Source organism: Coptis chinensis, chromosome 3 (assembly GCF_015680905.1).
Source record: "Coptis chinensis isolate HL-2020 chromosome 3, ASM1568090v1, whole genome shotgun sequence".
NCBI lineage: Eukaryota > Viridiplantae > Streptophyta > Magnoliopsida > Ranunculales > Ranunculaceae > Coptis > Coptis chinensis.
In genome coordinates, this window is record NC_141458.1 from 10,836,914 (window position 1) to 10,908,130 (window position 71,217).

Genomic DNA, 71,217 nt, shown 5'->3' on the forward strand with positions numbered 1-71,217 from the left:
TGAGTTTTTGGATATCAAACCGTACACTATGAAAGAAGCATAGCTTTTCATCACAGATTCACATGTTGGGAATTCTTCTCTTTATTGATTTTTAAAGTAGGGATCAACTATTTGTTAATGATTTTAGTGGTAACAAGATGTTGGCATATCTACACAATTTATAGTTCATAATATCATGTAACAATTGTATCAAAACTACTAGCAAAAGCTTATTAGGGAAAATGTTTGTATTACATTGGCTTTTACATTATGTAGATATGCCAACAATTTCAATTGATAAGCCTGAAACATCAAAATAACTTCTGGAATGGAAACCGTTACTTCAGAAATTCTTTTTACTTATTGATTAGATAGATTGTTTTTGGTTTCGGATAACATCAAAATAACAACCCTTGCAATTCATTATTCCTGCTAAAGTCCTCTAATAAGCAAAGCTGCAAGGGTTGTCTATTTGAGCTATTGATTCAAATTGATAAAGTTGTGTGATTCTATCATTTTTTTTTTGGTAAAAACTTAAGTAGGAAAGTATCAAACTGGTAGAGAATTATAGTTAAGTGTCTTCTTTAACTCTTTGCAATCATATTTATTTTGTTTTTTGCTCAGCAAGTTATTGCTTATCAATATTTTGTAGTTTGCCATGTTCTTAAAAAAAAATTTGTTTTCCATTTTCTCCTCAGCATGGATAAGACACAAACTACTTCTACCAGTGATCGTGCTGCATTTGCTAAGGTATTTTTTTCCCTTTGGTTCCGTTTTATTCTTACATGAATTGTAAAACTCCACAATCTATATAATATTTATTTTACGCTACGTTAATATTGTGAATTTGTGATGTATTTAACCTTTCACCGATTACAAAATAAAGGTTATGAACAAACAGGTTACATGAAAACCATCAAGTCCAATCAGCTCATGAGGTTGTCGAGATACCTCCACGGTCAACTATGCTTAGTGTTATTTCTTCTAAAGCGCAAGTTGGCTCAATGCACAAGAAAGAGAGAGAGAGCGATAAGTGCTAATTCGTCAACCTCATAAATACCTTTACATCAAGTCCAATCAGCTCATGAGTTTAAAGGATGATTCATAAACAAAATTTGAGCGACAAAAGATAACAATTTTGCCACGATGTATGATCAAGTGCAAAAAGTTTTCTCTAGATCATTCATCTTCTCGCTCATAACCTAGCCGGTTTGTTTGTGAGAACAATATCAAGTTGTGTGGCTTCGCTCAACATGATATTCTTTCAGATATAATTTTTTTGTGTCTAAGTACCCTTGGTTTAACTCTAATTTGATTATTCACTTGAATCACATGCTCTGTTCTTGGCTAAGCAAATTTCTTTTTATCTTTTAGTTTTGTTCTTCATTTCTAATTTGTTGTTTTCTTTATTGAATATATGGGATTAGAATTAAACTTCCCAGACTGTTTGTTGAAGTGCCTAATAGAAGCATTTATATTCTAATCTTTAATATTGTTTGTTAAAATGCATCAATGAAGTAACTTTTTTGTTCTTAACACAGGTCCAATGACGAACTTGCAGTCGATCAAGTCCAGCAATCAAAACTCGACTTTGACCATTAATTGGAAAGGTTGCTTATGGTAAAACGTGCTTTAACCAGTAAAGTTAAATTGGGCATCACTTTTCTGTCTTAACCAGTAAAGTCTCAAGTAAGTTTTACATTACAGATTACATTACATTACGTGTCCTTAGTTGACCATGCTTGACGAAATGAAGTTTTGCTATGCTTCTTACTATTTTTTCTTAATGTTATTAGTCCATTTTTTTGCATGTTTAGTCAGTAATGGTCGTCGTCTTGAAACTGTTGAAAAAGTTTGGTTATCAATGTAGGGTGGATTTTGTGTGTCTGGATGTTTAGCTAATGAAGTTTTTTAAATGAAGAAGAGTATCGGATGATTTTCGATTTGGGGGGGGGGGGTGTAAAAGATGGGGGTAGGTCGGTGAGGCTACTCAGAATTTGATGGAGGAGTATGAGGAGGAGGAATACAGAGTTTGGCATTGGCTGCTTTGAAGAATTGTTTTTTGGTTGGTGGTTCTGGTGTTAAGGTTGTTAAGAATTTTAGTAATGGGATTAATGGAAGGGTGTTTATGTGAAGTTTGATAATGAGAGTTCTAGATTTGGTTCACATTTTGGCCATTTGATTTCGACACCGAAAAAAGTTATTCTAATTATGAGGTTAGTTCTCATTCGATTGGGCTTCATTAGCTTGATATTGAAACGGGGAGGATGGTTTTGAATGGAATTTTGAGAAAAAGTGGCATGATATTAGCAATAGTAAGGGATCTCAGTTGGACCATTCAGTATCGACATTCTTGGGTTTGGATAATAATAGGCTTTGTAGGTGGGATAGCAATAGTAAGCGGTCTTGAATTGGACTCAAGGACATCAGTTTTCTAGAGGGACAAACTTTCAGTGGCAATTTGTTGCTTTATATCCCTAAAGTCTGCTTCATTTATTTAAAGATTCTAAGCTATTACTCTTGCCAAATGATTTGCAAGTTGAATAAAGCTTGGATGATGTTTAGTATATGGAAAGGTAATAATCATCTAAGTAATTTCCCCTTTCAAGCAGTACAATTTGAATTTATTTCTTTTAAGCGAGCGATTCTAAGTTACTTTCGATTTAATTGCAAAAATCAATGTTCTTCATCTTTGATTATGTTCTTAAATTTGGGTTTCTATTCTTTAAATTTTGTAGTCATTATGGAACAACAAATAGTAGTTGAAATTCATTGGGAGTGGATATGATATCAATTTCGCAATTGAATTGCGGAAGATGCTCAGGTATGTATACTATTCGTGCTATAGTAACATATTATTTCTTCAATTGAGATTACATTATGATATATGAATTAAGAAAACTTTTTGAGTTGATTTAGGACTGACTAGATAAGAGCATCTATAGAGAAGCGTCGAGATTTATTCAAATTTTGCTACCCATATGAAGGATTTCTAATCCTAAAAAAATGCATCTCTAGAGGAAACACAACCTGGTTGCAAAAGGCGACAATAGGTGCACACCTACCCGACAATTGATTTGTGATTCATGTGGCGTTTATTTGTATTTCTGTTATTGTATACCTTTTTTTTTTTCATTCGTGGGAGTTGTGCCCACGTGAACACAACCACTAATGAACACTAACTTGGTTGGATAAATAGTATTAATTAGCCACACGAGGTTGTACGTGGCTACGTGAGGTTGTAATTAGCCACTAAGGTTTAATTTCTATTATTTGTAAGTGGCTTCCTTTGAACTTCATTTGTTTCTTCATCCATCTAGGTTATATACCCACATCAACCATTTTGAATTTTTGTGTCATGCGGCCCGTAATTTGAGAACACATCCACATATTTTATTTCATAGTTTGAAAGACATGCATGGCAATGTATTTGCACTTTGCTTAAGAGTTGTTAGAAAAAATTAGGATAAAGGCCAAACTCAATATTTAGAGGTTAAAAGCACCCCTTGGGTTTGCTTTTTCGAGCATCTTTTTTTATCTTATTTTTTGTTAGTTGTTATGTTCCTTTTTTTTTATCTCTTTTTTTTTTTTTCTGCTTAGTTTAGGACTCAACAATTTATGAGTTTGTTTCATACCATATTTTAATTGCTACTTTGTATTCGAAATATGTGACTCATAAAATTGTTATTGCGCTTAGGTTAGTGGGGTACCGTGCGCATGTTTATGGATTGAGTATTTTTTTTTATTGCATATGTCTTGCCTATTTTAATGGCAACCAAAAAACATATAGTATAAAGTATGGTAGGAATTCATTCACTGGCTATAATGCTTGCTTTTTGGGAGAAATATTGCATAGAGATTATAACGGATGTGGAAGGTAGCTAGAAAAACTTTGAAGGAATGAAGGATTACGCTTATAAGTTGTAGGCATATTTTGCTTCGTGCTTTTTTCAAGGAAGGCAAAGATGTTTTGTCAAATGTTGAACTATTATTAACACTCTGTACTAACTAGATGGTGATAAATAGGATGAATATGTAGTGCCCCAATAGTGTTTGGTAGATACATTGTGTGTATGGTGTACTATTTTCATTGGAAGATTTAATTTAAAATTCAGTTTGATTACATAACTTGAAGACTTGGCAAGGAGATTCTCAAGAGAACATGTATTAAATATTTATTTAAGGATCGCATGATGCGAGCCTTTATAGCAAGCCCTGAAATGGGCATCATTTATGTGGTCTTTCTTTTCTTTGCTTTTCCGGCAAATTTTTGGTTATTTGTTATTGGCCACACTTTGAGACTTGGGATCTCAGCAGGAAATGCAAAAAAGTTGCTTAAAGTCGATGAGGACAGGGCTTTTAACGCCTAAGATTTGGAATGTTTTAAAATCGCCCTACTTCTCCTGGAATTTGTGGTGTTTCTCTTATGACCCCATTAGTTCCTTGCTTCTTTGGGCTACCATGCCTACTCTCAACTGATTTATTCCCTAATTGAAGGCCTCTTTCAGTTTCATATTTACTTGCCTACATTAACACCAACTTTGAAAATGAGATATGTGTTGTGAATTAATCAATATACAAGTTGGTTTATGAAAAATAAAATGGCATCTATAATGCGCATTACTGCATTGTGTGATTGTGTCTAGAGTGCTGACTGTGTGCAATCTCAACACAATAAGTCCTGTTGTGCATCATCACGATCTAGAGGTCTGAGACATTGTGCATGCACCAAAAATTTCTTGAAGCCATTTGGTAAGTAATGGCAAGTCTTCTTATCTGATCCATAACCAATGTTGGGCATCAAGGTGACCCCCTTGAACTTTCTTCTGACCCAAGAATCAATACCCTTGGGCCTTCTCCAGTTTTGCTTGACACATATCTTACGGTCACTCTGTGTAGAAATAAAAATGACATGGATCTCTTCTTTCCAGTTCAAGTAGCCTTTCGTCTTGGTATCATATCCTATCAAGGTTATATATGACATATATTAAGATTGACAAGCCATTGTGAGAATTCATTAGAAGCATAAAGACACACTTTCTCCTGCATTGACCACTGTGCAAGTGAGAAACGGTTCTACTTTTCATTTATCTCCATGAGTATTTTTTTATCAAGTAGAGCAACACTTGGGTGCCTCTTAGTCCCACTTGGCCTATATTTTTACCCTACGCCTTATAGTGATGAGTTGCTATAACTTAATGTAGCAATTGGATTGCCTTTTAGTCTTTGTAAGTTACGTTTAATAGTGATACGAAATGTTGGAATGCTACTTTTGGTTTATTTTGGATTGTTTTACTATTTGATAAAAATGATGAAAGCATCAAACTTGATTTTAGCATAGGTAGAATGTGATTATCTTTGGGTAGTGCTTTCGTCAAACATATTATATCACTATAGAATTAGATATGGTTTAGCTGTTTAGATATGCTAAGTATGGTCTTCGTCATTTGGGGAAGTTATGCATCTCATTGAGCACAAAAGCTATAACGTAGTTGAGCATATTCATCTTAGGATAGTGCTATTCATATTTAAGCTAAACAATTGTACTGTCTACAAAATTTTATTCTCCTGAACTTTATTTCTTGCTATAGGTTGCAAGTATCTACATTGATGGCTGATTTTAGTATTGATTATGTGTTTAGTCTTTTTTCTTAAGGGTGGATTGCAATAAATTTCTTGGTTTCAGTTTCTCCCTTATGAATCAATTAAACACTTGTTTACGAAAAGAGGTAATAAACTGAGTTAGTCTTCCGTAGCTTGAACTGTATCGTAAATATCTAAACATCTGGGCACATCTATAAAACACACATCAAGTATTACATACAAAAAAGGTTGACAAAATTTTGTTCAACTTTTCGATGTTGATTATGACATTTGTCACTCATTTTAGAGTGTTATTTTATTTTTTTATTTTTATTTTTTTTTTGGAATGGAATAAGTTGATTATATTTGATTGCTGGAATTTTTTGGTTGAATAGGATTTGGAGTCACTGCAATTATCTTCTTCATCGCCATAGAGATCACACGGCTTATGCAATCGGTGGCATGGGTAATCTCCATTTTGTCAATGTTTGTGTTTCTCTTTATATACACTTAAGTTGCAGTGTTAAGTGTATAAAATGTTGACTAATCTTTAGATTCTTTTTTAAAAAAATAAAAATAACAATCGATGAAAGATCGAATATGAGGATTCTCTACTCATATAATCTTTTTTTTCTTAACCATGTGTGTATGGAAACATTGTGTCACCTAATCTGATTATCTAATATGTAGATGATGATCATCTATTGGCTTTGATATATTATATGAATATAATGTTATAATGTTAGTTATTAAGTGTGTCCATGCACATGCATCTAATTGTTACCAATACTTTGTTTTTTACAATATAATGTAACACTATAATGGGATGCTTCCGCATGAAATAAGAATTTTGTAATCTGATGAATATATTTGTAACTCAAATTATAAGTGTTGATTCCTATTGTTTGTTATCGTGGTTGCAGAATTTTTTGGAACAGTTCAAACTGATGGAAATCATATTTGCAATCCTACCAAGCCATTACAAATGTAAGCATTCTACTTTTATCGTGTATAATAAATGAAATATCGTTATATGGTTTTTATGAACCTTCTTACAAATGGTCTCACCTTCTATATCTGGAAGTGAGTATTGGCAAAACCATATTTTGAAGTGGTTCAATATTTTGGATGCTACTGACTTAATTACCCAAGGAAATTAAAGATAAAACACAACTGAGTCATTTTTTAGGTTTAATGGTTTTACTTCTTAAGAGTGAAATTAACTTATGACCGTTGTATCTCAAATTCACAATGTTTTGGTTAACCCACTTGGCCAAAGGTGTTGTAGTTGTAAGAAGGGGATCCTTATATATGGTGCTTTTACAATATGCTACACAATTTGATAAAATGGTGATAATCATGACCAGTCTTATCAAATAAAAAAATGTAAAAAGAGTCTCTTCGATATAAGCTTTATTTTTAGGCAAGTTTTGTTCTTATGAATTTATTGTTTCTCATAGTTTTGATCTCTGTGTCGGTTGAATTGATTTAATTGTTTAATTAAAAAGATCAATTTTAATGTTAGTTTAGTTCTTGCTTACCCTTCGTTAATCATGCACAACATGTAAGTGATGAGATGAAGAATGTCCACTAGCAGGGGATTGAATGGGAGATGGATGTTATGCTTCCAAAAGAGAGCACATAATGGAATATTGGATTCTCACACTTCATCTCCATGAGGATTTTTAAACTTTGTACTATGTACTTCAAGGCGTTGCCTCTTAATTCACTTTGTGGATAATCTCAAGCAAATATCCATTTATAAAGTTCCTGGGATAAAGAATACTATATACATACCGGATATTCAAGAAATATCATTGGAATAAACTATTTAAGTTGTGAAAGGACTGGCGTAGTTAAGGAATACATGTGGGGTTTAAATCGAACTCTTAATTGAAGCTTATTGATAAGCTAGATATGGTTATGGGTTAGTAAATTGCTTACTGACGTGAACATATTTATTATCGAAATGTTTATAGAAATGTTGCGTGATATGTCAAGCTCTGTGGAGAATTAACACATGCATAACATTGTAAAGGCTATCGTATATAGATCACTATAGCATCTCAACAAAATGGCCATCTAAACAATGTTTGATTAAGGTACATAAAAATGGCATTAGTATTCTTTCCTTTACTTTTTCTTTTTGGGTTCAGGCCACATTCTTCATATTTGTCTTTAACGGACTTCAAATATAAGTCCATTAGTGAAGTTCCTGAATTCTTTGGGAAAATGGATCTTTGAACAATCTTGATTTATTACCCTCTTCTCAATGTTCTCATGGCGTGCCAAGTTCTTTATGGACCTATTGTGTGTCAATGCATACCATTCACTAATTAAATTCTTTGGTGATGCGGGAAGATTCAATTCACTTTAGGGGGAACATTGAGAAGTGTGGAGCAAGGTTGCATATTGATTTTTAGAGCAATGAATTCAACAACCATAGCATAAGAGTGATATATAGGGCTGCCATTAGATATTTGTTTTATACTATGTTGGCGTTTAGTATGTTTGTTTTTCTTTCTGAACTATAATAACTATTATCACAGCATAGCTCATTGCACAAAACTACGTGCACCTTTCAGTTGAAGCAATGCAGTTTTACGTTCGACAAGTGCCCATGCCATAAGGCAAGTTCTTTGGTTGTCTGCAAAGTTCAAACATAAAAGAAGAGTTGGTCTTTACATATACCTGAGGCCTTCAAGTGAGTAATTCATTTTTAATAGGCTAAATGTGACTTTCTTTAAATATTAATTTGCATGTCCGTAGGTCAATGAGATTGGAGAACTATACGTCTTTTATACCAATTTAAGTGATTATATATACATTTTTTCCCCCGATAATTAGTGATTATATATGACTTTTTCATATTTTTATTTTATGATTCCATAGGTATGGTATTTTTTTTGGTAGATCTATTGACCGGAGGAAATATTTTCCTTTTGTAGTAAATTGCTTATGTTTTAAGTGATTTGATCATCTTAACTTTTCAATCTTTTGTTGAACTTGAGGTTTTTGCTAACGACAATTGTGCACAATCAACATGTCAATAAATCATGAGCGAAAAGATATTTTTTATACAATGGGAGGGTCAAAGAGATGAGTATTGTACCGGGAACTCAAAACAATGGAGCTAGGACTTAATATCTATATGGGTAGCAAAGCATCAATAAAGTCTCTGCCCTTTCAAACACTTTTAAGAAAATTCAAAATCTCAAAGGGCTTAGAGGGCACCATCATAGCATTGCAGAAACTTGCTTGCAGCCATAAAAATATCTGAGGGATCAAACTCTCAACTACAACCATGTGTCTTTGAGAAGTAAATGGTGCACCGATGTAATGGCTAACTTATCTCATTCCATAAAGGTTCTCATGTATGTACTATTCTTCCCTTTGGATAAAAGTCTAACCGATATTGTAACAAACAAAGTTAATCAAATGATTTACATAAGGTTTTAATGCAAAGTGAGGGTTTGCCTAACCCTATTATCTTTGTTTTTTTTCTTCCTATTTTAGTTAGTTGGTATAAAATTGGAGAATACAAAATGAGATGTATAAAATTGATTAGCACAGATCCAATTGGAGAAAGCCGAAAGGGATATATAATAATCAACATAGATGACAACTTGATCAAGGTAGATGACTATCTTTGAAGTCATTGGACTTCAATGTACTTGCAAAAAATTGTTTTTAGTGTTATTAATCTTAATCGTTGGTTTATGTTTTCATTTCCTACTTTTATTGAAAGTGTATGCCATTTGTTGAAGTTAGTGGCATTCTTACATTTGTAGTTAGAGAAGTTTGCACACTGTAAAATCATCTCTTACTTTTTACGAATATGCGAAGGTATATCAAATTTTTAACTCTCTCAGATCATTTCATTGAGCGTGGCCTAAGCTTCATGCACTAACTTCATAATGAAACTTATGTTGAATAAGTAGATATTGACTCAAGATTTTTAGAGTTCATGCAAGTCATGTATAGACTGTAAATTGTTCATGATTTCATGAATAAATGAAATTTTTATTAAAGGAAAAGTATATAATCTACTGATTAATGGCTAATGTGTCATGTTTATAGCTTTACTACAAATACTTGCAAGTCTTTTAATAAATACTTGCAAAAAATAATTTCATTTAATGGCACCCGTTCAGTAAATTCCAAGAGAACCTATAAAACAATAAATAAATAAAAAAATACATATAAGACATGGGAAAAAACTTTACTAAAATTTGATAAGAAGAACTTCAAACAAAACATTCTTCAAATGTAAAGATACCTCTAAAACTAAAACAATCAGTATATCAAAAACACTAAGAATATTATATGATTTAAATATCCAAGTACACTACAACTATATGGTATACAAACTTTCACTCAATGAAAAAAGCATAGGATGCTTAAGTAGCCGTTTCTTATCTACAAAACCTTCATGATCAATTCCCAATTTACCCACCAACAACCTATAAGTTTTAGCATATATTGGATTTCTTTTTCATGACAGATGAAAAAAGGCAAGCTTCATACATTCTATGTATAACATCAAGCTTATCATGAACTTGGCAACGAACAACTAATGATGAGATCTTCGCGTTTTATGAGCACCACAAATTAAATGTCAATAAAATCCATTTCCAAAAACATGATCAAGCCTTGAGCACAAAAGACATAGAATTTTCAATTTGACAGAAATTAGCAAATTTTGTTACTAAGTATGAGAACACAACATTAATTAATAGTAGAAAAATAAACAACTACTCAAGGACACCAGCAGATAAACCAGCCGTAAACCCCTCATAATACATTAATACTTTGACAGATTTAACTCTTCGTGTAGTCATTCCTAGCGCAAATGCTTTAGAAATCAATCAAGAGATGAAAAATCTATAAATATCCCACCAACAACCTATAAATTTTAGCATTGGATTTCTTTTCCGTGACAGATGAAAAACCTTACTTTACACACTACGTGTACAGAACCTTACTTTACACACTACGTGTACATCAGTAAGCTTATCATGAATATGACAACGAACTAACGATAGAAAATTAGAAAACTATAAAAACGAGAGCGAGTTCAAGGGATATTGGGAAAAATAAAAGTACATTTATGAGCGACTGAATTTACTTTGTTGCTAAAGTCAACTGAAGATAGATACTCGAGAGATAGGTTAATAGGGCAGGGATCGGGTCAGATATGGCTATATCCGAATCCGAATCCGAATTCGAATAGTTTCATAATATCCGAATCCGAACCCGAACCTGATTATATCCGAAATTTAATATTCGAACCCGACCCGAACCCGATTATATCCGACTAATCCGATCGGATAACACTAAAAATTCAAAACAAGCCCAAAAATATATCGAACCGAATCCGAATCCAAATGCACTAACCCGAACCCGACCGCCCTATAGGTTAACCCATTTGTTTTCTTAAAAAAATAAGAGTGAGAATACACGTGTGAAAATTAGAAATACAAGTGGTGAAAGTGAGACCACATGCTAATTAAATATACAAATGGGCTAAGAATTAAGCCAACATTTATCATAAAACCCATTAAAAAAATGAAAATTAAAAGACAGCCCAAAATTTGGATATTTTAATACACTATAAGGCCTATTGATACAAAAAAAAAAAAACCCCCCCATTTAGTCTAACAAATTATTGGCGCTGGGAACTTCAATCAATTAATTTACTTTCCGAGTTTCAATATAGTTTGGAAATAAGATTTTTTATACATAATAAAACAAATGAAAAAAATTATATAAAAACGGTCCCCGTTCGTTGAACGGGTCCAAAAATCTAGTTTATACTAATAATTATCGGTCATTGAATTTTTCACACAAATTTAGAGGACGTGAATTTTAGAAATGATTCCGGCCATGCTGGGTCTAAAACCTTGTCTACATTACTAAAGCAGAAACCTCTAAAAGAAATTTTTTCTCTCCTACGTGTCACTCTAATATGAGATATAACATTTTCTCTCTCCGATGTGACACTCTAATATAAAAGATAGTCTTTTAGCCTACAATTCGACTTACATAGAACATCTTTGGAGAGTAAAAAAGATTGATAAGAAATAGGTGATTTATAGAAGGTAATTTCCTATTACGAATTAAACACTTTTAGTGTTCAAATTCTTATATATTTAATCAAATAAAAAAATTGCTAAAAAATAAGTGATTTGTATAAGCTAATTATCTATTACAAATCATATTTTTAAGTGCGAGTAGTGTATTATTTAAGGATATAAAAATAATCAATCTGTTTGAGTGATTTGATATATATTTTAGTGATTTGTACACATTAGTATGTAAGACGAGCGGTGATAATTTACCGCTAAATCATCATAAATCTAAGAAAACTATTATACAAGCTAGATTGAGTTGAAGATAATTCTATTTGAAAATTTCAGATTAATATCCTAACCCACAAAGTGAAGATAATATCTCAATTTGATCCCTTCGTTTCCAAGTGTTTATGCACCATAATCGCTGCTCATTAACGTATTTCAGTTTATTTTAAATAAAAATATATTATGATTCGAAAATTTGCCACTAAATTTTCATAAATTTAAAAAACTATTATACAAACTAGATTGAGTTTAAGATAATTCTATTTGAAAATTAAAGATTAATATCCTAAACAACAAAGTGAATAGGCTATCTCAATTTAATCTCTTAGTTTCCAAATACTTATGCACCATAATCGCTCCTCATTAACGTAATTCGGTTTATTTTCAATAAAAATATATTATGATTCAAAATTTTGTGTGAGACATTTTGTAGAGCCTTTTCAGCACACAAAATATTTAATAGATCCCGGGCGTATGCTCAGTCCAAAATCTAGTTACAAACTGAAACCGAACCGGAAACTATAAAATCAATTAAATCATAAATCAAATCAATTAATTTTAGACACACAATTGATAAAACCTATGCAAAATTAATCATAAATATTACTAAAATGTCATCTTATCAGTTCGGTGGAGGGCAAACTCAAAATCAAACTAATATCTTTTCGGTTCGGTTTGGTCAAAGGCAAATTAAATTTCCAAAACCCAAACCTTTATCGGTTTGGTTTGGGTCGGTTATCGCGTTATCTAACCCCAGCCCTAGTGGTATGTAGGGCTGGAAATGGTACGGGTTTCAACCTGAATCCGACCATATCCGAATCCATTTTACCGGATATGGTTTTTATGTTTGTACCTAGAATCCGACCCGAACCCAAACCATTTTAACAAAATTCATATTTTGATATATAAAAATTAATTTATATCATATATTTATATATAAAAATCATTAAAATAGTGTATATTTTGGTGTTTTTTAATGAATATGGATAGCTAAAATCCGACCCAAATCCGGATGAATCCTAAAATACGGTAAAGAGTTTTAAAATAGTGGTATGTCAAAGTGTCAAACCCTTGTATATGCCGCCACTACACAAAATGGCGAAACTATACTAAAAAATCAAAATACAAACGAAAGCCCATGGGCTCATTATCCATGCCAAACAAGGAAAACGTTTAACCGGGTGAAAGAAAGAAAGAAACCACATACCAGTTCCTTGTTTCTAAAAAGCCGTTCTTCTTCTTCCTCAACTCTCACGTGCCGATCTCGACCGCACAGCTTCTGCCTCAGGTACTTGTTTTTTTTTACCTGAATTCATTTCAGATTTATAATAGCTGGTAAAAGAAAAAAAAAAACATTTTGTTTCTTTTTGCAGAGTTGTGTGATGAGATAAAGTTAGTGGTTACTGGTGAGAGAGAGAGAGAGAGAGAGAGATGTTTACATTGTTTTATGGGCTTTGGAAATATATGTTTAGCAAGACGGAATTCCATGTTCTTATTCTTGGGGTCGACAAGGCTGGAAAAACAGTAAGTTTTTATTTATTTATTTATATGTATTATAACATTGCTACTATCAAATCCAAAAGGTTTGCAGTGAGACCATGTTATCATTTCCCAACATCAATTGCTTCAAATGTAATGAATGTTTCGGAAAAGAAGTTTAACTTAAGGGAATCAGATGGTGTAAACTGCTTATCTTTGAAGTTTGGTTCTTTTTAGAAATGGGATGTGGAATCAATTGCTTAAGTGAGGAAAACATGGACATTTGATCTGGTAATATAGATTTTTTTTAGCCATTTCTATTTTCTCCATGCAATCCCTTACTTCAGGAGGTCCTTCTTCCAAGTTACGACATTTTGCTGAAAATTATGTTAGGGGATCCTGCCAGTCTAAGAACTCACATAGGAGACACTAATGTCCTCCAATTACCTCGTTTTGCCCATTTTTCACGCTTCAAAATTTCAATCTCTAAGTCCTACAATGTACTGGCCACCCACCTCTTCCATTTTGTCATGTTAATTCTTCAATGTTTTCTTGCTCTACTCAGTTCCGTCTTCTTGTAGTTCAAGATGATAACTTGGTTAACACTTCCATAAGTTTCAATTCCACATTTGACCTAAAACTCTCTATAATTTTGTTGTTTTACTCCCTTCACCTCTCCTCCCCGATTGACACAGATATCAACTCAAAACATCCTTGTTTGTGCTTTGGTTTTATCATATGATACATAGACTGAGAATATCGCTCTTTTGTGTGTTTAACAAATGTTTGAAATGGTGGAGAGCTAATGTAGAGAATGTCACTTTGGAGCTTTTATGGATTCTACTTGAATATGTAAGGAAAATCTCAAAGGAATTAAAAAATTTATATTAGGGGAAATAAAGTGGACAACCATTGAATACCGCCTTTCTAAGGTAGTTTTCTTTTTATGTCTAGATCGTCAATTGGTGTTGATCGCACAGTTCTTCATTGACATTAAAGAGCCTTTTCTCAATTGTGAAATGTGATATTTCATGCTTAGACTTGATTTGCTTCAGTTATGTAAAATTTTCTCATCTAATAGTTACGTTGTAATGACATATTTTCCGGCAGTAAGGCTACACCAGTTTTGCATCAGAATGTGATAGTTATGTATCTCTCTACGTATATGTGTGACCTGATTTTAAGCGGAAGTGTATGTTGTACTTTTCTCTTTTAATTCTCTCTTTGTAGTAGATTCCTTTTCAATATGAGTTACTCAAGTGGTGCGTCATGTTTTCTAGAATGTTCACGTTTACTCATCCTGATCTGTTGTTTCAGACATTGTTAGAGAAATTGAAGGCATTGTATTCAAACTTGGAGGGTCTTCCCCCTGATCGAATAGTCCCCACAGTTGGCCTTAACATTGGTCGTGTAGAAGCATCAAAAACAAAGCTTGTGTTTTGGGATTTAGGTGGCCAGGTAAGCGACATAAACTCCTCCTGCAAGTTTGTAGGTCATGAACTTCTGTCATTGTGATGCATAAATTTCCATTGAAAGGTTGGTCTGCGCACAATTTGGGAAAAATATTATGATGAGGCACATGCTGTAATTTATGTGATCGATGCTGCTTGTCCGTCTCGCTTCGAAGATTCGAAATCTGCATTGGGTTAGTGATGTTCTCTGCCCGATTTTACTGCCTGTTTAGCCTTGTGTCTGTTATATTGCTGTCTGAGTTAAGTTTGGATGAATATTGTGTTTCATATATGAATGGTTTGTGCAGAAAAAATACTTCGGCACCAGGATCTATTAGGGGCACCTCTGTTGATACTAGCTAACAAGCAGGTGAGATAGCTGCAAGATTTCTCTCTCAGGCCTATGTATTGAACTCCCATACTGCAGTTATAAAAACTCAATGCTTTGGAGACATGGTGTACTTTCTTAATTCAATTTTTTTGCTTCTTGTTATTTTTTATTTTTTATTTTCTTAATAAAAGAAAAGTAGGCTGAGAAGGCCTACATTACAAGAGAACAACCAAAAAAAATATTTACAAGCGATGAACCAAAACATAAGAAGGACATGTGCCTCTAAAATATTTACAAGTAGACATGCACCATCAGCCCATGTCTAAAAACATAAGACGATCCCATCTAGCAACAAAATACTCAAAGAAACATCCTCTAAACTCTTTGAAGACTTTAGACCACCGAAATAACAAAGCTTTTATCGAGAGAATTGTCTTCTTACGCGAAATAGAGATGCCATCAAAGTGACGAAAGGAATGCTGTCCATTGTTATTAAAGTACAATCATGTTGCATAACTGAATGCTGTCCATTGTTTCCATCTCAAGTCACATCTCTCTGTCTGTTTCCCACTTTTAACTTGGTTTGATTCATCTTTTACTATGAAAGACTTCTCAAGTTTTGTTTTCATGCTCTTTTTTAATTAATTCAGTATGTCCTCTATCTTGTGTATATTTAACGACCTGCTAATAGTTTAGTTTATTTATGGATTAAAAGATTGGAAGTTATTATTAAAATGATCATATCAGTGAATTCGTATTTGAAAGTATAAAAATGTGACCATTTAAGACATCAGAATGTAGGATTAATTGGGATGACAAATAGCATGTTTAAGTGTTTAACCATAAGCCGTTCCCTAGTCTGAGGGGGGAAAGCGCCACCCCTGGTGCCAATTCATATTCCTGCTCTTGTGACTCCTAGCATTAATCAAATAGTAACAAAATAGAGCTTAAGAATGGAAGCATACATGGACATAAGAATTGTTAAATCCATCTTTTAGACTTCTTTACTAGTTATGTTTACTCATTGTGGTAGGATGGGCTAACACCTAAAAATGCTCTAGGTCCTTTTGGTAGTCGAACTTTGGAACACATGCAACCATCCATATGAGATGGGGCTAGGAATGAGGATCAGAGGATGTGTTACTTAATTGGTTTCCTGAATGTTATGGGACAAAATAAAGCATATCATATTTACTTGTTTCCTGTATGGCTGTACCTCAATTTTGTATTGATTAAGTAAACCTGGAACTGCCATTTGAAGTTAAGCGCTTCTAGAGAAATTTACCTCATTCATAGGAATGTCTGAACTTACTTCTTCTCCTAGACCTGGAACTGCCATTTGAAGTTAAGTGCTTCTAGAGAAATTTACCTTATTCAGAGGAATTTCCGAACTTACTTCTTCTCCTTGTTTTATCTAGAAAGGTTGGAATATATGTGAGAAAAAAACGAGAAGGTTTCCTCTTTTTCTATTGACAGTATGGACACCACATCTCCGAATGGGATTTAATGATGTAACAATTGATTACAGGATCTTACTGGAGCTGAATCTGCAGAAGAACTTGCTAGGTATTTGGATCTCAAGGAGTTGGATGAAAGGCTGTACATGTTTGAAGCTATTTCTGCATATGATGGGTAGGAGCGTAGGCTCATTAATCAGAGTCTTTAAAAACTAAGATTTAAAGGAAAAAGTTGAAAATGCTTATTTTTGTTTAGTTAGATTACCATAAATATTTCTTCTTCACTTAATAACACTCCAGTGGCGGAAAATGGTGTGTTCCTTTTCAAATATATTTTTTCTGGCTGCATCTGGACCATCTTGAAAGCATGGGGTCAGGCAGGCAACTAATCTTTGTTTTTACATGCTTTTACATCAAATCAAGCTGATTTTGGACTTCTGATTGTAGGACGGGAATTAAAGATGGAGTAGACTGGCTAGTGGAGGTTATGGAGCGAAGTAAAAGAACAGAAAAGTTGAGAGCTCGAGCAAGCATGGCAGGTCCTGGGTCTGCTTAAAAAGATTATTCGAGTAACGAGTTAGATCGTTGCCTGATCTTTTGCTCCATTGGCCAAGTAGGGATTTTTTCTGCTGATAAACAAATCCATGCAGATACCTTCCCTGAAGTGCAAATCTGTGCTATAGATGTCCAAAACACAATTTTTGTTCAATTGCTACTGCATTTTTATACGAAATTGTACAATATGTATCGGAGATGGTATATACATTGTTTATTGTCGTGTTATATTTCCACAGTTATGATAGATATGACGAAGTTGATTCATTGGTTTTATCCCATGTAGTGTTCTCATTTTGCTGTAACATCGAATAAAACTTGTGCCGGCGCTTGTATCACCAAAATCAACTTATAGTTTATTGGAAAACAATCTCAATAAATGGCTTAATATTTATGCGGCTTTTGGGAGAAATGAAGGATACGCCTTTTGGGTTTTTTGTCTTTCGTTGGTAGTCACTCCGTAGTCTTTGCTAGTTTTCTCGTACTCTCTGTTATTTTTTCTTTCATTGTTATTTTTCTTGCCTTGTAATATGATATCTCATCGACTCATTCGAAATTCTCTTTCTATATTTATAAAACCTCTATTTACCAATTAAAAAGAAAAGAAATACAGCAGCATCTGAGCAAATGCAGGTGGTTTGTGTGCTGAAAGCAGGACTTGTTCGGACATTGACGAATATGAAAACCTTGAAGTCTTGAATTATACTCGAGGCAACTTCTCGTTTATAAGGAGTGAAACAACCCACGTACAGAACGTAGCCAAAAAACCACCCCAAGTGACAGGTTCTCTTTCTGATTCCTACCAATGAATCATCTGGACTCTTTTAAGTAGTATTTCTTTTCTGCAATGAAGCTTCGCTTAAATTCTTTTTCATTGCCTAGCCTGGTTTAAAAGTTGAGGCAATGTCATTTTCTCGTAAGATAGATCTCAATTGAGAGCATGATTTATGGTAAACTGGTACCATTCTCTACTTATTGCAAGAGCCAAGAGTAGTCTACTGCAGAACTTTTATTTTCTCTGCAAAATACAATAGTGTTCCATGTACTTTACGACGATCCTAAAACCTAAACTACATAGACTTTCGTCAATGGTTTAGAAAATAGATAGTCATCAAGATCAACTAGATTTTCTTTTCTAGCTTCATCATCTTTTTTTTTTTGGTAACTAGCTTCATCATCTATGTAGCCAAAAATAAGAAGGATATAATAAAAATAGTTAGTTTGCCCAATTCTAGTGCCAAGAAGTTCATTGTATTAGAGTATTACTATCAACCTTCCATTATACAATAACTAATAATCATCACAAGGTTTTTTAATATTACTTCTGCATCATCTACATGACCAGCAACAGATTTTTTATTTCTAAGGCAAGATACGTTTATGCAGTTAGTTAGTGCTTATGATCGAAATCATTATTATGATCCTAGTCAAAACAATTTAATTGTAATACATATTTGTTAAGACTATGTACCTCCGTATTGTATTATTTAATTTTGAGAAGAGAACATCAGCAGATAAAGCATACCTGGCTGGCTAAGAGAGATATTATAGTGTGGTCTATTATACTTCTAAGTCCAATATAAAGTCTGTACGTATTATGATTTGTAAGACTATTTTACGTAAAACTATCTTTTGTAATTTACTGTTTATATCACTGTCCAAAGTCTTCTATTGCTGGGAGCAAGTATACTGACTCTATCTTTAAATATTAAATCTTGTATTTCTTTTAACAATTCATACAGTCAGTCCTCTAATTTAACCATTTGCTATCTCACCTTTGAGCCATGCGCATTATATTGCATCACTCGCTTAGTGTCTATTTGTGGATATATAATGGCTGTATAAAGAATTTATTGTAGAGTCCGACCTTCACATTTCCTTTATTTTTATTTTTTGGTTGAATAAGATGATACCAAAGGAATGAACTATACGAACAGCTAATAGTGTGTCAAAAGTAAGCAAGAGGATAAAGACGACATGAGATGACTGAAGCTAAATTACAAAGTAAAATTTACTAATTTAGTAGATGAACGTACAAGCCTCGTTCAGTCATTTTGTTTGTTTGTTCCTCTATCTTTATTCCCGTGATCCAACTTTTGTAATACACCGAATCAACCATATTAGGCACCTGGACTCTATAATCTCCTCATCAAGTGTATGATTAGGCATGGTTCGGATAAAATTGCTGTTTGCATGCTTCCCTTCACCGAATACATGCTTTAGAAATCCTTTGCATCCTATTGCATCGATCGCTGGAAGCGTGTACTAATCTTAGCTAGGATGCCCTAACTAAGTTGTATTGCTTAATTAAACTGAGACAATAAATTCGGGTGGTAGCAATGATGAGCTGAGTTAGTATCAAAAGCTTATAAAACATAATTATGTTATTACTTATTCATCATCAATTAAGGTGTCCGAAAAAATACATGTCTGAAATGTTCTACACCTTCCTAAGGTATCGATCGTCACTGAAAAACATATTAGTGTAAGTAGAGAACACCCACTCCAGTAGTCGCCTTAATTCCTATGGTAAGGACTAAGGACTGCACCCCTGCATTATTTTCTTTGAATTTACCGAATGTGGACCAACACATTTGAAGAATTTGGCTTAATGCATCACATGGTGGCATAGACGTATTAGAGAACATGAGGCAAGTAGCTATCAGAGCTCCCTCATTGCATGATCCTAGTTACTTGCATGTTTCACCGCGTTTCACGCAATACTCCAATAGCGTTCTTTTCAGTAGCCGTGATTATAGCCAAATCCTTCATATTCACTCTTCAAAAGTTTGATCACAGTTACCTTAGTATTGGAGGAGGGGACAAAGGTCCCCACTCCAACATAGCTTTCTTTATCTTTTTCATACTCACACCTTCAACTACCATACAATTTCAAAAGGAAAAGAAAGCAAGAAAAATCTAAGTCATATCCTAACCTTTGGTAAAGTCTTCACCTTCTCCCTCTTCGTCACTTTTATATATATCTCAAACCATATCACACACACACAAACTCACTAATATACACAAGTTAAGAAATTCAGACCAGAAGAGTGCCATGGATTGGTTTTCTTGGTTATCGAAAACCGGCCTTGAGCCATCGCTTGTATACGAGTACGGTCTAGCTTTTGCTCATAATGAGCTTGAAGAAGAGGACATTTCTTACTTCAACCATGAATTTCTCCAGAGTATGGGTATTTCAATAGCAAAACATAGGTTAGAGATACTGAAGCTTGCTAGGAAAGAAAGAGGAAATTCATCACCTTCCATACTTCGCGTTCTTGCCGTTATTAAAAAGTCCAAGAAGTGTCTATCAAGGTATGTTAATAGATGGGTTCGACGCGAGGAATCTGCTCTTGTTGTGGTGTCAAGGCCACCTTATGGTATGCGATGGAAGGATGCTCTACTGAAGAGGAATAAGAAGTTGGTGATGATTAACCAAGGAAGGTTGATGCTTACAAATGGTAGTTTAAAGGTCTCAGAGGCTCCTGCATTAAGTGTTGGATCAAGTCCAATGGTTTATGATCTGTACAAAGAGGATAAGCTGGATGACGATGGGTATTGGTCGACGAAAGAAGGAGTTGAAGATATAAGGTGGGATTCAATGTTTCAGGATTTAAAACCTACATAATGAGAAAATTTTCCTTTTTTCTATTTTTTTTTCTTATATGGTGAGAGATGTTTTTTAGGTTCTTCCACCAGGAGAGTGTTCACTTAATGTGATTTAGAAGACTGTCTGTTCTTTTTATGTGGCGGGTCATTACAGAACCCCCTTTAGCACCATGGGTTGTGCTAACTTTAGTGGTCCACTTTGTTTGTGTGTTTCCTTTTTCTTTGTTAAGCTCTGATGGAAAGCACAAATGGTTTAGGCTTAGTGATGATATGATTGTATTGTATGAATCTATATTAATACAAATGCAGCTTAGTAAGAAAATTAAAAGTTAGACTAGTCGACTGACTTTGGTGTTCCTTCTAGCACTTAATAGCTAGGAGTAAATCCCATAGAACACTGAATGAGAGAGTCCAAAGAAATCGTTATTGCCTGCTTACTCTGCTATCTGTTCTACACCATTTAGCTGCCACTTTTGGCGAGTCTAATTTGACGCACTTTTAAATTTTGACATGTAGAATGTCCAGGAGATGATCAACATATCAAAACACAACTAACTTTGGTGTCTTACTTCATATGATAAAAAGTAACAATTAGCAATCAAATTAACTATCCTAGCAGCAGCTGAGACCTATGGATTTTGAATTTGCATCATTAACAGAATGTCAAGGCTGGAACCGGGAGTCAAATACATTGGAATGCAAAACCAACAAAAAATCCGCCATAATAAATTCGATCAAAAAAATTCCTATCCCTCCGAACGCCCACACACAAAGAAGGATCGACAGGGTAAGAAAGCTCAGTTCAAGTGCATGTGGTACACATTTATCAGATGGTATGACCTTATAACTTTTACTAAATTTCCCAGTATAACACGCATACAGAATCATTAAGATGCACAGACATAATAGAACAAATATCTGCTTCAACTTTGACTTTGATATTATAAGTTTTGGAAGAATGTAATACAAATTGTATTCCCTTTATAATGTAGACAAGCAATATAATTCTACGTACAGATTAATCCTTAAACCTGACTCTGCAAACTGATATTTGAACCGTATAGATTTATTGTATACCTGCCTCCTCTGACATCATAACAAAAAATACAACTGCAATTATCTTCAGGTAGTTGTAGATGCATCAGATTACAATACACACATGAAGGCCACCACGACTGAATTGCCACTAAGAAGCCAAAACTAACAAAATCCACTGGTAAATAGTTGAGCATCTGAGTTTGATTCCAGCATAAATCAACGGAAACATCACAGTGGGCTAGAGATACTAGGTTGAAACATCTTCAGAAAGATCATTGGCTATGCTCATTCCAAGGTCTTAAACTCTACTCCACCCATAATAGAGATAGTCTTAATGACTTTGAGGCAGCCGAAATGAACCCCCAGAATAAAGCATTTGATAGACAGGTTTCAGTCTCATGGTAAGAATTACACTCAGAAACGAGCCCAAAACGCAGAGACCAGCTAGAACCAGGAATGTGAGCCTGAAGCAATTGGGGCCCAAGCAGGAGACACTTGAACTAAGCAAATTAAGTCCTTGCTGCTTTGCTGCCTCTTTATCATACACGTACCCAGCAAGCCCACCTGAAAAGATAAGTGCACCAAGAGGATTGCCTAACAACATGAAGTTGTAAATTACACCGAAATGCTTCAAACCAAAAAGCTCAGATGCAGTTGGGACCATTACAGAGAATTGAACCCCATAACAGATCCCAAGCAAAGAAGTGGCAGCATGAAGGGTTCCACTGAGATCTGAGGCAAACAGGAGGTAAGTTAAGACCATGATAAGTTGCGTGCATGTCATCCAAACTGTTCGAGGGACCGTCTTAGACCTGCAAGGCACAAAACCTATACCAAATCAAAATGAGCTCACATGAAACACCATTACAAAATTTAAGACAGTAGACCCCTTAAGATTGTGAAACTTTTCTATAACATGTTGATACTAAACCTGACAAAATGTTCGGATATAGCACCTCCACCTAGACGGCCCACAAAATTGCCAAAGCTGAAAATTGACAGCAGCATCGTTGTATCACTTGAACCTTGTGCAATCCCAATCTGTGCGAGATTGTTAAGGACCGTTACCCCAGAACCAACCCCAATAAAGTATACCAAGAATAGAAGCCAGAAATCAGCCTTCACAAAAGCTTCGCGAAATGTGAAATCCTCTCCTCTCTTGGGTCTCCTCTTCTTCTTCACTGCTCCCTCCCCCTCGGCCAGGAGAATATCTAAATCTGAAGTATCATCACCGTCCAGGAAACTTCCTAGTTGTGCCGATGAGGAAGAAGGAATAAGCAACGGTTCTTTATTTTCTGCATTGTCTTCTTCAGGAATCAGTTGGTCTGAAGATTTCTGGGGACTGGCTCGATAAAACGTCATTTTCACAGGGATGGCAAGTGGGGCCATGAGAAACAGAACCATTATAGCAATGAATGTATAGGAGACTGTGCCACTGAAAGAGAGGGAATCGAATAACACTGTAGTTGTGAGAAGATAGATTCCAAGAGCAATGCTGGCAACTTGAGTGAATACAAAATGGCCATGTTCTCTGGAGTCTGCCCCAGAAGCTGGCGTGCAAGGCCTTACAAAATACATCAGTGCCAAACACAGAACAGGAATGCCCAGTGTGAGAAGCAGCAACAGCTTGGAAGAGGACTTATGGAGCACTAGAGAGTAGATCACTGTGTATACAGCAGCACTAAGTCCAACATAACCTTTGAGAATGCCAGCAACAATGCCCCTACTGAAAGGGAAGTTCCTCATATTTGTCACAAGCACAGCAGTACCAAACCATGCATTGCTATTGGTACCAACAACAAGCGCAATCCATAACTACAAAGTATAAAAACTCTTGTAAGTACATAAAGTTGACAATATGCTACAAGAATATCATTGTCTATGAAATTTGTAAAAATTTCAATGGCATTTATCACCTTTGAAGATACTTCTTCTTGCACATATTAATCTTACTTAGTGACTACTGAAGGAACTCATCAAAAGGACTCTACAGCCAACAATAGAATGTGTACCTACTCGAATCACATATCATGTTTCTTTGCAAAATAGAAACTATAATTTTGGATGAATCCCAATGTAAAGTAATTGGATTCTCGAATCATGCTAGACAAATATCTCTATCTAGACTAGCAGATCACAAGAGAAAGCACCTTCTGAGCCAGTCCAACAAACAACCACTCCTCCCTAAACAATCCTATGGGGCTCTACCTTTAGAAAGTTGAAACTACAAAAGCCTCTTTATCAAAGATTTCCACATTAAGGGTATAAACTTTAGGACCGTTACAATTCTGCTCATTAAAGGGTGAACAACTGAACATACCATCTTCCGTTTTCTCAAGAAATTATGGACCACAAAGTTTTATATATCAACTAAATACAGAACTAAAGATATACAGTACAGAGATACGCTATATAATATGCTATTAAGAGATGCAAAGGTAACAATTCCTCCAAGTCACGAGTTACTTCTAATGCCTTCTGCACATCTTTCCATAAGAAATTAGCACCAATAGACAACACACATACCTAACTTAACGTTCCACTAAGATACTCATGCCCTCCAAATTCCCTAAGACCATCTCCACCTGTAGCAGTGGTCTGCAGCTAAATCGGTAATTTCTGCCAGATAGGGATAGGAGAATGCACTACTCATCTCCAATAGTATAATAGTTCTTACACGAACTCATGTGGCATGTGAAGGAGAGGAACAATTCCTATGCACACTCAACTAGTGAATGGAAATTGTATGCATTTCTCATACACCAACTCAACTCACTTATGACTTATAAACAATATTAATTAATTCAGTATGCCACGACGTACATTACTGAGATTCTCATAAGCACCTCAAGTTTGTGTGCAGCCTCATACGGCATGCACAAAGTAGAGAGGCATATGACCTCACTGATATAGTGGCAAATTTGCTGCTATGAGGCATTTTATTATTTTCATAACTTATTAACTTACTAAATATAAAGAATTGCTTGTCTGAGGCTTCTCCCCTGATATATATAAACAAGATTAATTAGGTCTTGGTAATTTTACCTGTGACAGCATCTAAAAGACTGTGATATTGACTTTCCAGATATACGACTCATGTAGGAGTCTGCATGGACAACTTTGTAATCAAAGAGAGGTGGTCATTTTTCTGTGGTGTTATTCTTTGAGAGATTTCACCCGCAGTCGGCTCCTTTTTTGTGTCTGCTGCTAATATGTCGGGATTATTTACTAGCTCAGTTGGATTGGTTTTGGCTTGTTCGGATCCAACTAAATGTTTTGTTTAAGATTTCCTGCAGCATTTGTGGTACCCAAATTTACACCCTGCAATCTCCTATGTCAAGAGAGATGGAAAGGATGCAAACATGAATCCCTATGTTCGACGGATACTGTAGATCTACGGGCAGACCTAGTTTTTCTCCTTGGTCATTGGATTCAGTTATATTCAGTTAGCTCCTACAGGTAATCGGTTCAAAAGCTATAAATACATGCTTGCTTAAGTCACTATAGGATTGGAAATGATCACGATTATCATAAGTAAAATGTCTATTTTGCAATTTGCACAACAACTATAAGATGCAAACAACAATTAAGTGTGTAGCTATTTTGCACAAAAACTATAATATCCAAACAGCATGTAAGAAATTTCCTCAAAACAACTTCATCAGATGCAGATATCTTTCTCCTCTATATCTTACCCACCATCATTCAAGATTAATCCACAAAGACCAAAAATTTATTTCCACATAGAAACAATTCAAACATAAAATCCAACATTCACATAAAAAAAATAAAAAATAAAAAATAACAATCGCAGAAGAACTCACCAGCCAATAAGGTAGAGACTGAACAGTCTGACTAATAGCTAACCAAAGAACACCATAGCCCAAAAAACATGCAACAACACCAATTGAAAGCATAGCCCAAGTTGGTAATTTGTTACAAACAATCCCAGGAAGAAGACCAACATTCTCACCAATATCATTAGCAACTCCAAGCATGGTAAGTTGCTGTTGACTGAAACCCAAAACAGATTTCAAGGAATGGGAATAAAGTGGAAAGTTGTAAGCATTTCCAGCTGCTATTTGAACCCAAACAGCTGCTCCTAAACCAACCCATGGTGGTCTACTTCCTGCTTTCAAAACTGCCATGGATGATGGAGTTTGAAACAAAGCTTTAGTTAGATCTAAGTAAAACTATTTCTCTCTTACTTCGTTTATATCACTCTTTGTCTCTTTGTTTTCTGGAGTTTTAAGGACAGGGAAAGTGAGAGGGTGTGTGTACGTGTGTGTGAGGGCCAAGGGGAGTGGAGAGGTTCAGGTTGTGGGATTCTTGATTCTTTTATAGTGTAAAGCGAGATTCATTCTGACATGAGTCAATAAAGTGTTCGTTTTTTTTTTGGGTAAAGAATAAAGTGTTCGTTTATATCTATGTTTTAAGCTGATGATGCTGATGCCGATGATGATGATTAAAATTCAACTCTGTCGACATGACGACATCTCATTTTTATTTGGCCCTTGGTCGACTTTTGTGTGATGGGAAATGTGTAACAAAATTTCATTTCAACATATGAGTGGTCACTGGTCAAAATCTTGATGCCGTGTTATCCTTGAGTTATACTTTATATGCAGATTAAACTTTGATATTGAGGCTGGCGGTGTGTCGCACACATCCCACCAGTTACGTGATGTGTACAAGACTCACATATAACCACTTCTTCAATATAATGTGACTCCAGACGCATTCATCACACTCGCAAACAACTCCAAACACTCGATATATAAGAAAACTCGCATATTCAGGTGACATCATCATTTGTTATTTTCATCATTACAAACTTATTATTAAGTATTTTTCCTACTGTAATACATACACTATTACAGCTATCCACCATCATTATGGAAAAATATCATCATTACATTCTATGCTAACTCAGATAAATCTAAACGCTCTACAACTACTATCCACGTGTTTCTTATAGACACATACCTATCATCTCGACCGCACATTTGTATTTATCAGTACACGTGTCGCATCCGATGCATACTCTCAATGCCTATAAAAACCACTCTCAAGAGCTACGTGTGACTTGATTCCAATTTCACTTACAAACCCGAATCGGTCTTTTGAACATAAACATCTTCTTACTCTTCCTCCAACAAGCTCCCTAAGAACAAAACCATTAATAACACACAAAACCATCACTTTTCCATTATCATAGCTTAAAAACTAAGTCTTAGCCTTGGTGTAAATTTAAACATTTACACGGTGTTATAGCTTCTGATTTATTTGACTGTAAAAATACTAAAAAAAAATCTGGCGCGGTATTGGCACTCATTTAGCAAAAAATAAAACAATAATGGTTATTACTTATATATCTTTTTACACTCCACATTCCTAGGGATGTCCATTCTGCCCGAAATCCGCCCAAAACCCGAAAAAAAACACCACGGATTAATTGAACCAACCCGAGCCCGACAAAATGGTTTAAAACCTAAACCCAGACCGAATACATAGGGTCGGGTTTGGTCACACTATTTAAACCCGGACCGATAACCTCGATTCGAGATAATTTGGCCCTAAACCCATTAAAAGGGGGTTAAAAGCTCGAAACCATATCCGCATCGAACCCGAACCCAAAACCCGGTTATAGAGGGTAAAAATGCCTTGAACCAAAACCCAACCCGAACCGGTAACCATAATTCCTAAGTTGTTCTAAATTTCATTTATTATCTATTTATCTTCAACAAACTTTGGTCTTTTGCTCATTACTATTTACTTTTGGTCTTCAAGACAAATTACTTTTCGACCGACTTTACTACTCTTTTCTCCCTTCCCTCCAACAACTCCCCAAGAACAAAACAACTCAATCACATGTTCTTGATGAAGAGATTGGTGGGTTTGATGTATAATATTGTTTTTCAATTAAGTTTGTATTCACTAAATAAAATTTTCGATAAAAGACCTCCTCAAATATCTCTTTCTAAATGTGGTCACCAAGGCCGAAAGCTAAAATCAACGTGTCGGATTCACACCACCACAAGAAAGATATATATATATATATATAAACTCCCAAAAGCCATCAATCTTATCATTAAATCAACAGAGGTGGATGGATTGGACCACAAGAAGCCAAAACTCTCAAAAAGCCATCAATCTTATTGAGTTATTGTCTTGGAATTGCTTGTCTTGTTTGAATCTACTTTTTCTTCTTACGCTTTTCGAAAAAAATGCAATCATGTTTGCTTTGAATCTTTGACGATGAATGGGGTGGCTTTACGATGTTAAAATTAAACATATCAAATCCAATAAAAGAAGATGGATTTTGATTAATTGGATAAAAAAGAGGTTTTTCTTGAGATCTAATAGCTGAAAATAATGTTCTTGATGAAGAGATCTAATATTATTTTATTTCATATATTTCTTTAGATAGGGTTTTATTATAGTTCAAATTCGAACCCGAGTCGGACGAAACTAAAAATATAGGGTTAGGGTAGGGTTTGGTCACATGTATCCAACAAATATCCGAATCCGAACCCGACCCGCAAAGAATAGGGCCGGTCCTGGATAACCCGATACCCGTTCAAAACCCGACATATGAATATCTTATTTTATTCTTTAAAACTTCTTTATACACTCTAAAAATAACACTAAAACCATAACAAAAATAATGTACAATCGAGGCATAATTTTGCTATCTCGCGGCAAATATTTTCATATACTATAAGAAATTTATGTGATCAAATTAATGAAGAAGAGTTTTGATAATTAACACAAGGAAAGACTCCATTTTAGTGGATACAACTATCTCGTAACAACTAATTTTTTTTACGGTGGCTATTAAAAAGATAAAAAAAAAAAAAAAAAACTTCCGTGGGATATGAGATCTCACGGTAACGCGATGCTGTAGATTGTGCGATCTCGCAGCAACTTCTTGTCGTGAGTATTTTTTATGTGATTAATGGAAGAATGTTAGTACTTTTGAATTAGTGAAATGAGTGCCAATTCCATTTTATGGGCTGTCAATACCGCAACCCAAAAAAAATAACATGTTACATTGCAAATGGAACTTGCTTTTTCATAGCTTGAAGCCTTGAACCATAATGCCTTATAAATAAAAGACTTGTTCGTGGTAATTGGTAAAATAGCATGTTAAAATAGAGGTGGGCGGTGAAAAACTCTACAAGAAAAGGCTCGTGACATTGTCTTGAGAAACTCAAGATTAGTCAATTGCAGAAGTTACTAATAAGTCAATAACCAAATTCAATTCGAAAATGATCTTTCGGTGATATTGACCTTGAGTTTGTGTGGATTATTCAACGAACTTCATTATCGGACCTCGGAAGACGAAGTTACATGTCAATAACTAATTTTATCCCTTCAACACGTAACATGTAGTTAGAACTCAGAATTCGCCCCCTAAGTCGTCGGTCTACCAATGAGAAAACTGGACAAGCCACATGAATTAGGACCTAAAATATGGTTAACCTAGCTTGCTTGTGGAAAAAACAAAGTTTGTCGGGGTTTTCTTAAGGTTGTCACATGTTTTGCCTTTTTTTTGTTGTTGTTGTTGTTTATAAAGTGAATATGGTAGCATCTTCATATTTGAGAGCCTACATCGTTCGGCCATATGGCCACACGATTACTTGCTTTTTAGGTAAATATAGTTTTTTTCTATCAAATGCCTTGGCTTACTACCTCAGCAACAGGAGTCACGACTATACCACCTAATATTGGATTTTTGTACTGATAATTGGTTTAACTTTTTATGACTGCTCAGTTGTGCAGTGGCCATCGCAAATCGCAATACAATTTGCACACCCTCGGCGTGCCAAACTATTGGTAACTCCTAGCCAGCGCCGGCCCTGAGTTTCTGGTGGCTCGAAACCAACTCTTTAAATGTGGCCCTATCTATGTGTGTCCATTCACATATCAAAAACAAAAATCGATGCATTTTTTACTTCGCGTTATTATTTGTTTTCTCCTCGTTTTAGTCAAATTTAATTTTGTTTTATATAACAAATAAGATTCTATGCATCTTTTGACTTTGTAATCTGTGAAATAACAATTTAATAATTTCATTAGTTATATATAAACTTCAATTAAACCCATAATTATACTGTTCTATTAGTAACTGTATATTGCAAAGTGCGTTAAATTGTTTCAGTCGATTCTAGTGGTGGACAGATAGCCCCTTACTTTGCCAAAATAATAGAGCCCAAAGCGTTTGCTTGTGTGGCTTTGCCTTAGGGCCGGCACTGCTCTTACTACCACTCGAAACCAAGGTTCAAAATATCGATATCGATCAATATATCGGTGTACCCAAAAACCGATATATATCGGATATATCGGATATATCCATTATTTTGATGACCAGTCCAAACTATTTAAAATATCGGAAATATCGGAAATATCAGAAATATATTGGAAATATATTGGAAATATCGGATTTATATTAAAAATGGTCAAAAAGTCAATCGATATATAGGGCCGGCGATTATGCTCTATAAACTTTTACCACGATATATATCGGAAAAAAAAAAACTATACTGGATATATGTCGGAAAACCAAACTGATATTATCGGCGATATATCGGATATATCGGCGATATTTTGAACCTTGCTCGAAACTACTACCAAAAAACCAAACTGTTTCAGTGATGTGCAACTGTGCAAGTAGGCAACTCATCCTCATTTTGGACTGAAGCCCAATGGGCTTTTCGAACATAAAAGAACTTTGGGCTTCTTACTCTTATTGGGCTTTATGTTAATGTTTATATCGGTTCTTCTTTCGTTGTAGAGATTCATGCTTACAAAGTCACAATCCTCAAAACTGAATTGAGGTAACAATCTCTCCATCATTATACTCTTTTATTTTTATTAAAGGTTAATAAATTTCGATACTTGTTTAGTATTTCGATGGTTATGTGATTATATTATCTGTTTTTTTTATGCCAATGAAGTGAAAATCATGGAGGGTAACGTGAAGGCAACTTCTTCTAGTGTGTCCAATGACGTTGAAGACACTGGTAATACTGTTTGAGCTTCTCATGTTCTTTCTTAACATTTAACAATCTCAGTTACTCTGTTTGCAAACCTTTTCTTTTTTGTGTTTTATAGAATTTGACCCTTTCTTTACTATACGTGGATCACTTTGAGTTACAAACTTACAACTATGTCCAGAAGCACTCTCAAATTATCTGTGTTATTACATGGATATACCATATTTTTAAAATAATCTGTGTAGGATATGTATCCGTGTCAATGTAATTTAGCAAATTTTACTTATTATGGGTTTTATCTTCTGAATCCGTGAACACAGTGAAGGAGAGATGTTGGGATCAAAGAGAAGCGGTGCTAGGGGAGCCAGTATGTGTTATATGTGGCCGTTACGGAGAGTATATTTGTGATGAGACTGATGATGATGTTTGCAGCTTGGAATGTAAACAAACCGTTCTAAGCAATCTTGCCAAATGCCGGAAGCCAGAAAAGCCTGCACCTCCTGTAAGATTACCTGTTACTGATGAGTGCTTTTATGTTAGAGACGGTGATAAATCAGGTGCTCAACATCTGACAAGCGACCAGATTGCATTGCTCAGGAGTAAGATCGAGATTCGAGTTAAGGGTGACTCCATTCCACCACCCATCTTGGCATTCTCTTCATGCAACCTTCCTGAGAAGCTCCACCTAAATTTAGAGGCTGCTGGATATGAGGTACCAACACCTGTGCAAATGCAATCCATTCCAGCTGCATTGACTGGTAAAAACTTGCTTGTATCAGCTGAGACGGGATCTGGTAAGACAGCTTCCTTCCTGGTCCCCGTAGTTTCTCTCTGTACTGCATTCCGATCCAGTAACCATGCAAAAGTGAAGAATCCCATAGCTATGGTTCTAGCACCAACTAGAGAGCTCTGCGTGCAGATTGAGGAACAAGCTAAGCTCTTTGGAAGGGGCCTTCCCTTCAAAACTGCACTTGTGGTAGGTGGTGAAGCCATGTCTGGACAAATATATCGCATACAGCAAGGCGTGGAATTAATTGTAGGAACTCCAGGAAGGCTGATTGATCTTTTCACCAAACACGACATTGAACTGGATGAGGTTTCTGTCTTAGTTTTGGATGAGGTAGACTGTATGCTTCAAAGAGGTTTCAGGGACCAGGTGATACAGATTTTTCAAGCTCTTTTCAAGCCTCAGATATTAATGTACTCTGCAACAATTTCTCCAGAGGTAGAAAAAATGGCGAGCTCCATGGCGAAAGATTTGATTTATATCTCTATTGGGAAGCCAAACCGGCCAATTGAATCTGTGAAGCAGGTTATCATTTGGGTGGAGTCAAAGAAAAAGAAACAGAAGCTCTTTGAGATAATAACGAGCCAGCAACATTTCAAACCGCCAGTTGTGGTATTTGTCGATTCAAAGCTTGGGGCAGAGTTACTTTCTGAAGCTATCACAGTCACAACTGGCATCAAAACTTTATCAATTCATGGGGACAAGCCCATGAAGGAGAGGAGGGAAACCTTGAGGCAGTTCTTGATGGGAGAGGTATCTGTGATTGTGGCCACAGGAGTTCTGGGGCGCGGAGTAGATCTGTTAAAAGTTAGGCAGGTCATTGTGTTTGATATGCCAAATTCCATCAAGGAGTATATCCATCAGATTGGTAGGGCATCCAGATTGGGAGAGGAGGGGGTAGCAATGGCATTTGTAAATGAAGAAAACAAGAATCTATTCCAGGAGTTGGTTGAAGTCTTGAAGTCCTCAAGAGCCGTGGTTCCTCGAGAACTTGCTAATTCCCGTTATACAATGGCTTCATATTCTATTGGCAAGCGGCAAAAGAAGAGGAAATATGATTTCTGAAGGTTAATAGATATAGGCTTGTATGGCCTTAAAAGTTTCATTCATTCTTTAGTGCTGGTTTCCGTGCTTTTGATAAGCACAGAAACATCTGTTACGGTTGCCTTCCTGGTTGTAAAGGAGAAAGCGCAGTGGTCATCTTTTCAGTTGATTGGTTGCTTAATGTATCTTTTGGAGGTCAGTGAAAGTAGGTGTTGGAGTCAACCTTCAAATTTTTGTTACGTCTTTCTTGTTTCAGATGACCTTCTTTGATTATAATACATTCATCCTGGTTGAGTAGATACCTGGAATTGACCTCGCCTTCCAATACCAAGAGTATGTCCAGATTTTTTATGGCATGGGACAACTCGTAGCATTGGTCTCTGTGAGCTACTGGCCCTATTTTGATTAAGATCCCGGGCGTTTATCTAAACGCTTATTGGTTTGATTCATCCTGTTTAATTTGGGCGAGACTGAGGCTTCACCTGGGCTATGGATTCAACTTGTAAGTACTTTTCTATTAGTGAATCCTTTAGCTGTTAGTCTGTGAAAAGGCTGAGATGCCTTCATTCCCCTTTAACATCTATACTATTATAATGTGGTGCAGGTTAAGGAAAAACGAAGCATAAACAGGACTAGACTAGTAAAAGGACGGAACGACAAAGCAGTCAGTACAAACAATTGTTGAATACTGTAGATGCTGAGCAGATAATCCTTAGAAGATATATTGCCAACATATCTGGGCTACAGACATTTGGGAATATTACTGATGAAACAGCTATCGTTGCAAAGGAATATCAAAGGTTATATGTCACGGCAATGAAGGGGAAAATATAAATGTTCATGAAAGAGTCTGCATAAATTCAGCTACCTAAATGAATCATGAAGGAGAAGAGTCCTCAAAGAATAAAATATCTCCATCACGCGTGTATGGGTTGTACTTGTACCTTACATCTATTGAAATTGTACGTACTAAGTCGTAAGTACTAAAGTACTTGGAAGTCTTCTTTAATCTATGTACTTTGTGATCTTGTATAGTTGCTCACTTTAATGATTTTAAACCACTACATCTTATTAAATGGATACAATTGACTTGCAAGTGTTCTTACTTTTGACTTGGACGAAAGGGACGTCGAGTCTCTTCAAGTTCCAAACTTCCAATTGATGTTACCATTCCAAAGTCAAAGAACAACCATTTTATTGAATGCATGAGCTTTGCCATGGCTATGCAAATTAGTGAGTTGTTGTGAGTACTAATGGCTAAAGCGGAATAATGAGTTGCCAATGTAGAGGGAACAAGGGAACTGTATGGGCCCAATTATAAAAAGGATGCCAGGTCAGCGGACGTCATATGAGAGGCAGAGTAATATGATAGAGCAGAAGCATAGGAACCGAGCCAGTGAAAGGACCAGGTCAGCGGGACACCGAATGGGGTGCATCTTAGTAAGGTAAACTGGGAAGTATGCTATCCTAGCTGAGAAATCCTAGATTGCGGATGTGGCAAGTGTACGGTAGGAAGGGGATCAATCAAATGGGAGGACAGCTGGATGGACAGGAAATGAGAGGAAATGGGTATAAAGAGAAGGAGATGGGAAGAGAAAAAGGAGGCCGCACAGTGAAAGGGGGAGGAGGAGAGAAAAGAAGAGAGAGAGAGAGAGAAAAAAAAAAAAGAGGGTTGTAAGTCCATCACTTCTCATCGATACAACAGTTGAGTTTTTAGGTCAATACATTTGGCGCCGTCTGTGGGGAGAGAACAAAGGCAAAGTAGAGATGGCACCGAAAAAACAAGTAAGCAGACCGAAGAGAGTGGCAATGCAGGAACCGACACCAGAGGCGGTGATTGATGAAGAAGGAGGCATGAGAAAGGATCTGGAGACGGAGGAGACACGACTTATGAGGGAAGAGATCGGGAGACTAAGAGAGGAGAACGACGGGTTGAGAAGAGAAAGGGACATAGAAGAAGAAGGTACAGGTGGATAGGCAAATGATAGCTCTGAGGAGGAAGAAAAGGAGCCAAACCTCATGGAAAATCTAGTGGCCGGCTTGACAATCAAACAGGTGCAAGAGATGATAGACAATGACAGAGAAGCGAACCAGCAGAAGGGGAAAAGTCGTGGAAGAGCGGCTAGCCAAGTGGTGGCGGGGCTAAACCGCAACCCTTTGGCGGACGATATTTGGGCTTCGGAGGTCCCAAAGCGCTTTAATCAACCTCGATTCAAGAGGTACGATGGGAAAGGAGACCCAGCGGACCATATCCACCATTTCAGGTAACAAATGCCGTTATGGCAGGAGTCGCGGTATGATGGATTGTGATGCATGATGTTCCGGCAAGTTTGAAAGATGGGGCATTGGAATGGTACTATCGGTTGCCGAGCGGGGAGCATAAGGAATTTTCAAGAGTTGGAACAGGCCTTTGTGGATCATTTCATACACCAGAAGAAGCGCGTGGTGGACATCGTGGCCTTGTTCAACGTGAGACAGAGGTCAGCAGAGACAGTGAAAGAGTATCTATGTCGGTTCAAGGCTGAGACGTTGAAGGTTGAGAATTTGGATGAGAGGACCGCGGTTATCGCATTTGAGCGAGGGTTGCGTCCAGGGACGGGAGTGCACCAGTCGGTCGCAAAGAATGAGATTGCAACATTACACGAACTATATCCGCGGATAGAGAAATACATCAGGTATGAGGACACTTTACCCAAGAGATCAGGGAAAGCTGTTTTGTCTTTGGAGAAAGATAGGGAGCATCGCAGGGAAGGGGCCTCGGAAAAAGGAAGCGGAGGGTACTGCGGTTACCCCCCGAGGGTTGAGAAAGTACGGGAAGGGATTCGATGGGAGAATAGAGAAAGGAAGCCATACCGGGAGACAGAGGTGATGCCACTGAATAGACCGTTGAGAGAAATGTTGCCTTTGATTAAAAACTTGCGGGGGTATGAAGGTCCGCGGAATACACCAATAGAGCTGCCGGATAAACCTTTCTGCGCATATCACCAGATGCGAAACCATGAAACTAATGACTGTTACGCTTTGAAGTGGATGGTTCAGAGATTGGTGGAGAAGGGCCAGATGATCGAAGGAGTTTGTGAGGGATACGCAGAATGATGAGTGCTTGCTGCGCCAGGATTAGTTATTGGGGACTATACATGTGATCTTCAGTGGAGAGGTACTAAGTCATGATGCACATAGAGACAGGGTAAGGAGGACCGCAAGCATCCAACAGATCAATGATAGGGTTGATATGCCATGACTAAGGGTGGGGTCGGCCGAGGACAATGACATGATCGTCTTCAGCAAGACGGATTTACGGGCAGTGGATGCCCCCCATGAGGACGCGTTAGTTATCATGGTGGCAATGGGCAATTACCTGGTGAAGAGAGTGTTAGTGGATTGTGGCAGTGCGGTGGACCTGTTGTTCAAAGGAGCTTTAGAAGAAATGGGAATGGATCATAGGCAGCTGAGGCCTCCGCGCACTAATTTATACGGGTTCAATGGAAGTATGACAGAGCCTATAGGGGAGCTCTTGTTGCCGGTAACCACGGGCCCTGTGACAGTATTCACACGGTTCATGGTGGTAGATTCTACCTCACAATACAACGCTATATTGGGAAGGAGGTGGATTCATGAGATGAAGGCCGTCCTATCTACTTACTATCAAGTGATACGGTTTCCTACTCCAACGGGCACGTATGAAGTCCGTGGTGATCAGGTGACAGCCAAGAACAGTCATAGGGAAACAGTGAAACGATTGGTACATGGAACAGAAGAGGAGAGTTCCTACCCAAGGAAAAGGCAGGCATAACAATTACAGAGTGCCTCCGCGGAAAGTAAGTTGAAACCTGTGAAGGGTCCAAAGACGCTAGATGAAATTGAACTGGTGAATATAGGGGATGAGGAGGAAGAAAGACTCACATCGGTAGGATCCAGTCTGCCGGATGATTGGAAGAGTAAGTTGATACAGTTCTTGTCGGAAAATAGGGATGTGTTTGCTTGGACGATTGAGGACGTTACGGGATTAGACCCAGAATTTGCATGCCATAGGTTGCACATGAGGGAAGATGTCAAGCCGGTGAGGCAGAGGATGCGGAGCATTAGACCAAAGTATGCGGAGGACATCCGCGAAGAGGTATTGCGGTTGAAGGGAGTTGGCATAATACGGGAGATGGAATTCACCGAGTGGTTGTCCAATGTGATCGTGGTACCTAAAAAGAATGGCAAAGTACGTATGTGCGTCAATTTCACGGATGTGAATAGAGAGTGCCCGAAAGATAGCTACCCCATGTCGCGGGTAGATGAGTTGGTGGATAGGACCGCGGGGTACAAGATATTCTCATTCATGGACGCATCTATGGGGTACAACCAAGTTGTGATGTATGGGCCAGATTAGGAGAAAACAACATTTGTGGTAGAAGGCGGCACGTATTGCTATACAAGGATGCCATTCAGGCTGAAGAATGTTGGAGCCACGTTCTAGAGATTGGGGGAGAAAATGTTTGAAAGCAAGATTCGAAAATGGATTGAAATATACATAGATGATATGGTAGAAAAAAGCATGTTGGAGGAGAACCATTTGGAGGGCTTACGGGAGACATTCAGTATACTGTGGAAATATAATTTGAAGTTGAATATAGAGAAGTGCACTTTTGGAGTGACCACGGGCAAGTTCTTAGGCTACATGAGGAATAGAGGCCAATCCTGAGCAGATAAGAGCCTTGATAGAAATGCCATCCCCGCAGAATGTAAAGGAGGTACAGCGGCTGGCAGGAAGGGTGGCGGCGTTGAATAGGTTCATTTCCAAATCATCTGACAAATGCAGGCCGCTATACCGACTGCTGAGAAGTACTCCGGATTTCTTATGGACCGCGGAGTGTGAAGAGGCATTTCAAGAGTTGAAGGGATACTTGGGCAAGACACCTTTGTTATCCCAACCAGAAGAGGGGGATAAGTTGTACCTGTACTTGGGGGCCTCCGAATATGCGGTAAGTTCGGTATTGGTTCGCCTCGTGGACAGGATGGAGAAACCGGTGTATTTTCAAAGTAAAACATTACTGGACGCAGAGACGCGGTATAGCAGAATCGAGAGGTATGCCCTGGCACTAATTTTCTCGGCTCTGAAGCTGAAGCCCTACTTCGAGTCTCACTCCGTCCTAGTGGTCACAAACCTACCTCTCAAACAGGCATTAAGGGCCGAGAGTTCTAGGAGAATGTTGAAATGGGCAGTGATGCTTAGTGCGTATGAGATACAGTATCAAGTAAGGACCACGGAGAAGGCGCAAGCAGTGGCAGAATTTCTAGCAGAGTTCCCCGCTGAGGATCCCAATTGGGGAGAAGAGATGGTTATGGAACCAGAGAGAGATGTGGAGCCCAACTTGCTGGACCCTTGGGATAAGAGAAATGGATGGAGGGTATTCGCGGATGGGTCGACCACTGACGAAAGCAGCGGCATAGGGGTGGTGTTGGTTACACCCGATAACCATAGAATAGAGCTAACTACAAAGTTGGGTTTTGCGGCATCCAGTAATGAAGCAGAGTATGAGACAGTGATAGCGGGATTGAGGATGGTCGAGGATCTGGGGGCCAAAGAACTGATAGTGTATTTAGATTCGAATCTTGTGGTTTGCCAAGTTAATGGAGGGTTCGGCTCGATGCCCGAGAATGGCAAAGTATCTGAAGGTGGTGCGCGAGAGGTCCAGCAAGTTCGCAAAGAGAATAGACACGCAGACGCGCTGGCATATGTGGCGGCAGCCATGCCGAGGTCAGAGGAAAGGACGATATGGGTAGGAAGATTGGACAAGCCTAGTACAGAAGAGGTGGTAGAGGTGTATCAGGTTACTGAGGAGGAAGAGTGTTGGATGGACCTCATTAGAAATTTCTTGGGGGGAAAGGAGGTGACAGACAAGAAAGAAAAGAGAAGGTTGGAACAAACGTCCCAAAGGTATGTCCTAGTGGAAGGTGAATTGTACCAAAAAAACTTCAACGGGCTCTTGTTAAAATGTCTAGGGCCACGGTCGGCTGCAGAGGTGTTGGGAGAATTGCACGAAGGTGACTGTGGGAGCCATTCGGTGGGAAGGACCACCGCGCACCGGCTGTTGACGCAGGGTTACTTTTGGCCCCATATGAAGAAGGACGCGGTGGACTTCGCCAAGAAGTGCGACAAGTGCCAGAGGTTCTCACAATGGATATTTGCACCCGCGGAACCCCTGCATAACGTATCGAGTCCGTGGTCATTTGCCATGTGGGCTATGGATATTGTGGGACCGTTGCCCATGGCAAGCGGCAAGAGGAGGTACATGCTGGCAGCCACATACTACTTTACTAAATGGATTAAAGCCATCCCTTTGCAGCAAGTCAAGAAAGCACAAGTGATTAAGTTTCTATGGAAGAACATCATATGTGATTGTCGTATGCTATCATCACAGATAATGGGACACAGTTCACGGGAGCTAAAGTGGTAGCGTTTCTACAGGCCTACAAAGTGAAACAAGGATTTTTGGCCCCTTACAACCTAGAGGGCAACGGACAGGCGGAATCTTCCAACAAAATGATAATGAACAATCTGAAAAGGAAATTGGAGGATAAGAAGGGCGCGTGGGCCAACGAGTTAAACCATGTACTCTGGGCCTACCGAACCACCCCGCGGACGAGCACCCAGGAGACACCATTTGCCTTGGCATACGGAGTGGAAGCCGTGATTCCTTCAGAGATGATCGCGGATACAATGAGAACCAGGGCTGTGGAGGATGGGTCAAATTGGCACATATTGGCGGGGGACTTGAACCTGGTAGAAGAGAAAAGAGACTTAGCTCGCATCCGACTAGAGGAATATCGCAAAAGATTACAGAGACAGTACAACAAGAGGGTCAGGCCACGACGTTTCAAGATAGGGGAGTTGGTGTTGCATCGGGTGACTCCAAGTACAAAAGAAGAGAAGGATGGTAAGTTGGGCCCTAACTGGGAGGGGCCATACACCGTGGTAGAGTCGGGTGGGTCAGGAACTTACAAATTGCAGACCATGAAAGGTAAACTGATAGAGAAGCCATAGAATGTAAGATTGTTAAAAAAGTTTTACAATTGAATGTAAGGAAGTCCCGAGCAATGTAAGGAGGTCCAAAACAGAGGACGACAGTTGTACGTAAATGTATAAAACCTCAGCACTTTTGTGAATGGAATTGTGTTTGTCATCTGCAATATTTTAGGGAAGAGTATACACTGTGTACCAGCAAAGTGAGAAGAGACACATGGGGCAATAGAGTGCCCCAACAGGTGTAAAAGCATGAGCGAGCCGCGGGGCGGGATGATCCCCTCGCGGATTAGAGATGTCATAGACACGTGGGGCAATAGAGAGTGTTCCCCGGATGGGTAAAAAGAGTTCCGAAGAGCGAGCCGCTCGAATGGGGGTGAGCCGGGTGAGATCGGATCAAAGATGTTAAGACACGTGGGGGGTAAAAAAGAGTGTTCCCTACAGGTGTAAAGAGCTCGAAAGCGAAGCCCGCGGGGTGGGATGAGCCATTCGCGGATTAGAGATGTTCGAGATGTAATGTGGGGGGATGGGAGAGTGTTCCCAATAGGTGTAAGAGCTCGAGCGAAGTCCGGCTGGGAGGATGAGCCACTGCGGATTAGAGATGTTATAGACGTGGGGGCGTAGAGTGTTCCCAACAGGTGTAAGAGTCCGAAGCGAGCCGCTGGCGGGATGAGCCCTCGCGGATCGAGAGATGTCGAGACACGGGGCAATAGAGTGTTTCGGCAGGTGTAAAAGCAGCGAAGCGAGCCGCTGGCGGGTGATGAGCCCCACGAGGATCGAGATGTCGAGACCGTGGGGGGGGCAAGAGAGTGTTCCCAACGGGTGTGAGAGCTCGAAGCGAGCCGCTGGCGGGATGAGCCCCTCGTGGATCAAAGATGTCAGAGACACGTGGGGCAATAGAGTGTTCCCAATAGGTGTAAGAGCCTGAGCGAGCCGCTGGGCGGGATGAGCCCCTCGCGGATCAGAGATGTCAGAGACACGTGGGGCAGTAGAGTGTTCCCTACAGGTGTGAGAGCTTGAGCGAGCCGCGGGGCGGGATGAGCCCCTCGCAGATCAGAGATGTCATAGACAAGTGGGGCAATAGAGTGTTCCCGGCAGGTGTAAGAGCCTTAGCGAGCCGCGGGGCGGGGTGAGCCCCTCGTGGATCAGAGATGTCAGAGACACGTGGGGCAGTAGAGTGTTCCCAACAGGTGTGAGAGCCTGAGCGAGCCGCGGGGCGGGATGAGCCCCTCGCGGATCAGAGATGTCATAGACATGTGGGGCATTAGAGTGTTCTCGATAGGTGTAAGAGCCTGAGCGAGCTGCGGGGTGGGGTGATCCCCTCGCGGATCAGAGATGTCAGAGACACGTGGGGCAGTAGAGTGTTCCTAATAGGTGTGAGAGCTCGAAGCGAAAAGCGGGCTGGGCGGGATGAGCCCCGCTGGATCGAGATGTCGAGACACGCGGGGCGAGAAGTGTTCCCAACAGGTGTAAGAGCTCGAAGCGAAGCCGCGTGGCGGGATGAGCCCCTCGCGGATCAGAGATGTCAGAGACACGTGGGGCAGTAGAGTGTTCCCAACAGGTGTAAGAGCTTGAGCGAACCACGGGGCGGGATAAGCCCCTTGCGGATCAGAGATGTCAGGCGTAATAGAGCGTATTCGGCAGGCGCAGGGGTCTTATGGGCCCCGTGGACCAGAGACGCAAGAGACATGGGGGCAAAGAGAGTGTCCCTGGCCTATTTCAGAACGTCTCAGGGGAAGAGGCAGCGAAGGGGGTGAGAGCTTGGAGAAGAAGAGAGCTTGGAGAAGAATCGAAAAGGAAGCAGAGATCTAGATAAAGAGAAAAGTTGTGGATCAAACTGATAAGGAGCCTCAAATGATAAAGAGACAATAGTATAACATACAAAATCCAAAATATCATGTTAAAGAGGAAGTATGACCAATCACAGGGCCAAGAAAGCAAAAATGTCTTATTACAACACAATGGTCACTAAATCATTTCGGAAACAGATTCATTGGCATGCAACACATCGGAGGGCGATTGATCATTGGCGGTAATGACATCTTCGGAGATTTCTGCGGAGCGAGCTGCGACAACTTCCAAGGTTGGTACGTTCTTCCGACTCTGGCTTCGCAGAAAGGACCTCTTGAGCCGGCAACACGTCCTCGGTGGCCTCAGAGGGTTCAGTCACTGGAGTGGCAGGCTTTTCTGGGAGAAGGCGGCCTTCTTGGGTGAGCCTATCCATTGTTTCTTGGAGTTTCCTGGCCACCCTCTTGTCGGCCAGAAGCTTGAAGCGGTCGCAGAGTGTATTCATGTCGGACAAGTTCTTTTGCGACTCTGTGGCACAGACCTCCTGATGCTTTTGTTTGAGTGCCTCCAGGGCATCCTGATGTTGTTGGGCCATGGATTCCAAGTTGAGCTGATGGTGCTGGAGAAGGGAATCCCGTTACTGGCTTAGACGGTCATTGACTTGGTCCATGTACCTTTGATGAGAACTCTCCGCGGTCTGGAGTTGTCTTGGGCCTTGAGTTTGGCCAAGTTGGCAGCCGCTAACTCGGATTGAAGGCCCGCATAGGCCGCTCTCAAGCCCAGGGGGCCGTCCAACTCCCTCTCCAAGGTAATCAGCTTGTTTCTGGTGCTGAGCAGGCCGCGGATCATAAAAGAGATGTCCAAGTTGACCTAAGACCCAAGGGAGAAGGTAAAAAAAAAACACCCTTTCCTAGTTAGTATACAACAAAGTACGATGCAAATTGAACGTGCCTCCATCTGCATACGCAATGTCCCGGGGCAAATGAGAGTTGTAAAACAAGGAGGAGGCAACCGCGGCATTGTCCAGAGCAAAGTCATCAATATTTACTCGGCTATTGCACACCTTGAAGAAGGGGTGAAATTCTTCTGCAGTAGAAAGGTCGGATGCCGGGGCATCTATGGGTGCGGGCACGGAGGCGGGTTCTTTGCCAGCGCGGCGAAGGGGGGGGTGAGGAAACGGCAAGGGTCCGGGTTGAAGGGTTGGGTGCAGAATCTCCCAATGCAGGGGCTTGTTGCGTGGAGAGGTCGGGCTCTGTAGAGCATGAGGTCCGCGGCTTCTTAAAGGGCGGCTGTTCAGTGGAAGTCCGTACCTCGGTGGAGGGAACCTCAATGACCGCTTCATCATCAGAGTCGCTGTCAAACAGCTTCTGCTTGTGAACATCCATATTTTCAGTAGGAGAATTGTGGTATTGATCGTCCCAGTCAGAAATAGAGCGGAATGAGTGGATGCCTTCTGGAGCAGAGGAGGTGGGAGTGTCTTGAGATCTGCGGGAGACGGAGGGAGGGGTAGCGGACCTAGTTCGTTTGCGGCGTGGTGCGTGGGAGTGTGATCTTTGCTTGGGGGATGCTCGGGGTTTGCATTCTTTTGGAGGGGGAGGGCGGTAAAAAGGAGCTGATAAACCGCCTATGTTGTATAGTTCGGGAACTTGCAGTAGTGGGGTCGCAGTGGTAGGATGAATACCTAGGTGTGCGGCTTGGTTAGGTCCGAGGTCGCGGAGTCTTTGGAAGATGGGACTTGAAATACCAGAGTAGATTTGGGACTTGGAATCTGACCGCCACCCTGCACAAGGAAGAGAAACCACAGTTAGGAAAAAATAGACTAATACATCAGGAGAGAAGGGGTAAACCGTGATACGCACCGCGTGATCTGAAGGCAAGATGGTTAAGAATTAAATCGTCAAGAAGATCCGCGGATAGGAATGGGCCCGACACGTACAACGGGTAGTGGTGCCATACTTTATCCGAGGTGGTGCATGAAGTAGGAAGGACTTTTTGCGAGGATGCACACAGAAAGACTTGTACCCTACCCCGACATCTTTGGTACATTTTTTGATATAATACTGAGAAAAAATGTCGCGGCTCGTGATCTTGGGGTCCCCGGTCTTATTATAGGAGTTCGCAGCATACATAATTCTCCAAAAGTTTCCTATACCTTGGCAAGGAGGAATGTGGAAATGATTGCATACCTCGATGTCTAACAAAGTAAGTGGTAGCCACAAGCCGGCTACAATTTGGCCCACTGTGACTACAAGGTACCCCGGACGTCGGGGAACCAGATGAGGGTAGTGAGTGATAGCGGGCAAGTGCTCTAAAACTATATCGGCCGGAATACCGTAGGCAGCCCTAATTGCAGCCAAATTAGGTTTACGGCATCGAGAAGGGGGCTGCAATAAGGAGACCGGACGGCCAGAGGTTAAAGGGACCGCAGTAGGAATCTAAGGGGGTGGTGACGCCACCCCACCGGATTGGGAAGACGAGGGGTTAGTAGATTCAGAAACTGACATTGAGGGAAGACGAACAGGCTCGAGAAGTTGAATATTTCAAATAAAAGTGAAAACTAAAGAGATTCAAGCACAGAGAAACTTACCAAGGAAAGCTAGAAGGAAAGTGTGTTGCCCAGGTAGAATGCGCAAGGAAGAAGTTCACCGAGAAAAGAAAGGGAAGGTAATCACGAGCTGGATGTTGGCCGGAGTGAAGAAAGAGAGCAGTGTGGAAAAAAAAAACTGAAAGGAAAGGGGGAAGATGAAATGGGAAAGGAAGAGGAAGGAGAAAGGATTATATTGGGGAGGGCTAAAAGCGTAGTTTTGAGGGGTAGAAAGACTGAAGGGACTGGGGGTAGAAAGGTAATTGCAGGGAATGAGGAAACCGAGGCAACAAGACAGCGAGCCAGCCTAAAAGAGACACGTGGCAGCACGAAGTACGAGAGGCGGCGGAGAACGCGCGTGATGAGTACAATCACTCTCTCACACAACCCCAGGAGTGGGCAGAAAAAAGGGCACAGAAAACGAGAAGAAGTGGGTTCTCGACCCCGGGTCCATAATTAGGACTGCAGAATCGAGAAAGGGTATTTATATGGGCCCAATTATGAAAAGGATGCCAGGTCAGCGGACGTCATATGAGAGGTAGAGTAATATGATAGAGCAGGAGCATAGGAACCGAGCAAGTGAAAGGACCAGGTCAGCGGGACACCGAATGGGGTGCATCTTAGTAAGGTAAACTAGGAAGTATGCGATCCTAGCCGAGAAATCCTAGATTGTAGACGTGGCAAGTGTACAGCAGGAAGGGGATCAGTTAGATGGGAGGATAGCTGGACGGTCAGGAAGGGAGAGAAAATGGGTATAAAGAGAAGGAGATGGGAAGAGAAAAAGGAGGCCGCACAGTGAAAGGGGGAGGAGGAGAAAAGAAAAGAGAGAGAGAGAAAAGAGAGGGTTGTAAGTCCATCACTTCTCATTGATACAACAGTTGAGTTTTTAGGTCAATACAGGAACATCATGCGTTCACTGAAGAAAAGAAAGTGAAAATAACGGCCAAGACTGAACCGAGGATTATTGGGGACTCTACAATATAATTTGCCAAAAGATAGATGACATGATATAATCACAGAGCCAGAGGCAACATCTCATTTAACATACAGTAAGCCCACGATGCAACAGTTTTTCAACAATATTTGAATGAGATGTTGAGACGCCAGTTAGGAAAAAGGAAAAGTTTTCATGAATGTTGCAGCGTCATGAATTTTTCAACTAACAGATGATAAACATTTTCCTGTGCAATCAAACATATCCTACTTTATTCTCTTCTGGTCGGTTGAAAGTGAGAATTTCAGTTGGTCATTTACAATGGAATATTACAATAAGACAATGCTCTGCCAGGTCCGTTGGCCAGCATCAAGTACCTATATATACAGTTAGTAATACATACACAGTGAACAGAAACGTCACAAGAGTCCTCAGTTGAATCCTACCCATAGCAGCCTGCAAGTGAAGAGCTGGGAAGGATAAAATTATCGGCCCTTGCTCCTGTTACTTGAGAAGTGAGCGTGATAGAGACGACCTACAGACGGAACAGTTACCTCCGACAAAAAAGTGTCCTTGTCACGTTATTCTGGCAGTCAATCAGTCTTGTCCCCTTGTGACCTTGTCCAAGTAAAGACCAAATCGGGAAATGATCTTTATGAACTCCATAGCTGCCTCTCTTCATACAAAGACATGCTCGAATGCTTCCCTTGTTTAACCAAGAAAATGGGCGACCTACAGAGAGGACAGGTGAATCGGTTACATTGGAGCCAACTCCTAATGCACGATACGTGAAATACATGGCCACACCCGAGCTGGCTCACTTCTTCTTCTCTTCGGAATTCGCCTAAGCACACCGAACACTGGTCATCTACTCTTCTTTCACTTGAACAGGTACAATATTCCAACTCTTCAAATCTCACAACTGGAATATTTTCGTTATGAAAGAGGCTAGCAGCCTCAGATTTAGTTGGTTGGATCAGGTACTGCATTAGGAGGCTAATAAGAGCCTGTTTGATTTGAAGGAATGGACTATAAACACAAGTATAGAAAACAACCCTGGAAATATATAAGCGTGACTGAGCAGCAAACACAAGCCAAACCATTTTCTTCTCCAGGAGTGACTGAGTGAGAGTCTGAGAATTTGCTTATGGTGAAAAGGAGTGGCTGAATAAAGGTCTTTATATAAGGATTTTACAAGTCAATTGACACTATCTATAATGATATCGATCTACTGGTTTGACTTTTTTTATTTTGTGCCCTTATCGAACTGAGCATGTTTGGAGGACCAAAAATAGAGTGATTTCTTGAATTTGACTTGTATCTGCCAAATGCCAATCCTGCAGCACACATTATATTAGCCAAAAACACATTATATTAGCCAGTGTTCCCGGAATGTTTAGAAAAGTCACGAAAAATACCACCAAAACATTGGTTTTTTTTAATTTCTTGGTAATTCGGCCATTTCAAAATGGATGACTATCTTCCAATTGGTTTTTTATTATTCAAATCTTAAATGGTTTTTTAATATTCAACCTTTACTGTGTTCAACTGGATTGGATTAACAAATAAATAACAGTTAAACCAAGGTGGGACTAGACTCGGCCACTTGCCCACTAGAATTCATTGAACATGAGTGCAAATGCCATTCCATAATAAATGAGATGGGACAATGTTGCAAGATTATTTGTAGAATGGATATGTTCTTATTGATGATATTTTATCAAGTGTTGAGAGAAAGAAGATGGATCTGTACCAACCCCAAACCTTCCCCAGTGTCTCTAACTTTTGGAAGGGATCAAGGGAGCCCATAACAACCGTTCCTTTCAAGGATGGCCTAATCTTGATTGTGTAGAGAATGTCTGTTGAGTGATCCTTGAATAGAATGCAATGGCAAATCCATTATATTGAAGGATTGTGTACCTATTACTGATGACTTGAAACAAATGAAAGTTTCATTCCTTCCTTGTGATCAGATATAGATTTGTCGCTTGACAAACTTACAAACTGATGCATGGTTCTAACTTCTAATTAGTTTGGAGTGCAATTCTGAATACTGATGCAGTCTCATAATGTTCAATATTGTATATTCATGAGTTCATCGAATGTGGAGATACTGACTAATCCATAATCAGATACTGTGCCTAAACTGGGATATTATATCTATATGTCCATGAGTTCATCGAATATGGAGGTACTGACTCGTCCATATTCCCTTATTCAGGTAATGCATGCATTTGCATTTGCGCGAATACAGAGTTACTTATGAGTGAACGAGTCCATAAATCCATATAATAATAATGATATATTGGAACTTTGGAAGGGCACCCATACGCAAAAATATAAATTCCTGCGCACAAATTATGTATTATGGAAATACCCATACGGCCATACTTTCATACTTTTAGAACAAGCACCCCTCTCATAGAATGAAGAGAATATTTTACTTGATTGATTTCTACAGAGTACACAATGGTATATATAGAGTTTACAAGTTCTTAAATCTATCAATCCATATATGTTGTTACTATACATGTGAGTAGAAATTTAGAAACAAATTAGAAACAATTTGTACAAACGGTGATACTGTCTATTGAATGGGAAGGGGCGTGCACCCTCGAAGTTGTACTGAATTATAGAGTGTGCGCCCTCTTACTTCTATTACTCCCCCTCAAATTGGAAAGTTAATGTCAAGAACTCCTAACTTGCGAATTAATCTTAGGAAGTTGTCCTTGCCGAGAGGCTTAGTGAATGTGTCAGCAACTTGATGTGAGGATGGAACAAACTTAAGAGATAATAAACGGGCATGTATCTTTTCACGTAAGAAATGACAATCCAATTTGATGTGCTTCGTTTGTTCATGAAAAACTGGATTTTGAGAGATATAAAGAGTTGTTTGATTGTCGTCAGAATATTGTCAATGGAGAGGAGTGAGATATGCCTAATTAAGTCATTCAGAAGATACTTTAACCATTGAAGTTCACAGGCAAGGGTCGCCATGGATCTATATTCTGCTTCAGTGGAAGAGCGTGACATTGTGCTATGTTTCATTGTTTTCCAAGATATAGGACTAGAACCAAGGAAAGTACAATAGCCACTAGTAGAACGACAAGTGATAGGGCAGCACCCAATCAGAGTCACAGAAGCCAAAGATGCGTAAAGAACTAGTAGTTAATAATAGAATCCTTTTGTTGATTGAACCTTTAAGATATCAGAGTATACGATGAGCATCATCTAGATGGGGAGTCCGTGGGGACTGTATGAAACGGCTGAGATAATGAACAGAATAAGTTATATCTGGTCATGTAACCGTAAGATACAGTAGGTGTCCAATCAGGCGATGGTATACTATAGGATCCTGAAGTAATGTTCCATCATCTATATTGAGATTGATGTTTGATCTGTTCCATAGGGAACTCAAAAATACGACCACCAGTGGTACTACAATCCGATATAATGTCCAAGAGACAATTGCGCTGTGTAAGGAATAATCCCTCTTTGGAGCGAGCCACTTCGATACCCAAGAAATATTTGAGACATCCCAAGTCCTTGATATAGAACTTTGCTTCTAAAAATTGCTTCAAGTTCTGAATGATAAATGGATTGTTACCGGTGATCAATATGTCATCCACATAAACAAGAACCAAAAGTAGAATTATAGCCTCGAATATTGGTGAATAGAGAATAATAAGACTTGGATTGAGTGAATCCTGCAATGATAAAAGTGGTAGATAGTTTGGCAAACCATTGTTGAGAAGCCTGCTTAAGTCCATATAAAGACTTATTGAAGCGACATACCCTGTGCTCCCCTTGTTTGGCGGAGCTAGGAGGTAAAGTCATGTAGATAGTTTCATCTAAATCACCTCGGAGAAAAGCATTGTGAACGACTAATTGATGAAGGGACCAATTTCTGATAGTAGCAATGGAGAGAAATAATCTGACAATAACTGATTTTGCAACAGGAGCAAAAGTGTCATGGTAGTCTCGTCTTTCAATCTGATTGTAACCTTTAGCAACAAGATGAGCTTTATAACGTTCAATGGAGCCATCTGAATGATATTTGATATTGAAAACTCATTTACAACCAATAGGCTTATGATGAAGAGATAATAGAACAAGAGTCCATGTGTTATTCTTTTCCAATATTGCAATTTCAGCATCCCCATAGCAGCTCACCATTCTAGGATTTTGACAGCTTGAGAAAAAAATGTAGGAACTACTGAATAAGACACTTTAGATATTAAATAAAAAAAAAATTATGATAAGTAGAAAAATTAGTGTCAAACACCTATAAAGTCATAGGATATGGAGTGGAAGACAATGTTACCTTTAGAGTCTGATTGGATAAGATTGGCCGAATGATGGACTTGGGGTACCTTAGTGAGAGTAGGGCAATGATAATCATTGATAAGAAGTGGTGGAGGATTTCGCACTCTAGTAGATCGAGGGGATGTAGGGGGATGGGGTGGTGGTGCCTGAGAAGGTTCCAAAGGTGTAGGTGGTGTCAAAGGAGGTGCTAATGGTGTGGGTGGTGGAGATGAATGTGGAAGAAGATTGTCTGGAGAGAAGGGGCGTGCGCCCGAGTTGTAATGAATTATAGGGCGTACGCCTCTTACTTCTATTACCCTTAGCCCTTGGATTTCCCAATGATACCTTATTACGACGGAAAATTACAACGTACAAAGTCACAAGATAATAGTGCTCTCCCAGGTTTGTAACTTTTAGTAACAAGTGAGAACCTGTTTTTCATTTTTTTTTGGCTTAATTGGATAATTCCATAAATTAATAGCACAAAAATAGCTCCTAGCTTAGTCCATCAAAAGATATCCAAAGTAGAATGAGCCAAATGGGACGACTTTCAAGTTTCAACCATGTCCATGTGAATGAAATCTCCATTAGAGCTCTACCAAGGCTTCACTCCTTATGTACAATATGAAAAGTTCCGTTTAATGCTCCAATTTCAAAATATTTTATACTAAAACGTGAGTTTACCTGGGAAAAATATGCTTGTGCAATCAAAAGACCTTAAAATTTCTCAGTTAAGTCTCTGGATGTTGAATCCTAAATGTTGAATTGACCACTCTTTGAATGCTGAATTGGCCCCCTTTGAATACTGAACTCAAAAAACATGTTTGTTTTTTGTCAGAATGATTTGTCTCTGAATGTTGAATACAAATCATTTTGACCACTTTACCATATGTATTTAAAATTAAATGTTGCATATAGATTTTTTTGTCAAATTAGTTGGATTTGAAATTTTTTTATAGAAGTAACGTGGATTTTTATTTTTTATTTTTGTTAAACTAAATTTTATTTATTTGGGGTAAAAAAAATTGGTTTTGCTTTTAGGAATTCAATTTTATTTTATGATAGTAACTTTTAAATCACAAAAAAATAATAATTAAAGAACGAATTAATATAGATTATGAAAATTAAAAATTTGTTATACAAATACATTTTGAAATTATTCTTCAATGAATATATCTATTTTTGAGAAAAATAACATAAAAAATAAGGTTATGTTTTACAATGATATTATATTCATTTTTTTAACATGTGGCTACAAGAGTTTGTGTAGCATCAAACGAGGATGTAACAATGAAGTCTACCCACAAATCACAAGCCTTCATCCCAAAAAAAGCAAGAAAACCACATGCTATTTCTCTCTCTTTTTTTCTTCCCAAAAAATAAAGGCTCTCGCTACGGGCACCTTCTATTTCGTGTTGGGCAAAAAAAAAAATGATTTATTACAAGTTTGTCAATGACCTAAAAACATATTTTGTGTTGGACACCCTCCAAGGTGTTAAAGTGTGCTATTGGAGGATGCGGTCTGCAAGAGAATTCAATTTCTTTAGGGCAATTTGAGAATGTTGGAGAATGCAGTCTGGAATGGGGTGAATTTAGGTGCAATGTGATGGTGTAACTTAGAAATTATAGGTGAAGGAGACGAAGGTTGGTAATAGGTGACGATTAACATCAAAGATAATAGATGGGGCTTGAACCCCTCCAGCATCAAAGAGTTACTGATCTCATTTAAAACAGACTTACCAAAAAAAAAAAACAAAACAAAAACAAACGAAGTTGGGAAGGGAGGGATTCATGGTGCCAAAGATGAAGAATGAAGATGGGTTCTTGTCTTCTGGAGTTATTCGCCAAAATCAAAATGTTTGTGAGAACAATTAAACAAGTTTTGCAAAGTGTAAGAGAGGAACTCTTCATTCCATCACTTTAATTAAGCATTCAGCGTGCCCTCGACTGCGGAATGAAGACTCGATTTGCTGAATGCTGAAGAGTATTGAAAAAACAAACAACTTTGGGTAACACTGAACACTGAAAACTTACAATTCAGTGCCTCTTAATGGAGTTAATGCTGAAACTCCAAAAAACAAACAACCACTTATTGAGTTATAACTTATAACAGATGATAGTATATTACAATTTACATGATAATAGTGTTATAATACAGTTGTGGATCGAGCATAAAAATGGAAGCTTATGTCGGAAGAGCTAATAAAGATGCATAGATTGAAAGTCTATTGTTGTCTCTCTTCATACAAAGCTATTGCCCACTTGCTTCCCTCATTTGCCCAACAAATGAAAGCGACGACCTACAGAGAGGACAGGTGAATCTGTTTCGATCAAAGCCAGCTCCTAATGCATAATAAGTGAAATACATGGCCACACTCCGAGAGCTGGCTCACCTCTTATTCTCTTCGAAAATCGCCCAAGCACACTGAACACTGTTCATTTAGTCCTCGACTTTAACAAGTATCACGGTACTCCAACTCTTCAAATCTCACAAATGGAATAGTATCACGGCGAGGAGCATCAAATTTACTTGGTTGGATCAAGTACCGCGTTGTGAAGTTAACAAGGGAACGTTTTACTTTAAGAAATGGAATACAAACACCAGTATAGAAGAAAAAAATGGCGACAGTAAAGAAAAGAGAATTGGCAGCAAAACAAAGCCACAACATTTTTTTTTCTCACTCTTGGCAATTGTGGTGGAGAAGAATAGCTGATTAAGATCATAATAACAAGTCCAATTGGGGGCTATATGGGCTGCTAAAGGCAAATATAGCACCCCAACCACAAAAATGTCATTCTAACGGGGTTGTTAAAAGGGTTTTAAATTTGGAAGGAGTTAAAAACCCAGCCAAAGTTAAGACCTTCGCTAGAAGTTGCTATAATAAGTTCGGAAGACGGACGGCATAGTTTAGTTTATGCCGTCCGTGTGTTAAATTTCGATGGACGGTAGAAACTGTGTCGTCCGTCCAAAAAAAATTCAACTTAAATTACAAAATAATGGATGGACAGCAGAAACTATGCTGTCCGTATTATTTAGCACTTCGAAACAGAAAACGCGATTGGATTGGTTTTTTGACTTTGGGGTGCCAAATTTGGCTAGGCAAGCTAAAAGACTTATGTGGCACCTTTTAGCAGCTCTCCATTGGACTTGCTCTAATAAAGACTAAAAAAGAAAGGTTGTGTCACGTTCAATTACAAAATCTGATATCTACAATCAGGAATTGCGCAATCATGGATTCATGGTGGGGCTAAGACTCAACCAGTTGCATCTAAATTTAGTGACCTGAATTGATGAGCGTAGGGGGGGACGGGGCAATGGAAAATGCCAGACACATTGACCTAGGGGGGTTTTAGAATCCTGATTGACCCAAAACCAAGGCCCAAAATATCGCTAATATATCTTGTTTTTTGGTATACGAGATAGAAATATTTGATATATCTCCACCGAATATTGAATCTTTTTTGTCTATATGTATCACAATTTCCGATATATTGTTGACTTTGACTGATTTTTATTAATATATCAACAATATTTTTGATATTTTTATGATATAATCGACGATATTTATGATATATCGACATACAAAACAAAATTTTGACCAGTCAACAAAAGAATATATCTACAAATATATCTCGGTTTTTAGGGTATACAATATATTGCTCGAATTCAATATTTTGGTCCTTGCCAAAAACCAACTTCGTCTCACAAACATTTAGTGACTAAAACTTATCATAGAGCGTAATTCACTAATTCGTGACAATTTGACATTATCAAAAGAAAATCGTTTTAGCGCCAAAAAAAAACTATCGTGAAATCGACAGGCTCATGTGTAAACGGGCCGTGGGTGTAATTCCAGCAAGAGGAAAAAAGATATTCTTAGGCTTATGTAATCTGGCCATAGGCTCAATGCAATTGCATAGAACAGAAACATGCCGCTTTCGTAGTTAGACCTTTAAAAAAAGTGCTAAGAAAAGGCCCAATGCAGTGTATTCTTCTGCATTTCCTTCTCGCAATGTAAGATACTAGCATCGACTGTTGAATTTGAGAAGGGGGGAATATGAAGCAGCATGACTTGTGAATTGTGATTTGCGGCATTTGCCGCCAGGGGAGTTTGAACACGAATTTTACATAGGTTTACATAACAATATAAGTTGGTATATGGACGTGTTATAAACTAGAAATCCTGTGAAGTTTTAACACATTACAATTTATATCGAAAAATCACATTAAGGATGCAACTTGGGCCTAGGTACCTTTCTTTGCATTGGGCTTAGGTTGTGAAATTTAAACCCCCACTAGTATTCAAATTTGACAAGGAAATCATTGGTAACAAATTGAACGTGTTTTTTTTTTCTCAGTTGTAATGGATCGAACATACCCGAGCCTATGTCTACATTTCTTCTATCTTTATTTATTATCTTTTAATTTCAAAGAAAGATTTTGAGAGTTCCTTTTAATTGAGATGATGATGGATTTAATCAAGTCAATTTCCTTTGTTCGATCTCTTAATTTCAGATCAAAGAAACTAAAGTCCAATTAAAATTAACACGTCCGTAATTTAGAGTGAACTCAACATGGTATATCCCTACTAGACATGTAAATGGGGCGGGTTTGCTATCCCCATTTCTGACTTTAATTTCATTATATATACCCGCCCCATTCCCAACTCGAGAGCTAATCGGGGATTCTCCATACTAAGGGTGGGCAATGGGCCGGGTCGGGCTAGCCCGGCCCTAAACATTTAAAAGTCCTTTAGATATTAAGGTTGGGTCGGCCTGGCCCTAAACTCAACATAGGGTCGGGTCTGGCCGGGTCACAAGTCTAAATCGCAAGTCTTGACCCTACCTTAAGCCCTCTTTAAAGGCTTTAAGGTCGGGTTTTAGGGCGGGCCTATATATTTTCTTCGTTTTACAAATGTCATTTTTCAGACAATTCAAAGGTTGTTTTTTTGGTTTTAATTACAAATGAATGATTCTCTCGTATTTCGCTTTAATGGTGTGGGCCGAAACCTTTAGTTTAGACTTGGCTTGCTGTGAATAAAAATATAATTTATAAAGTAAGTGGAAAAATAAATTGAGAATAATAAGTTCTAGACTTTGATTTGATGATCGAAAGGAATAAAGTCTTATTTTTTATTAATTTAGTGCTTTTGTTCTTTCAAGGTACGGCTAGATAGGTTAATGTTTTTTTTGTTATATAAAGACAAGTTATTGGAAATACCTTGGATGTAAGTGATAAATTACAAAGGACAATATTATTTTAATTTAAAATATTTAAGAAAGAGTTGGACAATTATAGTACGTGTATTTATAATGAAAATGTAAAACTATAACTAGGGCTTGGTTATGGTTGAATTAGGGTTGGGCCTATGTTTCAGAACCTTAGCCCTAGTCCTGCCCTAGAAGGCCTTAGGGTCGGGTCGGTCAGAGTCGGGTTAGGGTCGTTAGGGCCAAATTCCCACCCCTACTGCATACCCACCTCAGTACTCCACCCCTCATTAACCAACTTAACAAAATAAAATTTTATACTTATAATCTAACTAAACTATTTTTCTTCTTTATATTAAAGACATTTCATGGATTTTGTGTTAGCCTATTAGAACAATTGTCATGGTTTTAAGAATGAGGTATTGAGTTTAATTTAATCTCTTACAACATTTTGATAAATATAAATAATATATATAAATTATATACAACACATAATTGGGAAGGGGTTAGGTAGGGTCGTAGGGGACCCCAATCTCTATACCCGCCATATACCCGTTTGGAAGGAGTCGTGAATTTCCCATCCTGTCCCCATCCCCATTTAGCACCCATCATACCCGCCCCATTAGGGTCGGGTCTCCATAGATCCCCATCCCAATGGGTAATATGTACATCCCTAATCTCTACAGTCTACACTATTAGATGGCCAACCTTTCCATAGACCATAGTACTTACTACAGTTGTTGGATTTTAACTTTCTGCTAGAAAAAACTGAAAAGCCCCTATATTAGTTATATTAGATTGCAGCCCAAGTTATCCAACTAGATTTGGGCTCGGGCTTATAAGACGATGCTTCTTTGATTTGGACTTTGGATTAAAAAAATCAAAAGCCTAGCTCATGCTTGGGCTTAGGCATTAGCTGAAATAGTTGAGCGATGTTGGGGTGGCCGGATGGGACACTTACAGTCGACAGAACAATCCGGCGTTGCATCTCACATCAAGCTTAGTAAAACGCCCAATTTCGATTTTTTAAGAGGATATGTACCAAAGGGCGCATCCAAAGTGAAGCTGATTAGATTAGTTTGTGTTAGGGGTGACTTCGGATCTGATCAACGGCTTTAAAAATTCAATTTATTTCGAAAGACAAAATCATTTCCAATTCCAAAGGGTGTGCATGGGTATCCGATTACTTGAAATTAAATCGAAACCAAAACCGTTCAATTTCCAATTCCTAGCGGTTCTGGGTCCTAATATATTAGACCCATTAAAAACGAATCTTCAAGAACCAAACCAATAAATAACTGAACATATTAGAATTGAATAGTAAAAAATTAGTAGATACCCAATCAAACCAAATCGCAACCGAAACCGATTATTATAATTTTGATATATAAAATCTAGTATTATATTACACTAAATAAATGCAAACCCAAACATTATATAGTATATATAATTCGTTTGTATTTTTAGGTGTAAAAGTCTACTAAATATATAGGGATAACATAATAGTGAATGTATGTTATTAAATGCATGCATGTTTTGTAACATTACATTGAGTATGTGTATTATAAATATTAATAATAATGTTAGCGACTACACTATACTATGAATTAATTAATACGATGTATATATTAACTAATAAATATGTACATGATAATATTTATATAAGTGAACGTGCTTTATATAATAATAATAATAATAATAATAATAATAATAATAATAATAATAATGAAAGCTGCATTGTTTGACCCCCACCCACGTGGTGTAACGTCCATTGGTAGGAATCTCCACTTTATTAGTGACCGATCGAGGGCTAAAAGCCCAATTTGCGATCCGTGGATCAATGTACGTGCGCATTATTAACTTGCGTGTGTCTAAATTTGAACCTTAGCTACGTGGCTTGTCACTAATGTACATTGATTTATGTCGGATTCATTTCTTATCAAAGAGATAATTATCGGTTGAGAGTTATATTCTATCGCTAATGACTCAATTTCTGAGAATACTTGAGCTACAAGGATTCTCTACTCTACCTATATAAATACAAAACTATTTTTCATTCGAACTACGTTTTTGAGACTTGATCCCATCAATAATTTGGGTACATAGGAAACCGCGCAAGGTCTGATCTCATCATTCCCCGATCACCATCATTTTTCTAATTACTTTTCTCGTTCTTCGTCTTTTTCATTAACACTTGGTGTTTTGATCATATTTGGTCGAAACATAATTGGCCGTCTGGCGGTTCTTATGCAAAACCGGCGATCACGCGTTCTACAAAAGTTATGATGAATACTCGACGAGCCTAAGTTCTCGATGCACTTCTTATCGGCGATCATCGCGAATGTGCGGTTCCAAGTCAACTGGCGGTATCGAACTACTCCCTCCTATTCCTTTTCAACATCCGACAGCATACGACCCGGCTACCGTTCCACCGCCAAATTATTGACCGCGAAGTTATTGCCTCGACGATTTTTAGGTCATCCGTTGCCGGATAATGTCCGTCGGATGTCTCGAGGCATTCTTGTATTGAAAATATTAATGCGGCCTTGTTTCATGCCGGGCGTCTTAAGCTTATTTCAAAGAAGGAATAGTCGAAGTTTATACTTGTCGAATATCCGCTGCGCAAGTTTTTTCACAACATCTACGGATCGAGTCGCAGAATGGAAAAATTACCTTAGCGTTTACAACATTGTCTCTGACACTCATACAATTAAACAGATACAAACTTTGGTTTCACTAATGATTGATTTTCTTATTGATGATATTCCTATGTCGAAAGCATTACTCGATGAGAAAAACATCGATCTCTAATTGTCATTACCTCCCGGGGGCGATGACTTAAAATATTTATCGGATATATCAGCTAATTGCTAGATTTACACCGATCGTTCGCATAATAAGTCCGCCTCTGGTCTTGTTTGTGTCATCTTGAATCTGAATGAAGACATAATTGAGAGGTCTCTACATTGGGGATTTGACGCGTCAAATAATATGGCCGAGTCCAAAACTGTCATTTGTGGTATACGCATAACTCTTCAGCTGGGGGCGACTAAGTTACGATTAATTATTCTAAGTTAGTCGTTAGCCAATTTGAATGATAATATGCGGCTCGCAATGATAGAATGGACGTTTATTTAGACTTCGTTCAACGAAGTACATGAAATTTTACATCTATCCGCGTTATGATGTAAGGCATTCTGATTCTATCGCATACTTATCCGTGGAAAATCAAGTCGTCACTGTTATGACAACACTGGATTAACCACTTATCTTCGTAAGATGATTCCAATGAGCAGGCGATAATGTCTCCGGTATCTACCGGCGGCGATCATGCACGGTGACGATGCTTTCGAGGAATTCGATGACTAAAAACTCTATCCACAAAGAACACAAGTCTCAATCCTATCCCGTTGTTTGGCGAGCGAACAATTTACTAGGCCTCGAAGAAATTCATTCGGGGCTATGTGAACACCACTCCGGGGAAGTCACCATTTCACATAGCAATGACCCAATGGTATTGGTGGCCATACATGCCAAAAGGATGTTAAGTGTTTGTCAGAAGTGTGTTCTTTGTCAAACACATGATATATGATATGGGTCAACTTCCGCGACGGCGTCATCCAATCCATAAACCTTGGTCATTTCGCGAAATGGGGCCTTGACATTGTTGGTTTATTTCAGAATGACCCACGGCGGTGTTAGTTTACGCTCGTCGCAACAAATTATTTTACTAAATAAAGCGGACAAAATTAACAAGTTGAGCGAAAACCCGAGTTATAATGTTATAATTTTGTTTCCATCGCTAACATTACTATCGCTACGATAAAATCGGCGAAATTACCCGTTTAATTTAAATGGGTCTAAGTTGAACGCTTTTATTTCGCTTAGTCGTTACTATCATTACGACAAAATCGGCCGAAGTTACCGCGTTTAGCCGTCGATCTAAGTTTGAATGCTTTTACGCTAAAGCGAATTAAGTTTAGTCGTTACGACAAAATCGGCGAGTTACCGCGTTTAGCTTCGTCAGTCTAAGTTTGAATGCTTTTACGCTCGCTTAATTCGTTACTATCGTTACGACAAAATCTGACGAAGTTACCACGTTTAGCTTCCTCAGTCTAAGTTTGAACGCTTTTACGCTCTCTTAGTTCGTTACTATCGTTATGACAAAATCTGACGAAATTACCACGTTTAATTTCGTCAGTCTAAGTTTGAACGCTTTTATGCTCGCTTAGTTCGTTATTTTTGCTACGACAAAATCTGACAAAGTTGCCACGTTTAAAGCCGATGCATCTAAGTTTGAGCGCTTTTACGCCGATTTCGATTAGTTAGTTACTATCATTTGCCGCCAAAATCGGACGGTTACCACGTTTAGCTTTGTCAATCTAAGTTTGAACGTTTTTACGCTCGCTTAGTTTAATTTTGCCAAGTTAAGTTAGCATTGGGGGCTTTTTTCTCTACATGGGGCATTTCATTCTATTTCGTTTCATCTACATAAATCAACAACATTGTCAGTTTTCCACAGGTATGTTATCTGTCACAACAACAACATTCAATAGCAAACGCATACTTTATTTTTATTTATTTTTCATCAAAAGAAGTTTTAGCTCTATGGTATTACATTCACACAATTACCTAATCAAATGTCTCTGTCAATTGTCTTACGGTTGTTCGATTAAATCTTTATTTTCTTCTTCGAAATCTGCATTCGCTTCGCTTAGTGCTTTCGGTTAACTATTTTCCGCAGTCATTCTTTTTTCTAAGGAATTATGCCGATCTTTCTACGAAAAAATTTCCGAGCGAAAATTTTCGTCAGCGTCATTATTTTTTTTAAGGCATTCTGCTGATCTTTCTACGAGAAATTTACTAAGTGAAAATTTTTAACAGTTTCATTATTTTTTTCTAAGGCATTAAGCCGAACTTTCTGAGCGAAACTTTCCGAGGCTCGTACAACCGTCGTTTCAGGCGCGGCAAAATTAAACTTTTACGTTAACTTTGTAAGAGAAAACTTTATTCAGCTTATTTATTTATTTCTCTACGGCATTGTGATCATTCCGTTCGAAATTTTTCATCAATATCTTTTGCTCGTAATTCCGCCGTTTCAACCTGCGAAGAAAATACAAATATTTTCGTTAGTCTTTCAGACTTAACCAAAATTTGAAGCTAAATGAAAAAAAAATACTAACATATGTGTTTCCAACACCGCTTTGTCATATTCTCCGCACTTTTCTCCGTTTTCTTCGTCTTCTTCGACAGGCCAAATTTAAGTTTTATCGAAACTCAATAATTTAAGCTTAATATCCTAGCCGATCCAATTTGAAGCTGCTCGATCCTGAGCTAGATTATGTCGTGGCCTCGTGTATTCGTTATATCTGTCACCTTCTTTCCACCTCACCAAGTCTACGATCGTCAACGCATCTTCTTCTCGATTATATTTCGCCCGTATAGTACGGTCGTTTTTACTTGCAAAAAAAAAAGAAAAGAAAAATGGTCAAATAGCTCAAAAACCGGATGCACTAGCTTCACAAGGGTGAACCGGGTCAGCTCAAGGCAACACAGGTACGGTGCCCTTCTTTTACTGGCGCGGCACCGTATCATGTTTTGTTATTTCATTCCGGATACACTTTGGCCATATTAAAAAGAGCAGGTACGGTGCCCTTCATCAACTGGCGATGCACCGTATCGTATTTGAACATCAAATTTGAACATGAGCGCCAGTATCTCTTCCTCATCGTCTTCTCCAGCTGGTCTTCAGGATCACTACAGCAAAAAAAACAAAACCAAAGTTAATATATTTTTGTGTCGCCACCACATGTTCGAAACAAAGAATTCCTAAGGACAAGATGCAACAGTTCAAGGCCATGTATATAGAAAAAAAAAAAAAAAAAAAAAAAAACAGTTGGGTTTTCTGACCATTCCCTGAAGCTGATGGCCATTAAAAATTAGTGTTTGTGAATCTCAAACATCGTTCAATTAATTTGGTTTTTGCAATTTGTGTTGTACAACGCTTCATTAATTGAGTTTTGGTTGCTAGTATATAAGCAAATTGGGTGTCCTGTGTCCATGAGTTTCTGTATAGGACTTAAAGACCAAACATTTCCAGCCTTTATATTTGACAAAGTGCCTAGAAGGTGTTGTCACCAGGGCATTGATTCGCTTGTTCCTCACTAGCACACGAGGCGTAGAGCTCATAGTAAAGGAGAAAACTAATAGTTGCATGGAACATGTGGAGCTTTCAGATGCCAAGATGGACTCGATGCCAACTACTCACATTCTAAACCAGAATGATCCATGTGACGCATGATCCGTCTCCCCTAGCATGTGGCAGATCTTTGCATGTAAAGAATCACGACACCATAAACATCAAGGCAAGAAAGAAGAAGATGAGGAAAGAAGGTACCTTAAAGCAGAGGAGACCGAGAAAGTAGGTGGCTATCAGTTTTAAAACCGTATAAATAGATAAGCACAGTACTCATCCAAAACAGTTTATGGTACGGTGGGAGACTCAGTGGTATATGTGTTATCATTCTATTATCCAAACCGACTTAAGTACTGGTGGGATTCTTCTCCAACTCCAACTTCCTCTACTCTCAATTCTTATCTCATCCGAACACTTTGAGTCTGATTAGTAGCTAACTTCCTTTGATTACTATTATTACTATATTACCCCTATGTTTATTTTCAACGGTCTAATCCTAGTATCGCTATTCCGATGGTACGCGTCGTCGAAATCAACTTTCGTATTGTTACGTCATGCGTTCGGTACATTTTCGGCACTCAATTTCTTTTGAAATTTTTTCTGTGCATCTTTTATTTTTTCGGTGCATTTTTCAACCATTTTTTTAACTACATTGCGTCCTGTATACGTTAATTTGACATTATGTCGTTTCCGATAAATTCACGAATTTTTTCCGATTGTCATTTTCCTATCGTTTACGTTCACACGACACTTTCGTATACGTTAATTTGACATTATTTCGTTTCCGATAATTCACGAATTTTTTCCGATTATCCATTTTCCTATCATTTACGTTCACACGACACTTTGTTATACATTCCGCTTACTCTTTTCTTATTCCAAGTTTTCCTTGATTTTTCTTCTCTTCTTTGCCATGTGAACTTTGTTCGCATGACAAAGAGGGGGCGGTGTTTCGACCCCCACCTACGTGGCGAACGTTCATTGGTAGGAATCTCCACTTTATTCATTTAATCGATAGGGCTAAAGCCCAATTTGCAGTACCATGGATCAATGTATGCAGGCCATTAACTCATGTGTCTAAGGCTGAACCTTAGCCACATGGCTTGTCACTAATGTACATTGATTTATGTCCAGATTCATTTCTTATCAAAGAGATAATTATCAGTTGAGAGTTATATTCTATCACAATGACTCAAGCTACAAGAATACTTGAGCTACAAGGATTCTCTACTCTACCTATATAAATACAAAACTATTTTTCATTCAGAACTACGTTCTTGAGACTTGATCCCATCAATAATTTGGGTACATAGGCAACCGCAAGGTACAGTCTCATCATTCCCCTGATCACCATCATTTTTCTAATTACTTTTCTACGTTCTTCGTCTTTTTCATTAACACTTGGTGTTTTGATCATATTTTGTCGAAACACGTACAATGCTAACAATTTAGTGTGTGATATATATTTATGTAGAACGTACGTATGTACATATAGTATAATGTACACATGTTCGATTTGAAATGCATGTTAATACACGCATACGGCGTACATACAATTTATGAGATTTATTTAGATTTTTAGAAAACTTTCAATTTAGGACCATTATACAAGTGTTATTATTGCACTAAAAACCAACTTTTATATCGGTTACATAATTAAAAACGTAATTTTAGTAATAATAATGTATAACCCAAGAGGAATCGAAACCACGCGACTTAATTAATGGGTATGGTTCGGAATTTTTTAAATACAAGAAAAAAACCGAAAGAACCGAACTCGATAGAAATTGTTAAAAGTATAACCGAACTTAAAACCGATAAGAACCAAACCAGAACTGACCCATGAACGCCCCTACCAATTACTATCCAATTATTTTTTCCGGATTCAAAAATATCAGGAAAAAAAATTGGGAAATCGGAATATCTTTTTCTCGCAAACATTTTTTACATGTTTATGCAATTCATTCATCAATCATTTTGAACATATTAATACATTCATTTTGAACCAATGAAGATTCATTCCGTAAGCATTTTCAATATGTTGATATATTCATATTCATTTTATCCGAAATAGGTATCCAAACTTATTAATGAGGTAATAACTAAAACATACCACGAAAAAGCCGCCCAAACAAGACTAGGTTAATATCATGGCGAATTGGGTGTAAAGTAGTTGTATTAGAAGTTAATATCTGAAATATATTAGAAGTTTAACATGTGCATATGTTGCAACTTATAAGTCCATATGATTTCTGTCACACCCCGAATTTCGACAGAATTCGGAAAAACATTATTTGTCCCCGACTCTTCGATCTCCGAGGTGTGACGCACTCTCCACTTCCAAAAGCCCATAAATAGTTTAAAATATGCGGATAATTAAAACCAATAAAAATTTTAACTTAAACAAAGTCCTCTTCATTATAAAACAATTTACAAATGAAAATGCCAATAATATTATCTCAACTGAAAATCTATATCACCTCGAGGGAAAACAAAAACACACGAGATCGAGATGCAATGCTAACGCAAACCACAAGCGGCAACCAATCTTCTTCATCACTAAACTGTCAAAACTTATCAACTATGTTCATTGAATGAACACACCCGATAAACAAACATGCAAATCGGTCAAGACATTATAAACAATCTTTGGTGTGAGTAGCCTTAAAACAACATATAATATTACACATATATACACAATCCATAAGGCAGTTAGTTCCTCCACCAGCCTTTAACTTTCAACGACAAATACAACATCCTAAAGAATAATAATTAAAGGCGGTAGTTCCTCCTCGAGGCCTTTAACTTCCCACTAACCCCACAACAACTATACACATAATAAATAAGGCATGTAGTTCCTCCATCGAAGCTTTTAGGTTCTAACTAAACTATAACCAGCCAACCATATACAAATCATCTATCTAGAGATATATCATTTTACCAACATATTACCATAATTAGATTATTTGGGGCTTTCTTTGTGTGTCCCTAAAATCACGTCGTATCTATGTCTTACCTAGTTTCCCTGGCTACCCACAATCGCAAAACCCAACGCCCGAACATGTACATCCACATGCCTCCCTTACATAATGAGCCACTCCGTGCGTAACCACCCCTGGCGGGATGCCGCGACACCGTAAATCCTCACACGGAAGCCAAATCTATGTAAAACGCCACTATTCGGCATAAAAATATTGCGCATCATCGTTCTATTTTGCTTAACGGAATATATCAAGCCACTATTAAATTTCACGATTGCCCAACACATGGGTCAATCACATCTTATATATACACCCAACACATGGGTCAATCATATCACATAAGCCCACACAAGGCAAATCTCATGAGTTGTGGTAGTCGGGTTCTAGGATTTTTCGTTCGTAATTTATTCGGTGTCATACGTTTATGATCTCATAAGCATTTCTACTATACCACGTGTAGGTCAATTACCTTATTGCACTAAGCCACAATACATAAAAATATCTCCGTTACCTCATAACCATTTTCATTCTTTCACGTGCCAATATATTATTGCAGACTACACCACCCTCAGGTGGGCAATATTCACCGATTCTTTATCTTAGCATCTCACATATAAAATAATGGAATGTATATACATTTTCCAAGATATTGCATCAATATATTATAGCGTATTATATCATGTCATGTCACAATGCTTCCATGATCGCATACATTATTTATTATAAGCATTATTAGGAATATAATGTTTCCTAACATCTCAATATCATCACGTGTCAAAAATACACAACATCAAGGTCAAATCTTTCTTAGATAATGACCACCAAATATATACTAGCTTCCACAGCATTTTATTATTATATGTGTCCATATAATATACACATAAAACGTAGTACAATTAAACAATTAAGCGATCCACAATCAAAGCCCAATATCTTTTACACCCTACTCGCGTAAAATCTAAATTAGATAATTTACCAACCAAGTTATACAATATCGGCGGTATTTTATTACTATATATATCCATATAAACAAACATATGAAAAGCTGGAAAAGTCAACATTCACAATCAACGCGGTCAAAGTCAAGCGGTCAACAAATATCGGCGTCGGCGGTCAAAGGTCAACACCTCATGGTCAAGGTCAAACTCAACATGTCATGGTCAAAGTCAAAGTGTCCTGGTCAAAGTCAAAGGTGAAAGTCAACCGACCATGGTCAAAGTCAACCGTCAAAGTCAGCGGTCGATGGTCAAAGTCAACCGCCCTCTAGTCAAAAGTCAAACCGGCCCAAGTCAAAGTCAAAGTCAAACTGCGTTTTAGGTGTTCGACAAGGTTCATGGTCATAGCCATGGGTAAGTGGCTAAGGGCAAAGGTGCATGGCTCGTGGGCTCGTGGCTAAGGTCATGATTCGGACAATTGGCCAAGCCCAAACCTTATTACCCAGGAAGTCTAAACGGTGAAAGGCCCGCGTAGATCTAGTTTAAGTCGATGGGTGGTCCATGCAAAATTAGAAAGCGGGCCCAAAAAACTTATCTTGAACCGGCCCAAACGGTTAAGTGGTTCGGTCCAAAAATAAAACAAAGAGAACTAGCCCAACATAACTAATGTGGTCCGAAAATTAAACTGAAATTTCGGCCCAACTACCACTGAAATTTCGGCCAAGCCAATAAAACATTTCGGCCCAACAACTTAAAAATGAAATGGCCCAACCACTAAACAAACTAGGCCCAAACAAAACCAAACAGGGTCGGCCCGACCAAAACCAAAGACTTTGGCCCAAGGCCCAACCGAACTTTACTGTTCATCATCTCTCCCAAATTCTCCTCCTCCAGCAGCTAAAATCGACCACCACCAAGCTCTAATCGGCCACCCATTTCATCAAGTCGGTTTCCCTCCTCATGAAAACCCTTTAAACTTTAACAAAAGCCCAAAATCCGAAACTCATACAATCCAAACTCTTTCTAAACCTAGATCTGAAATTTCAGCCACCATTAGAGCTTGCTCCAAGCTCAAATCGACAGCCCCAACCATCCCCACTACCACCAAACATCATCCCATCAACCCACCATACAAAACACGGTTTAAACAATTTTAAAAGCGATCAAACCAAATCCTCGAAATGCAAGAATGGCAGTGCGCCATTGGCGGATTTTTCCGAGCTTCAAACCGCCCCAACAAAGACTCACTCCGACCCCCACTCATCCATCATAATCCCACTACTCCAAACATCCTAACCCAACACAACAAAACAACCCATTCAAGGGCAAAGACGACCTCTGGGGACGACCATTATAATGAGAGCCGGCGGCTCTCCCATCCTATATCCGGCGTCCATCAACCAATACAAACAACAACATTTAACGGTTAAATAAAATAGAAAATGGAATGCGGCCATATCTTCTTGGTCATAACCTTGGCCGCCATTAACGACCTCAACATATCTACAACGGTTCTATCAAATGTACCGACACCCCCGATTATCACAAGATTTCAATGATAAGTGAATACTATTCTAAGCGTCTAACCGGTCCCGAGCGAATGAGAACAAAAACCCGACATAGAAAAAAAAAAACGAAACGAGCGAAGCGAAACTCTTTACAAGAATTAAGTAAATACTAAACCCAGAATTTAAAACCATAGTTTATGAAATTGTAAATTCTAAGCGGACAAAAATTATAGTTTTAGTACTCGGTGAAAGATAAAATCTACTCACAGGGTCCTATGACTCCGCAATTTCTCCGAAGTTAAAGCCGTCCATCGCTCCACCCTCGAAATCCGACTTTAAGCTCGCCTCCATTTTAATATATTTTATTCTTTATGAACCCTATTCTCTAGGAAAAATGTTTATATACTTGGGTCCGAAACCCAAGCCCAACAGAACTTCGAGCCCAAAACCCGGCCCCGTATCCCGAGTCAATCCAATTTAATTTTGAAAATAAATAAATAATTAATTAATTAATAAATAGAAAAATCGTATTTAAAAATACGGGCGTTCTGACTATACACATATCAAAAGAAATCTCGTCCCGAGATTCGGAAGTAAAGCTATACGAACAAAAACGTTGGTTATTAACTTAGAACCTATACAAGAATGCACGTTGATTAAACTTAAACAAGATAACATGGATATTAATTATTTTAATTAATTCCAGAATATATGTCCTCATGCCATTACAGAACCTATTACAGTTTAACTGTCTATATTAAAATAAATTATTACTGTCACTTAAACGCAAGGTAAATACATCATATCTCATAAGCATGCAGTTTCTTGACACGTAGCAAACTCTACGAAAAATAATATTCTACTTAACTAATCAATAATATAGGGTAAGTTCATCCATGCATACAACATTATGGAGTCTTTTATTATCATGCATAAAAGAAAAATTAGTGTCCTAGCACACTTAAAACAAAAGTCACTCATGTCATTGATACTACAATAAACTTTATATTACTTTAGTCATGCTCCTAGAAATATTAAATTTTAAAACCACCCTTGAATCCTAATTCATGCTTGCAACTGGATCAAATATAGCACGTATTCAAAAATCATTTTTCATATTCCTCTATCAAAATCATATAGACTGAAACAAAACAATTAAGAGTAAATACTCGAATATGCCAAAATCATGTGAAACTAATTTAACGATATTAATCAATCATATCGCGACGGTAATAGTTCACCTATATATAATAATATAAAAATGTGTATCATGAAATATACACATCTCAAAAGAATACACGTGTATACATCAAAGTATACACATCTCAAAAGAACCTGCGTGTATCGCCCAAGTATACACATCTCAAAAGAATAAGCGTGTATACATGAAGTATACACATCTCAAAAAGAATACACGTGTATACACAAGTATACACGTCTCAAAAAGAATACACGTATATTTTATTATATTATTCAGTCTATTTCTAACTAATCATCTCTAACAGATTAATCTCTTATACTTTAAAATACTATTCATCCATTACAATGTACGAGTGAGGCGAGATAGTTCCTCCAACTCCGAGGCAATTAGTTCCTTACTCAGTACGTCACAAAGCCATCAGATAATACAACTCATTCAACATAGATTAAAATATCTTATAGTTTCTTGAATAATAACATAACACTCAAATACAAAGTTCACAGACAGGTTGTCATACTTAATCAATAATCCATGTGAAAATGATCACCAACAGCAAAACAACATTATAGCAGCACAGCTCATTTTGATCAAATCCATTAATATTTAACATATTACACAAATAACCACTCCTCAAATGATAAGGAAAAATAAAAGCATCTCATATGCACTCCACAAGAGTAACTAATATAAAATATACACATTACACGTACAAACAAATCAAGAAAATATTAACTCTCTTTATTGCTATATCTCTTTTATTTTCTTTGTAAAAACAAAACAACTAGCGGAAATAGTTTTGAAAATATTACTTCTTAAACACTACCCATAAACCACGATCCGAGAATCACCTAGACTCACCCTAGTCTAAGCTAACCAAATGCTCTGATACCAAATGTCACCTCAATTTCGGATGCATCGGAAAAACATTATTTGTCCCCCGACTCTTCGATCTCAGGGTGTGGCGACTCTCCACTTCCAAAAGCCCATAAATAGTTTAAAATATGGGATAATTAAAACCAATAAAAATTTTAACTTAAACAAAGTCCTCTTCATTATAAAACAATTTACAAATGAAAATGCCAATAATATTATCTCAACTGAAAATCTATATCACCTCGAGGGAAAACAAAACACAACGAGATGCAATGCTAACGCTAAAACCACAAAAAAGAACCAATCTTCTTCATCACTAAACTGTCAAAACTTATCAACTATGTTCATTGAATGAACACACCGATAAGCAAACATGCAAATCGGTGACATTATAAACAATCTTTGGGTGTGAGTAGCCTTAAAAACAACATATAATATTACACATATATACACAATCCATAAGGCAGTTAGTTCCTCCACCGAGGCGCCTTAACTTTCAACGACAAATACAACATCCTAAAGAATAATAATTAAGGCAGGTAGTTCCTCCTCGAGGCCTTTAACTTCCCACTAACCCCACAACAACTATACACATAATAAATAAGGCATGTAGTTCCTCCATCGAGGCGCTTTAGGTTCTAACTAAACTATAACCCGACCAACCATATACAAATCATCTATCTGAGATATATCATTTACCAACATATTACCATAATTAGATTATTTGGGGCTTTCTTTGTGTGTCCCTAAAATCACGTCGTATCTATGTCTTACCTAGTTTCCACGGCTACCGATAATCGCAAACCCAACGAACATGTACATCCCATGCCTCCTTACATAATGAGCCACTCCGTGCGTAACCACCCCGAGCGGGATGCCGCACACCGTAAATCCTCACACGGAAGCCAAATCTATGTAAGCACTCGCCACTATTCGGCATAAAAAATATTAGCGATCATCGTTCTATTTTTTGCGAACGGAATATATCAAGCCACTATTAAATTTACGATTGCCCAACACATGGGTCAATCACATCTTATATATACACCCAACACATGGGTCAATCATATCACATAAGCCCACACAAGGCAAATCTCATGAGTTGTGGTAGTCGGTTCTAGGATTTTCGATTCGTAATTTATTCGGTGTCATACGTTTATGACTCATAAGCATTTCTACTATACCACGTGTAGGTCAATTACCTTATTGCACTAAGCCACAATACATAGAAATATCTCAGTTACCTCATAACCATTTTCATTCTTTCACGTGCCAATATATTATTGCACTACACCACCCTCAGGTGGGCAAATATTCACCGGCTATATCTTAGCATCTCACATATAAAATAATGGAATGTATATACATTTCTCCAAGATATTGCATCAATATATTATAACGTATTATATCATGTCATGTCACAATGCTTCCACGTATCGCATACATTATTTATTATAACGTATTAGGAATATAATGTTTCCTAACATCTCAATATCATCACGTGTCAAAAATACACAACATCAAGGTCAAATCTTTCTTAGATAATGACCACCAAATATATACTAGCTTCCACAGCATTTTATTATTATATGTGTCCATATAATATACACATAAAACGTAGTACAATTAAACAAATCCATACCCACAATCAAAGCCCAATATGCTTTTACACCTTACTCACGTCAAATCTAAATTAGATAATTTACCAACCAAGTTATACAATATCTGACAGTATTTTATTACTATATATATCCATATAAACAAACATATGAAAAACTGGAAAAGTCAACATTCACAGTCAACGGTCAAAGTCAACGGTCAACAGTCAACGTCAACGGTCAAAGGTCAACACCTCATGGTCAAGGTCAAACTCAACATGTCATGGTCAAAGTCAAAGTGTCCTGGTCAAAGTCAAAGGTGAAAGTCAACCGACCATGGTCAAAGTCAACCGTCAAAGTCAACGGTCGATGGTCAAAGTCAAACTGTCCTAGTCAAAAGTCAAACTGTCCAAGTCAAAGTCAAAGTCAAACTGTCGTTTTCGTGTTCGACAGGTTCATGGTCATAGCCATGGGTCATGGCTAAGGGCAAAGGTGCATGGCTCATGGGCTCATGGCTAAGGTCATGATTCGGACCCAACTGGCCAAGCCCAAACCTTATTACCCGGAAGTCTAAACAGTGAAAGGCCCACGTAGATCTAGTTTAAGTCCAATGGACTGGTCCATGCAAAATTAGAAACGGGCCCAAAAACTTATACTGAACTGGCCCAAACAGTTAAGTGGTTCGGTCCAAAAATAAAACAAAGAGAACTGGCCCAACATAACTAATGTGGTCCGAAAATTAAACTGAAATTTCGGCCCAACTACCACTGAAATTTCGGCCAAGCCAATAAAACATTTCGGCCCAACAACTTAAAAATGAAATGGCCCAACCACTAAACAAACTAGGCCCAAACAAAACCAAACAGGGTCGGCCCGACCAAAACCAAAGACTTTGGCCCAAGGCCCAACCGAACTTTTTGTTCATCATCTCTCCCAAATTCTCCTCCTCCGCCAGCCTAAAATCGACCACCACCAAGCTCTAATCGCCACCCATTTCATCAAGTCGGTTTCCTCCTCATGAAAACCCTTTTAAACTTTAACAAAAGCCCAAAATCCAAACTCATACAATCCAAACTCTTTCTAAACCTAGATCTGAAATTTCGACCACCATTAGAGCTTGCTCCAAGCTCAAATCGGCGACCTTCAACCATCCCCACTACCACCAAACATCATCCCATCAACCCACCATACAAAACACGGTTTAAACAATTTTAAAACGATCAAACCAAATCCTCCGAAATGCAAGAATGGCGAAGAACGCCATTGACGGATTTTCCGAGCTTCAAACCGCCCAACAAAGACTCACTCCGACCCCCACTCATCCATCATAATCCCACTACTCCAAACATCCTAACCCAACACAACAAAACAACCCATTCAAGGGCAACCGACGACCTCTCATGGGGCGACGCCATTAACAGAG

General features: G+C 38.2%; 8 protein-coding genes and 1 long non-coding RNA gene across 11 annotated transcripts in view; 8 read left to right on the top strand and 1 right to left on the bottom strand.

Moving 5' to 3' along the window:
• The window catches only part of LOC147507882 (uncharacterized), a 2,403-nt gene extending 548 nt beyond the window's left edge, over positions 1–1,855 (top strand). Inside the window, exons 2-3 of the long non-coding RNA XR_015216256.1 lie at positions 678–729; positions 1,521–1,855. This is a non-coding gene — a long non-coding RNA (uncharacterized LOC147507882). The remainder of the gene's footprint in view (positions 1–677; positions 730–1,520) is intronic.
• Positions 1,856–13,026: 11,171 nt separating this feature from the next.
• On the top strand, positions 13,027–17,468 carry GB1 (GTP-binding protein 1). 2 transcript variants are annotated; one of them, XM_086600546.1, is made up of 8 exons: positions 13,120–13,209; positions 13,295–13,445; positions 14,511–14,592; positions 14,718–14,858; positions 14,937–15,045; positions 15,160–15,221; positions 16,711–16,814; positions 17,087–17,468. In XM_086600546.1, the coding sequence occupies exons 2-8, from the start codon at positions 13,369–13,371 to the stop codon at positions 17,193–17,195; spliced, it is 684 nt and encodes a 227-aa protein (XP_086456672.1). In that variant the 5' UTR covers positions 13,120–13,209; positions 13,295–13,368; the 3' UTR covers positions 17,196–17,468. The 2 variants fall into 2 exon arrangements, with proteins under 2 accessions (XP_086456673.1, XP_086456672.1); XM_086600547.1 differs by lacking the exon at positions 14,511–14,592 and having other exon boundaries at positions 13,027–13,209.
• Positions 17,469–19,566: 2,098 nt separating this feature from the next.
• On the top strand, positions 19,567–21,125 carry LOC147507884 (Sterile alpha motif (SAM) domain-containing protein). Its single transcript, XM_086600548.1, has one exon. It carries the CDS (start codon positions 20,250–20,252, stop codon positions 20,820–20,822), a length of 573 nt encoding a protein of 190 aa, XP_086456674.1. The 5' UTR covers positions 19,567–20,249; the 3' UTR covers positions 20,823–21,125.
• Positions 21,126–21,722: 597 nt separating this feature from the next.
• Positions 21,723–26,375, bottom strand: LOC147507885 (Major facilitator superfamily protein). The gene is made up of 3 exons (XM_086600545.1): positions 25,666–26,375; positions 22,773–23,656; positions 21,723–22,653 (listed from the first exon to the last, which is right to left on the bottom strand). Exons 1-3 carry the CDS (start codon positions 25,987–25,989, stop codon positions 22,173–22,175), a joined length of 1,689 nt encoding a protein of 562 aa, XP_086456671.1. The 5' UTR covers positions 25,990–26,375; the 3' UTR covers positions 21,723–22,172.
• Positions 26,376–30,610: 4,235 nt separating this feature from the next.
• On the top strand, positions 30,611–33,732 carry LOC147507886 (P-loop containing nucleoside triphosphate hydrolases superfamily protein). 2 transcript variants are annotated; one of them, XM_086600550.1, is made up of 5 exons: positions 30,611–30,681; positions 30,802–30,867; positions 31,161–32,866; positions 32,970–33,173; positions 33,276–33,732. In XM_086600550.1, the coding sequence occupies exons 2-3, from the start codon at positions 30,810–30,812 to the stop codon at positions 32,690–32,692; spliced, it is 1,590 nt and encodes a 529-aa protein (XP_086456676.1). In that variant the 5' UTR covers positions 30,611–30,681; positions 30,802–30,809; the 3' UTR covers positions 32,693–32,866; positions 32,970–33,173; positions 33,276–33,732. The 2 variants fall into 2 exon arrangements, with proteins under 2 accessions (XP_086456676.1, XP_086456675.1); XM_086600549.1 differs by having other exon boundaries at positions 31,161–33,173.
• A 1,276-nt stretch (positions 33,733–35,008) lies between these two features.
• On the top strand, positions 35,009–35,767 carry LOC147507887 (uncharacterized). Its single transcript, XM_086596546.1, has one exon. It carries the CDS (start codon positions 35,009–35,011, stop codon positions 35,765–35,767), a length of 759 nt encoding a protein of 252 aa, XP_086452672.1.
• A 175-nt stretch (positions 35,768–35,942) lies between these two features.
• On the top strand, positions 35,943–37,049 carry LOC147507888 (uncharacterized). The gene is made up of 2 exons (XM_086596547.1): positions 35,943–36,413; positions 36,510–37,049. The coding sequence occupies exons 1-2, from the start codon at positions 35,943–35,945 to the stop codon at positions 37,047–37,049; spliced, it is 1,011 nt and encodes a 336-aa protein (XP_086452673.1).
• A 334-nt stretch (positions 37,050–37,383) lies between these two features.
• Positions 37,384–39,117, top strand: LOC147507889 (uncharacterized). Its single transcript, XM_086596552.1, has one exon. The coding sequence runs from the start codon at positions 37,384–37,386 to the stop codon at positions 39,115–39,117; it is 1,734 nt and encodes a 577-aa protein (XP_086452678.1).
• Positions 39,118–39,203: 86 nt separating this feature from the next.
• Positions 39,204–39,704, top strand: LOC147507890 (uncharacterized). Its single transcript, XM_086596553.1, has one exon. The coding sequence runs from the start codon at positions 39,204–39,206 to the stop codon at positions 39,702–39,704; it is 501 nt and encodes a 166-aa protein (XP_086452679.1).
• Positions 39,705–71,217: the final 31,513 nt, after the last annotated feature.

Bases quoted from the DNA above. Each gene is read 5' to 3' on its own strand.
- LOC147507884 (XM_086600548.1), top strand. From the start codon at position 20,250: ATGGATTGGTTTTCTTGGTTATCGAAAACCGGCCTTGAGCCATCGCTT.
- LOC147507888 (XM_086596547.1), top strand. From the start codon at position 35,943: ATGATCGTCTTCAGCAAGACGGATTTACGGGCAGTGGATGCCCCCCAT. The intron at 36,414-36,509 runs GTACATGGAACA...AAACCTGTGAAG, and splicing joins GGGAAACAGTGAAACGATTG to GGTCCAAAGACGCTAGATGA.
- LOC147507885 (XM_086600545.1), bottom strand. From the start codon at position 25,989: ATGGCAGTTTTGAAAGCAGGAAGTAGACCACCATGGGTTGGTTTAGGA. The intron at 23,657-25,665 runs GTGAGTTCTTCT...TATACTTTGTAG, and splicing joins AGTCTCTACCTTATTGGCTG to TTATGGATTGCGCTTGTTGT. The intron at 22,654-22,772 runs GTTTAGTATCAA...TGTGCCTTGCAG, and splicing joins ATATCCGAACATTTTGTCAG to GTCTAAGACGGTCCCTCGAA.
- LOC147507887 (XM_086596546.1), top strand. From the start codon at position 35,009: ATGGGGCATTGGAATGGTACTATCGGTTGCCGAGCGGGGAGCATAAGG.
- GB1 (XM_086600546.1), top strand. From the start codon at position 13,369: ATGGGCTTTGGAAATATATGTTTAGCAAGACGGAATTCCATGTTCTTA. The intron at 13,446-14,510 runs GTAAGTTTTTAT...ATTTTCCGGCAG, and splicing joins TCGACAAGGCTGGAAAAACA to TAAGGCTACACCAGTTTTGC. The intron at 15,222-16,710 runs GTGAGATAGCTG...AATTGATTACAG, and splicing joins TGATACTAGCTAACAAGCAG to GATCTTACTGGAGCTGAATC.
- LOC147507889 (XM_086596552.1), top strand. From the start codon at position 37,384: ATGCCATCCCCGCAGAATGTAAAGGAGGTACAGCGGCTGGCAGGAAGG.
- LOC147507886 (XM_086600549.1), top strand. From the start codon at position 30,810: ATGGAGGGTAACGTGAAGGCAACTTCTTCTAGTGTGTCCAATGACGTT. The intron at 30,868-31,160 runs GTAATACTGTTT...CCGTGAACACAG, and splicing joins CAATGACGTTGAAGACACTG to TGAAGGAGAGATGTTGGGAT.
- LOC147507890 (XM_086596553.1), top strand. From the start codon at position 39,204: ATGATAATGAACAATCTGAAAAGGAAATTGGAGGATAAGAAGGGCGCG.